Raw genomic sequence first — 64474 nt, forward strand, 5'->3', positions numbered from 1 at the left:
TATCATCGCCCAGTAACTCTCTCTGGTAAGGACTTAATTCATCATCTTCAATAAAGAGAGATTCGGGACAGAATGGAAAGTTCCTTGACTTAAATTTAATATTTCCTGGATACTCCAAATCAACCTCTAAAAAGTAGCCTACTTCACTATCACTTGGAATTGCCATAATCTGCTCTTTACTGATAACATTCATGTTAAGTCGAGCTTTGCTCTCTGGACTTTGTCCTAGTCGGACTTTGTCCTGAGAGCATAGCTCGAGTGGATCAATATCTATCATTTCAAAACTACCATAGGGTTGAGGTTCCATCATGGACCAGCCGTAGAGATTGTTTGCGTCTACGTAGAGTAGTTTGTGGTGTTCATCTGCCTTGACATGTCTTGTTCCCATAACACCCGAAATTCCACCTCGTATTGCTTTCTCAAAAGTAAGTAAGATGTTGGTATCAGTCAGTAGTTCTAGGTTTATTCCTGTGTACTTCAAACCAGCTTGCCAGGTTAGGCCTGGTGCCGAGTAACAGTGACATGGATCTATCTGAAAGTAGTTCAAATTGACATCCCTGAATTTCTCAAATAAATCAGCTAAAAGGATCACATCAGTTTTGAGGTAGAGGTCAATGAACTCACCGTGATTCCTGATCTTGAAATGATCCCATATTACCTTAGCCTCATCATAGGCAGAATCAGGTGCCATTTCATTTTTCAATTCGTCAAAAAACATAGACTTTTCTAGGTAAGTAACATTGTAGCTTTCATGTGATGTGTAAAAAGAGTAAGGTACTGAACCCTTCTTCCTCAATAGCTTAAAGTCAGTGGTATTTGGGAACAGCTGTCTGGTAATTTTAAAATCATCATCCAACATTGATTTGGTTATGTTGTCTAAACTGGACTGCAGGAATCTGTACGAGTCCAAAAACCTGAAACAACCGAACTGAAATGAGATGTATTCCTCTGATGTTTTGGCAAGTATTTTCAGTTTCTTGTACTTCGGTAGCTTATTCATTAATTCTTTAATAAATAAGTGAGAATCGTAATTACTGAGATTGTGAAAAAACACTGGAACAAACATAGCTTTCTTTTCATTCAAATTACACGAGTTGTGAGCAGCACCTCGATATCTACCACAGTAGTGATCATGATCCTTGACCTTGTCATATCCCAAAGGTTGATTACAATAGTAACAATGTGTTTCTAATTGATATTTATGCCAGTCTTCATCTGTCATTGTTAGAGGAAAGTTACAGTTCAATAAATTAGAGAATTGTTCTTCCATCCTGATTAACCAATTACAGAACACATCTACAACATCAGCACCCCTGTGAGACACATACTGGCTACTGTAAAGGTGTGTGTAGTCTGAGTGAACATAAACACCAACAGCTGATGCATTTTGTTTAAAAAGTTTTTTAGTGGTAACAGTGGTATCTGTCTGAGTTGTGAGAGCAGAGCTCGAGTTATCATTGACTGTTGTGCTTATCGCTTCGAAATCAGCATAGATCACAAACGGAACTCTATTTTTGAATGAGTGTTTTTCAAATTTAATTTGTGACCATTTACTGTTAGGTGGAGGCAAAGTAATCTTACAGTAATCGTGTTCTCCACATTTCTTTTTATGCTTATCTAGTGTTGACTTCCTGTAAAAGTAATTCATGCATCTCCTGCAAAGATACACTCTATGAGCTAGTGTCCTGAAGAAAAGATTGATGTCTCTTATGTACATGAAATGGTCCTTGAAATAGAGCAGATCAATGACATCATCATCATCATAATTCTTGGACAGGTAGAGAGGTTCTAGTTTTGCCTCACAGGTGCTCTTAGCCGATTCATTCTGCAATTTAAACACATTAATTTTGAGATTATTATCACTCTCTATCTTAGGAATATCCTTTTGAATACATACAGGAAATGATTTGATTTTGATATCAGTAGTTTTCGAACTCTGTTCTCGTGACGAAGTCATTTGTAGCATATCGGTAGTAATATTTAATGTACTCTCGAGCTCTGCTCTCAGGACAAAGTCCGTCTCTGGATTTTCTTTCAGATATTTAGCGGCCAATAAAGACCAGAGAAAACATTTATTGTCATTTGATTCCACATTTATTACTGCTTTTGTTTTAAATGGTAATTTAGTGTAATGACCACCTTTACACCTCTTGTAAGAACAGATGGTCATGTTACAAGACTCTATTTTATTTAAAGTAAGTCCAGAACCTTGAAAGTACCTTTCCTCAATCTGTGTCTTAATGTAGTTTAACTGGTTGGTTATGGCATAAATTGCCTGGTTCCTTGAAATTATGCTTTCCATTGGAGACTGTATGGGGTGTGTCGAACTTTGTTCTCTGGACGTAGTCCGGGTTACACTTTCACCCTGACGATCAATGCTCTGCTCTTCGACCAAAGGTCGATCAAACTGAGCAAATACTGATATGCTAATTTTGTGATGGTAATCATTGAGTTGAAATAATACCTCCTCTAATTTATCTCTGTATTCATACACTTGTTTAGCTTCTCTCTCAATCTTCAAACTAATGGTGACTACAGGCTTTCCAAATTGTTTTACTATTTCTATTCCACTCACTTTCTTTATGCCATCTAGCTCATTTTCCTCAAATGCAAGTTTCTTATCCATAGTTTTAGGGATCAGTGATGGGGCTCGGGGTTGAGCAAGAGGCACATAATCCAGATTTAATTTACTTAAGTGACCTTTGGTTCTCCTGTGAATAGCCATATTATTGTAGGATATGTACTTGTCACATGTAGTGCAAAGTATTTTCTGATTCTTATCAGTCATTCTATTTATTAGATTAAAATTTATTAAATTAAATAAATCTCTTGAATTAAATAGAAATGGACTTCATAATCAATGAACAAGAATGTAATGAAGCCAAATTTGAGTACTACTTAACAGACCAATTAGACATAAAATCCATTACTTTGAAATCGATAACCTTTTACAATTCATGGTGGACAGGTGATAACCTGCCAGCGAGTGCCCAAGTATTCATGTTTCTTTACGAAGAGTTTAAACTTAATAATCAACTGCATGCAACCATAATAGAACAGTGCATTGAAGTCATTAACCATACACCCGATGCGACGCCAGATGAATTTTGTAAGAATTTTTTAGTTAAACCCTCTATTAGAAGAATAATAAAAAACAGACAATCTACATTGCCATACTCTCGACATTTTAGTTTAAGTGAGTTTTGTGAGGTATGGCAAAAATACATAAAAGAAATTGGAATTAGCCATGTGAAAATTTACTGTGATAACAATAATTACATAACCCTTGAACTTACAGAGGATAAATACTTTTACATTAATATCATAAACTATGCTATTGTAAATAATACACCAGCTGGCAAAACATTCTCCTCAAACTTATTCGGTGTATGGAATGAGTGGTTTGGCTTTAAGCAAACTAAATTCACCAAGAAAGGAAAATACTACTCCACAAGACCACTCAACTTTTACAGGAAATATCTATTCCTGCAAGCTAATTTGGTTGACAAAGCTAAGACCCTCTACAACAATAAACCATCTAACATTTTCTGCATCATACCTGTAGAAGATGGTGACCAAATAAAAATGCAGCGATACGAACCGAATTGTAAGAAAACGATAAATAAGTGTACTAATCCCATAAAATTCGAAATCACTGATGAGAATGGTAAGCTAGTTAATTTCAGAGGAACAGAGGTTTCTTTAGAGTTAAGAATCGAGTTAAACTCTCAGGACAAAGTCCGAATAGAGTTAAACTCTTGTGGTGAAGACAAGCACCTCGGACTCGAGCTTTGCTCTCAAGACGAAGTCGGACCACCTGATGAGATCATTCCATTAAAGGAATAGTACATTTCTTCTCTTTAACTACAGGTTTAACAAGAGGGTTAATTGATCCCTTCATGACTGCTTCATTCGGACTTTGTCCAGAGAACAAAGTTCGATTAGGACTTTGTCCTGAGAGCAGAGCTCGATTCAAGCCTGATCGCTGCTCTTTACTTACTTTTTTAGGAAGTTTCTTAAACATAATGAATGCTGCTAAAATAACGGCACCTAAACCTAGTACATAGACATAAGTATTACTACTAGATTCATGCAGTGATACATCAGTATTTTGAGATTGTGGTTCTTCTTCCTCTACTTCTTCTTCCTCCTTTTCCATAACTCTGTTTTTTGGTGAGGAGTCCTGTACTTTAAATGTCGTCTTATCCTTTTTTATCCTCTTAAATTCCTTAGATCTTCTACCCAGTTCTCTAGACCATGCTAATTGTTTCTCTGATCGAGGTTTCTTAGACACTGAAACTTTAGTCGAACTTTGTTCTCGGGACGTAGTCCTAGTCGGACTTTGTCCTGAGAGCATAGCTCGAGTAGTATCAGTTACAGTTTCAAGTTCCATTTATCTTGGCCGAATTTAATTCGAACTATGTTCTCATAACCAGGTTAATTTAGTCTTCTTTATCATCACTACCTGTGATATCTAGACTTTCATCTATTGGTTTGTCACATTCAGAGACAGTCATATTTGGTGTATTCATATTTGATGCAGTCATACTCGATGTATTCATAGATGATTCCTCATGACAATGACCTAAAGTAATAAGTGTTGTTGAGGCAAGTGCAGTTATTGGACCCATTCTCAAACTCAACCATCCAAGCCATTTATCCAACTCGTTAGTTATCAAATAATCATTTCTAAGATCATGGTAAAGATCATCCTCATCATCTATTGGTAATAACCACCTTGATAATTTAGTGTAAGCTTTAAGTACTGTCTTACCCAAAGAATCATTAAGTCTGGCAGCCATCTTTGTTTCATACATTCTATGGTGTTTTAAGATTTCTTTTTCAGTCATATTATCTAAGTCATTAAAAGTTATTTGTTTATTAAGGAAATCCTTGCTTTTACCAGTTGCAATTAAAATTTCTAAGTCTTGTTTGGCTTTAAGGCCACTATCAGTCAAATAGTTCAAATTTTGTTGATTGCTACTTGAACCTTGTTGATTGCTAGTCGGACTTTGTCCTGAGAGCGTAGCTCGAGTTGATCCAAGTTGGCAACTAGAATTGACTATTCCTTGACTAGGAGTAACAAAATTTGAACTATTCAACTGCTTGTTTGAAACTTGTTGATTTGTAGAGCAGTTCTGTTGAAAGTTAGTTCTGTTTTGTTGGTAACTACCAGTGTTCTGTTGGTTAGAAGCCCCAACTCGAGCTAAGCTCTCAGGACTCATAACACCAATCTGTTTCATCTGTTGTTCAATCACTGCAGATGTCTGACTATTCATTTGCTGATTATTCATTTAAAATTATGGAAAAATGACTGTTAAGTGCAAAATGCTGTTTTCACAACTTTATTGCATCTTAACACTAGCTCGAGCTATGCTCTCAGGACGAAGTCCGGCTCGAGCTATGCTCTCAGGACGAAGTCCGGCTCGAGCTATGCTCTCAGGACGAAGTCCGGCTCGAGCTATGCTCTCAGGACGAAGTCCGGCTCGAGCTATGCTCTCAGGACGAAGTCCGGCTGGTGTAAACTTAATACTACTGATGCAGTTATTGTCTCGACCTGCACTAGCACCCAATAAAACGTCAAACTGCTTGTCAATATCCTGGTCATATTCCTTCTCAACCTTGTAATTCTGGAAGAAAATACTTTGAGTGAAATCATACCATAATCTCTCCAAATCATTAACTCGCTCCTTGTTGGTTAAAAAAGGTGTAAATATTACATAATCAATTTTCAGCGTTTTAAAGGCTTGGTGTAAAAATACCTTGTAGTTAATGGTGACCTTGACACCACAGTAATGCAGAAATCTAAGGAAAGCATAGTACACTAGTCTAAGGTCAGTGATATTCTCATCGGTTAATTGCGGTTTACCAATTGCCCTGTTAATAAATTCTATTGCAAGAAACCAATCATATTCCCCACAGTGAAATTTAAAAAGCATGGCTTCACCATGTAACCCTTGGTTACATAACTTAGAGGGGAGAGTGTTAATACCCATTTTTAGGGCTGACTGAAGAGTACTTTCATATCTCTGCTTACTAAGACATTTTCTGTGACTTGAAAAGTAGCACTGTAAATACCCTTCCACAAAGTCCTTTAAATACTTAACTGCCGATTCGGACAGCCGCCTCCATCCAAGTTTCCTTAGAATACTGTCAAAGTAACGTGTCTTGTTGTCAATATTGATCTCAAGAGTTTTAAAATCATCATCGTAAGTAGTCGAATTGCAATTGGTGCAGAATTGATACTTCACAGTTTTAGCTGCGTACCTTGCTGAATTCAAGTTTTTTTGATACTCAAAAAGTGTCCACCTTTTACAATTACGGCAGAATTGGGCATTAGTGTTGGTACTGACGTCATATTCTTTCATTCTTGGCAGGACTACTTTGTGTGTCTCAGTCGGACTTCGTCCTGAGAGCTCTGCTCGAGTCGAGCTTTGCTCTCTGGACTTTGTCCTAGTCGGACTTCGTCTTGAGAACATAGCTCGATCCATAACCCTAGGACGAAGGAATCCTTTAAGATTCTCATTGCTACATTTACTAAAATAGTCTTTTAATGAGATGTATTTATTCATATTTACATAATAATTATTTTTTAAACATTGTTTTGATAGAAGGTCACCTAAGACCTTTTATGTTTTTTTACTGTTTTACGTGATTTTAAGGCTTTAACACCCTCTATTAAACCATAGATTATGGAGCTCAGAATAGCAATAACTGCTATGATCAGATGTTCAGCTAGAAAGCCAACAACTGCACCAATTGTTTTCAGGAGAAATGATACGATAGAACCGATGATTCCCGGTAAAGCCACAGCTGATTTCTTGGCTAGTTCTTTTAGCCATTCAGCAAACTTCTTGAGACCTTCTTTTACTTTATCTGGTATTGATGGTTTTGGTCCTGGTCCAGGTTCTGGTGTAGGTCCTGGAGTTGGGTCTGGTCCTGGAGTTGGGTCTGGTCCTGGAGTTGGTTTTACAGATTTAGTGGCACCACTTAAAGCACTACTGATACTGAGACCTAGAGTTGTAAATGTCATTACAACAGCTGTTATTATGGCGCTAATAGTTACACCATACGTCTTAAAAAGTAACTTTATTCTGTCCTTCAGAGGAATAGTTGAATCTGGTTTCTTTAGAACATCAACAATTAAACGTTTAATTCTTCTAGTTTGTGACTCCCTGTCATTGTCTAACCTCCATACCTTTGACTGTTCCTCATACAATTTGTCATTTAGTTCATCTATTTGCTTTTTCAACTCTCCTTTATCTTCAGTATCTTCTTCTACAGACTTTACATAGTCTCTTGTTAAATTATGATTTTTTTTTTCTAGTTCTTGTATTTGCATATCCTTATCCCCCTTTACTGCAGCTAGATCATCACCAGCCTGTTTTAACCCTCTAAGTTCTCTCAAGGCATATTCAGTAAAACCCAGTGTTTTAAGTTCATCATCATTAGAATCTATCAGTTTATCTATTGGTTTGTTTGAACTGTTTACCTCATTAATTACTGCCTGTGTTTCAGGTGCAATTGATTGAATTTGACTTACTGGTGTTGGGCCTTCCATAGGTGCCATTCTAGGTCCTTCCATAGGTGCTGGTTCATCAGGTGCAATCATATCTTTAATCATGTTAGCAAATCTCAGACCATACTTATTCTTTAATGTCAGTTCAGAATAGAATTTACCATCACCCTTAGTTAAAGGAATTAACTTTTTATTCTCTTTATTAAAAGGATCAGTGTATAGTTCAATATTTTTCTTTTGTTGTACTGTAAAGTTTGCGAGTTCTTCATCTGTTGGCAAGAAGTAAGGATCTTCTTTGTACGCATAAATACGTGATGCTAGATTACTTAGTTTGTTAGGGTCATATTTCCATTTATCACTTTTTTTCAATGCTTTTTCAAGTTTATCCTCTATTTTTAGTAGCCAACTCTTCTCTTTCTCTAGTTGCGGATCAATACCTCTTACTCTATCTGGAGGTATACTGAATGAAGTTTCAGTAGTAAAATTTCCACCTCCTGTGTTGTATGTTGTGCCGTCATCTTGAAAAGTTCTATTGGTTTCAACTGTATTAGGATCATCCACATTACGAAAGTGATAATTATCTAACTCACCCATTTGGATATCTTCACCTCCTTCAGCCATAATTACTTATTTATCTAACCATAAAAACAATCAATGTACCAACAACTGAGTAAAGCATGAATTTAATTGTTTCATGAGTATCATCCACCTTCTCAACTTTGGTGTCAAGTTTAGTAGTAGTAGGAGTATTCTTTGAGGTTTCAGTTGTTTTTGGTGTAACAACATTACTCTTTGGTGAATGACTGGTCTCGAGCTTTGCTCTCAGGACGAAGTCCGTCTTGACAGTACCAACGCTACTCTTAACTCTTATTTTCTTAGAACTATTTCCTTCCATCAGTGGTGGTGGTAAGGTCTTTTTGTGGTTAATGTCATTCTTACCGGGTTTAGCATTTTTTGGTGCTATTAAAATGTTATTATTGTAGTTATCCAGCTTACCAATAACGAGTACCATATTTGATCCTATGACATACAATCCTGGTGCTATTACATAATCTAGTCTTGTATGAGTGTCACTCACTGCTTTTTGGTATCTTTGAATTGAAGTGGGAATATCAGGATGTTGATTAATCGAGTCCTTTAATAGTTTGTTAAATTCCTTCTGAGCATCCAATTCTGTACCCGGTACTCCAATTATTGGTGTTCTGGTCAACGCCTGAGCACCCAGAATACAGTAAACATATGTTCTTATTGTGTCATTCAACCTCTCTATTCCAGGATTAGAGAAACCATTTGATTTAAATATCATGAATTGTTGATAGGTTTGACATTCATTTTGTGTAATTACATCAAATACATTCTTGTGTTGTTTCACATGATACTTAATGAAGGTATCAGGATATTTGAAATTAGCCATTCCAGCATCCCAGTCTTTACTGAACATCGGTGGCATTCTATTTTCATGAACTTGCATGAGGAAGAAATTGATTTTAGAATCATTGATGTAATATCCGGGATCAGTTATGTTCGGGTTGTAATCCGGTACACTCCATGACCTCCAACCACCGTTATTTTCAAACACCGAGAAATCGTACTCGTCTTTTAAACCAAATTCACTCAATAACCCTCCTAGTTTCCTACGGTTAATGTTATTGTTTGTCTCATTAAAATCACTTTCACCTGGAATTGGTATCTCTAGATTCTTCATGATCTTCAATATTTGATAGTAAACATGAAACCTGTAAATTGACCTTAACAATGGGTCACTGTGATTCAAGTGATCGTCTATTGAAATACCACAACCTGTTGTAGCAAACCAAACAGCCATGTTAAATTGGTTCTGGTAAAACGATAATGGATTCTTTTCCAGTCGCAGACAGTCTTTCTTATTTTTCAGGCTCAAAAACCCAGGTGTTATCTTAGTTTCTTGTAGTCTGAAGAAGTTATTAGTATTAACAGTTACTTCTAAATTAAAGAAGTCATAGGTGAATTTACTTTTATGTTGATTTGCTATTGGATAATACTTTATTACTCCAGAAGCTGATGAATAATTATGTTTGGTTTTAACTTCAGTTTTGGATAATGAAGACAGTAAAAAGGCCATTTATTTTAATGGAATAATCTCACCAGATGGAGGAAGTGTGACGTTAACATCATGTCTCCATGGACAGAATAACATTTGCCTTTAAACCATAATGATATTCAGTTGTACAATGACCATATCAGATGTTGCAATCATTAATTATTTGTGCTTGCAAATTACAAATGCCATATCAGATGTTGCAGTCATTAATTATTTTTGCTTGTCAAAGACATGAAAATGCCTATTGTGTCTTAATGCGTTTATCCGACAGAATTTTCGAAAATATTTTCAGCGCTGAAAATTATTTTTGCGTCGTTAAAATAATTTCTCGAAATTCTGTCGGATAAACGCATTAACGAACAATAGACCTTTGTAATACTTTGGGACGTGAGTATTGTTTGGTAACATATGTTACCATGTACATGCAGACTCTGTCAACAATATTTTCAATAGATTCAAGCAACAATGATTAATCACTGTATCAGCTGTCTTGTAGGCCTACAGCATTTATTGGAATACGCTGGGACTGTCAAGATGTGCGAACTTCAAGGGTTCATTTCTCTGCTATTTTTTAACGGATATTTGCAATGATGTATCCTTGGAAAGCTATTGACGTGTACTTTCTGTTGGAATACAGTAAGTCATGATTACATTAACCCATTGAACTCTAGTATTCCCTCACCATTTCATTGACCATTTCATTGCAACGCTTCACTGGGAATCTCATGAATGATAGAAAGTGTATATTGCGGTGGATGGTTCTTTGGGGTTGTAGGCTTATTTGGGGCAAAAGACCTGTAAGGGCTTTTGGTCAAAATAGCTTAGAATTACCTACGTTCCTACCACCGCAATATACACTTTCTGAATTCCCTTCCTGGCTTGCAAATCTATTTATAGTTCAAGGGATTCCAACACATCGTACGCTGCCATCTGGTGGCGCCAGTTGGTACCTGTACTCTCCCTGTTCGAGTTTCAACCAGAATAGTCCAATAGAACTGATGCTTGCTGTGTTCCCAGACATCGCCACCAACTACACCAGTCGTAATTGGTTGTCCGAGAGAGTGATTTTAGCCCCACGAAATGATGCCGTCAGACACCTCAACTACACGCTCCTTCAACGTCTTCCTACAGAAGAGAAGCTGTACAGATCCATAGACACTGTACCCGACATCGATCAAACCGTTCACTATCCAGTCGAATTCCTCAATTCACTCCAACCAAGTGGCATGCCCCCACATGACCTCAAATTGAAAGTTGGCTGCCAAATAATGCTCCTCCGCAACCTCGATGCCCCAAGATTGTGCAACGGGAAACGCCTCATCGTTTCACGGCTTCTAAGCAACATCATTGAAGCTACCATTGCCATCGGCGAATATGCAGGATCAACAGTCTTAATCCCCCGGATACCGCTCATTCCAAGTGACTGTCCATTTCAGTTCAGGCGACTCCAATTTCCCGTGACACTCTCCTTCGTTATGACAGTGAATAAAGCCCAAGGACAGACACTAAAAGTGGTTGGACTATCGTTATCCACACCATGCTTCTCCCATGGACAGCTTTATGTAGGGCTTGTGGTATTCGACTCGATGACTCGACGACGCGATGACTCGATGACGCGATCAAGTTGGAATTTTTTTAAAGAATATCACTGCTTGGACTGTAATTTATACATAGAATCATAAGTGGAGGAAAATAAAAAAGAACCGATCATTACCAACCCCTTTCCAGCTGTTTTCACCGTATCTGATACGACCATTTTTCGTTTCCTACAAGTTCGCATTTTTGATAAAACCATGCGCCATGTAGGGGGCAATATTAAAATGTCCTATATGGGCTGATGTCTTGGGGGGGGGGGGGGGCAGATGTCAAGGGACGGAAGAGGGACTGAGTGACTGAGTCTAAAAAACTGCACATGTGCGAAATTACGATTGTTGACAGACTACCACATGACATCTGACATTGGCCACTAGAAGCTTGTGTGTCAATTAAATCTCCGGTCATTTTGCATGCTATGAAACTTCCGCGAGTCCTTTAATAACAAAATCAACTGCGGGGACCAATCTTCAGTGGCCATTGCTGGGGGGGGGGGGGACATCCTTCCACATACCGTAGCTGGGTATGGGAAGGCCGAGCTAAAACCTCTGCTATAGGAGCGGTAGCCCGGAGACCAGGATCATGGGATTCCGTATTTTAGCAAAATCCATAGCAACGATCGCGTCATCGAGCCATCGCGTCGTCGAGTCGTCGAGTCGAATACCACAAGCCTTTATGTAGCATGCTCCAGAGTTGGCCAATCGTCTGCCCTATACATGCTTCCCGAAATTGGTGGCTTGCATTGGAACTAACTTTTCCCCCCTTGTCCGTCATCAAAGGCATTCAAGTGTGTTGGTCAACCATGACTATCTCCTTTGTCCCTCCACCATAAGGCCTAGTTTGCCCTTATGACATCACTATTTCGGACACTCAGCGCCCCATTTCTGGAAAGGTGTATACTATCACGCAAACGGAACAAAGACAATGCACATAGTTTATCCAGAGGTACTTCTATAGCAAGAAACCCTACATCGACACCACACAGGTAAACTGCTGGCATGCCCAAACTCGTCACCGACGGGTACCATGCTAGTCTGCATATAAATCCGGTATTCTTATTACAGAGTAAGAAGTCAGCCGCTCCAGATCTGTTCGGCCTACAGTCTACGGTAAACAGCTTAGACTGTAAACAGCTTTTAAGCTTTTAAGCTGTTTACCGTAGACTGTAGGCTAAATTGGACTCACACAGGAGTTAGGAGTTAGGAAGGCGAAGATCGAACAAGAGCTAGAGTCGTTTCTGTGCCATTTGGGCAAGCCATTAGACGATTGATCTCCGAATGATATTTGTCGTTTTCTTGGTTGCCTGTACTTTCCGGAAAGTTGGAAAGTTGGAATAAACCTGGAAAGTTGGAAACCTGGAAACCTGGAATATAACTATAGGTCTTCCTGCTATGTGGCGCTTGTCAGTTAAAGGGATCTTTGGCTGGATGGATGATGTGACAAGGTACTCGCTAGGTGGCGCTTGACTTAACAGGGTACTTCCCGCTAGGTGGCGCTTGTCATCCACCTGTGTCAGTTAAAGGGATCTTTGGCTGGAAGGATGATGTAACAGCTCTTTGGCTTGATGGGTACTTCCTGCTAGGTGGCGCTTGGTATCCAGCTCTGTCATTTGAAGGGCTCTTTGGCTAGATGGATGATGAAACAGGGAACTTGGCGCTTGACATCCAGCAGTGTCATTTATTAAGGGATGTTTGGCTGGATTAATTTTAAGTTGTCCTCCCATGAAAAGTCCTAATAATTGGACATGTATGGCAAGCCATTTGACGTCATCAACACTTGATCGAGCGCTCACCACGTGACAAATGCAGACTGCAGACTACTCTTATTTACTTGACAAAAATGTTATATATACATTTGTAATTATAATTATGAACCCCCTGCTGTAGGTGTCACTGGGCCACCAGCCACGTGCTGTATCATCTGATGGTATGTCCTCTAGAAATTGCTGGCTCATCAGAATGATGAGGGCATCCACATGTTAGGTTTTAGAATAGCTCCTCGATAGCCCATCTTGGCCGCAATGTTTATTGGACCATGCAGTTCAGAATGAGATAGCCTGCGGCTAAAATAAATAAGGTGAGGATATGGGTCATGAGTAATTATGTAATTCCCATGGAAGTTTAATCCCTTCTACGGTTATACCAAGGATACAGCTAGTATTCAGTGGTAAATGATAGGCTCCCTGATATGCCTGATTGTACAAATTATATTCTTCGCTACAAAATAATATCCTATTGTGTTGGGCGTCATAAATTTAAAAGTAAATACAGTGGAACCCCGGTCGGCGACCACCTCAGTAACGCGACCACCCCGCGAACACGACCAAAATTCTCCGGTCCCGAATGGTTTTCTCTCTAATTCCCATTAACTGGCCCTCGCCAACACGACCACCCCAGTACCCAGACCGCGACCACCAGCTTGGTCGGTCCCAAACTGTAAATTAACCCCGCTAACGCGACCATGAGGCCTAATTGCCGTAATCAACCATGACCGCATCGTATCAATTGGCACCTTCTCGCAAATCCGTGTTGATAGTTAGCACCTCGAACACAATGACTATGGGAATCCATATGAAAATAAATGATGTGTAAGTGAGTTTGATCAAATGTAAGCGCAAATAAAATGAAGAATAAACTTTCTTTTCGACTCACGGTTTGTTTTTCATCATTTAGTATTAAATGATGTCAAGAGGCATGCACACGTAGTTTTTAGGACAAATAAATTATGTTGATTAGTAAGAGTACCGATACTCGAAGTAAAGAATGCTTACTACGTCGTAATATTGATAAAATACGTTTTTAAAAATATGATTTTATCAGTACCAGTTCAAATTGGCTGAAGTTAAAGCAGGAAGACATCAGGAAGAATTCTCAATATCTTCTCACATCACCTCTCTCAATGTTAGCGGGAATATTAGCTTGACATCAAGAAGGGCAGCTGCCGATGGTGTGAATAACATGCTTGCTCTAATTAGCATGCTCAAGTTTTAATGTAATGTTTGGTCTAATTAGCTCTCGTCAGTTTATTTACTCATTTACATAAGTTGTAAATTAAACGGAAAAACACTTAAGAAAATGATTTTTTATTCGTAATATACACACAAAATTATCGAATCACCCGGTGGCGTAGTCATTAATGCATGTCAATGTACACGCAGCATATCTGCTAGGACGATGTTTTGGCGGGAAAACCTACTTATGATTCTTAAATTCACTAACGCGACAGCCCCGGTAACACGATCACTTCGGCTTAGTCCCTTGGGTGGTCGTGTTACCGGGGTTCCACTGTACATAATTTATTTAAATGTTCCTGATCTGATTGCCTTGTAATATGTACTCCCATCACAGTCCCCTCACTTAGTTGGGTTTACGGTAAAAAAGGTACAGGAAAAAAGGTACAGGAAAAAAAGGTACGGAAATAAAGGTACAGGAAATAAAAGTACAGGAAATAAAAGTACTGGGAATAAAGGTACCGGAAAAAAGGTACCGGAAAAAAAGGTACACAAAATGGCATAAATAGGTAAAAAAGGTACACAACTTTTTTTAGAATATTATTCTCTTCAACTGGTTCGCACCTGGCATCCTACCTGGCATTTCATATTCAGATTCTCGCCAATTTCCCTAATAGCTTGTGTTTGGTCTTAAATCTAATAATTTGTCTGTTAAGACCTAATTGGCAAGGCACATTGTTAATTTGATCCAGCTCTATGATGAATGTTAATTGATTAATTGCAATTTAACTTGAACATTGGTACATTTATCAGTTAACCCTTTTGCAGAGGGAATTGTCCTAGAATCTTTACAATCATCATGATCTTGATAGCCGTGTTTTCACTCTTGAAAACCATAACGGTATACTGAACATTTGATATACCTATTTCTAAGGCCTATGCAATGCCTAAGCAACAAATAAAGTTAAAGTTATGAATAGAAAAAGAGAGAATTCAAATGATTTTTTTTAAAGTGTACCTTTTTTTACCTATTTATGCCATTTTGTGTACCTATTTTTCCAGTACCTTTATTTCCTGTACCTTTATTTCCGTACCTTTTTTTCCTGTACCTTTTTTTCCTGTACCTTTATTACCTAGATTCCTTAGTTGACCCCCCCCCCCCCCCGTGGATACTCATGGAGAGTGTTATGGGTACAACCAACACAATCCCCACACTTGCAACACCACGCACGCATACGTCACCGGCGGGTACACAACGCAGGACACAGGACGTCCTGCAGCGTCCTGCAGGACGGGGCCCATCTCAACAGATGCAGGAAATGAAATGAGGAATTTTAGGGACCATCTGTGATCTGATTTTTCATGGTTGTTCATGAGGGAGCTGTAGTGTACCTAAAAGGTTGTCTCTGATTTTGGTTTTACATCAAAGGGAAGTTGAGTTGAGGGGAGGAGTCATGTTCGAATTCAGGGGTTTGGTGTATGAATGGGTGATTTGTTGAGGGAAGTTACGTTTAAAGGGGGTTATGTTAGGTGTTTGGTACTTAAAGAGGAGTTGTGTTTAGTGGTTTGATAGAAGAGGAGCTGATTTGAAGGGTTAGGTATCTAAATCGGGACTTCTGTTGAGGGTGTTGTTTTCAACTTCAACACAACTCCCCTTTAAAACCCAACCCCTCAGCAAACCCCTGCACACTGGGCCTACTCGCATTAACCAGCAATACCCTCAACACAACTCCCCTTTAAACAGACTCCTTTATGTACACAACTCCCCGATGAACAACCAAAAATCTGTCTGTAAAAATCAGATCACACGGCTGAGATGGTTCCCGATATTCATTGCTTCATTTTCTGAATATGTCGAGATCACACTTCTGAGATGATTCCTAAAATTCCTCATTTCTTTTCAACATCTGTTGAGATTGGCCCCGTCCTGCATTTTGTACCCGCCGCATACGTCACTTCGATCTGCCCCCTTGCCCATGGTTTCTAATCGCAACAAGACGTCCCGGTGTAAAAGAAGAACATGTCCCCCTGGAAAAAGTGTCCGGCCCTATTGTTTTCCGCTATCTGGTTCTATAGAGGCTATGACCGCCAATAGCTCAGAGATTAAAGCGCATAATAGAATCCATTGTTTCCCGGACATTCTATCCCAAGACATTTTAAACTTCTATATCGGCCCAAAACCATGTGACCTTAAAGGCGCCCTTTTAATTAGATTTACCCCCATCCTGAATCTCATGGTCTCATACTGCCTTTGAACATAGCAGGCAGTAATAAATCTTAAAGGCTCCGGTGAAAACCTAAGGCGGGAATAAAGCTTCCTTTGTTCCTTTGTTAAATATTAGGAGTAGCTGCTAGGTAGTCGATGATGCGAGCTGTGCATTTGGCTAACATTGCATAACGTTGCATAACATTACTGACTCCAGTCAATGAACTGCATAAGAGGTAATCTCAAATTTAGTCATTTTTACTACGTTCAGCCAGGTGAAAAATAAAGACTTGAGTCACGACAAGATGGATTTACCCTGGCATTCAGCACTTGTGCTGGAGTAATGCATCCTGAACTCAGGCCAACACTCGGCACTAACGACTGTTACAACGGTAGTTCGCCCCTGCTTCCACTAAACATAAGTAGCTTTGTGCACCATTCCGTAGTGCAGTTATTATGCGTATGCGTTTGCTGAAACTTGGTATTTATGGTGTTTGTAGATCAGTCTACACAACGGTAATGCTGAAGTTGAAATTCAGTGTCTATTATCGCAATTGGATTTTTCCAATATGAAACGTACTTTTTAACGAACGGCATATGTCTTTAATTAGTAGGTGTTATGAAAAAGAAAATTTGAGATATAATAAAACTGTGTGTAGGAACAAGGTGACAAACAATAACAATATTGAAAAAAAAGTTAACAAAAAGCAACTGCTGAGATGGTCCCTTAATTCCAGACCTTGACCTTTATTGACGCTTGAGAAAACCCCAGCTCTGCGGACTGCCTGCACCATGCATTTTCTTTCTACCCGCCGCTTGCCCAACACCTTACTCAAGTATTAGTAACCATCTGGCTGCCAAGGGTCTTGCTAATAAAGGACCCATACAATTATCGCCGTGATCCATCAGCAAAGTGTCTTGGCAAAAGACCACATCTTTATCACCTATCATTACATAAAATAAACTCTCCCCTGGGAATTCTGTTCCTACACATATATGGATAGACACACATATACAGTGATGATTGAGATGGTCTCCCAGCACTTGGCACGTGAGAAGTACCTGGTTACATCATCCATCCAGCCAAAGATATCTTTAACCTACATAGGTTATTGACAAGCGCCATCTAGCAGGAAGTACCCTGTTATGTCAAGCGCCACCTAGCAGGTATCCTGATACCTCTTCCATCCAGCCAAAGATCCCTTTAAATGATACAGCTGGATGACAAGCGCCACCTAGCAGGAAGTACCCTGTTACATCTTCCATCCAGCCAAATATCCCTTTAACTGACAGAGCTGAATGACAAGCGCCACCTAGCGGGTACTGTTACATCATCCATCCAGCCAGGGAGCCCTTTAAATGATACAGCTGGATGACAAGCGCCACCTAGCAGGAAGACCTAGTTCACATTCCAGGTTTCCAGGTTTCCAACTTTCCGGAAAGTAAAGGCAACCCTTTTTCTTGTTTTCAAAGATAAAGACGGTTAAACTCCTGTTCACCACAGGAATTGTCCCTCCATTGGGGAAAGGAAACATGCTTGTATGTGTGCGAAGTGACTAGCGTATAATACAGTTGTTACTAAAAAAGCCCAACTCAAATCAATATTTGAGAAGCGTGGCAAGTCCCATGCTTGGTTGGGCAGCTCTGGGAATCCTGTTCTTTCAGATAGGGTGGAAGCTTTCATAAATCAGATAGGAATTGAACAGAGCATGGGTCACGTCGTTCGAAATCAAGCAAAACCTCTGTTTATGTCAAAATTGATCGTAATTTCTCAGTACATAGATAGAAAGTTAGCACTGGAGGGTATCGATCCTGTACAGAAGTTTCTCTGGGCGAGAGATCAAGCTATTTTCAAATTGATTTTTTTTGGGGGTGATCGGGCACATGACCTGGGAGTAATGCTTTCACAAGAGACCAGAACACTGCCAAACCAAGTAGGCCTGGTTATTACACATGCTTTGGGGAAAAAACAATCGAGTTGACAGGCCCAACACATTCCGTGTTTTCAGAAACCCTGATGAAATGCTATGTCCAGCTCTTGCGCTGGAACGCTATTTGAAGGTGGGCAGAAAACTTGGCATTTAACCTGAAATCTGGATATTTATTTAGACCGGTAAAAAATTCCTCTGTCCGAGATTGTCCGTTAGAGTATCAAGCCACTTACGCTAGATTCAAATTTTACTTATCGGTACTGGGTATTGATGAAGGGGAAACCCCACATGGTCTACGAGGGGGTTGTGCTATCTCGCTCCAATACTTGAGCCAGTCTAAGAGCTCGCAGGGCCTTAGGCACCTTCTCCATAGAGCTATACCCTATACTACACTATACGCGAACAATGGCTTCACAAAGGGTGCATGACCATGAAACTATTGTTCGCGTATAGTATAGTATAGGGTATAGCTCTATGGAATAGGTGCCTAATGGACCATATTGGTTGGTCGTCAGAGTCTACGGCTGAGCACTACGCACGTACTGACAAACCAGCACAAGCAGCGGCATCTGCTAAGAATTTGACAAAAGACACTTCCGATCAAGCTTGGGCCGAAGCAGAAAGCTCGTATTTTGAGGAATCCGGTATGACGGGTCTCTCGTCTTTGATGTGAAACAATCCTAAATTTTCTTGGACTCTATGGAGTAGCCCAGGTACCAGGTACAATTTAGCTTGAGGTATTTGGTCATTGGCTATACAATGGACATTGTACTTATAAAATGTAATTTGTAATTTGTAAGCTTGGCTCTAAGCATGTTATTTCGTCACAGCAGAAACCATTTGTGAACTGTATGTAGCTACTTATTTAGTTGAGGAGTAAAAATAAGACGCTTGAATTAATTGCTGTACATTTTGTCTTTTTTCTTTCTTTCGAAGAGTTTTGGGATTGTTCAGGAAACAAAACCCAAATTTTCTCTCGGCTAACATTCACTGCGGTGAGAGTAGGCTAATATACAGAGATGGGGGAGAGGTCTCCATTCTCCCCATATCTTGACGGACGTGTGACTGCACATGACGTCCATCACTTTGGATACTTGCTAATCCAAAGTGGTGACGTCATGCAAGTGCGCGCTGTCCACCTTTGTCAGTCTGTTTTAGGAAGCAGGCTGGTCAGGCAGGGGTGTGGGACAGGACATTACGTCTAGGAACAACCTGGCGGCAGTTGGGAGTCGTCCCAGCTCCAACGGAGGTCAAATTTGGAGTTACCCCAGGAAATACCACCAGCCGTTGGACGGAAGAGGTTTCTTTCACCCACCCCAACCACTCTATCCGGGTCGGACGTCGTGCCAGTTGCGCGTTGGTCCGAGGTCTCCATTCTCCCCATATCTTGACGGACGTGTGACTGCACATGACGTCCATCAATTTGGATACTTGCTGCACATAGGCCATCAACAAGGCACCGCCATCTCTGCCCTCTGCCTTGTACTGACCTAACTACATTCACGGCCCTCCTGAAGACTCATCTGTTTGGGAGAGTCATTGGTCTCTGATCTTTGATCAGTTTCTCTATTATTGTAAAGCGCTTTGAGCGGAGATCGCATCTCTGGATACAGCGCTATATAAATTTCATTACGTATCTATGTATGTTTATTTGCGAGCTTCTCCATTTCCTTCCAGCTGTACCCCATCTGCCATTTTGTCTCTCTGCTAGGTGTTCCCCGGCATTCCTCTGTTTCTTGTCCCTTGAAGTTTCCAGGTCAAGGCTTGTCTTGTGATACTTGTGATTGGTTTCCTAAAAGAGTGGCCGATCCACTTCCATTTTCGTTTGAGGATCTCCTCCTCAATTGGGGCTTGCTCAGCTCTCTCCCACAGTTCCTGATTTGAAACATGCTGCTGCCAGTATATGTGGATGATTCTTCTCAGACAATTATTTACAAATGTTTGGGTCTTCTTCATTATCCTCTTTGTGACTCGCCATGTTTCTGAGCCTAGGAGTAGGACCGACGTGACGTTTGAGTGGAAGATTCGGATCTTGGTGTGAGTAGAGTACTCCCTTAAGCTCCAAACCTTCGCCAGAATTACGAACGCTGTCTGTGCCTTGCTGATTCTTGCCATGACGTCATTGTCTGAACCACCCTCCTTGCCGATGATACTGCCCTGGTAGACGATGGAGTTGACTTCATCAAAACCTCTACAACCAAGAGTAATATCAGTGTTTCCAGCAGCCTTCACTGTCAGCAGTTTGGTCTTTCCACCGTGAATCCCTAGCCCTGTTGGTACTGATTCCCCTTCTAGGGTGCTGGACTTGTCCTGCATCTGTCTTTGTCTATGGGAAAGGAAGGCGAGGTCATCTGCAAAGTCAAGGTCGTCTAGCTGTACCCGGGGTGTCCATTGTATCCCGTATCTTCCTTCTGCGGTACGCTTCATGATCCAGTCGATCACAATTAGAAATAGGAATGGAGACAGTAGGCAGCCTTGGCGAACTCTTGTCTTCACTTCGAAGCCCTCGGTAAGCTGTCCGTCATGTATGACTCTACATGGCATTCCCTCGTAGGTGTGATTGATGAAGTTGATGAATTTCTTCGGTATCCCGTAGTGGTCCAAGAGTTTCCATAGCACGTCTCGGTCAACACCATCAACGGCTTTCTCGTCGTCGATGAATGTGATGAACAATTAATGGCAAGTTCCATTCTATGGACTGTTCCACTATGATGCGGAGAGTAGCGATCTGGTCTGTGCACGAATGGTCTTTTCGGAAGCCTGCCTGCTGGTCTTGGAGCTGTTTATCCACTGCTTCCTTGAATCTCTCTAGGATGATCCGGTTAAGTATCTTCCCCGGCACTGAAAGGAGCATGATCCCCCGATAATTCTTGCATTCTAGTAGGTCTCCTTACTTCGGTAGCTTAACCAAGTATCCTTCCTTCCATTTCTTTGGAATCTCCACAGTCCCCTTGATCTTCCCCAGCAGCCTGAACATACTATCTGTTGATGTGTCCAAGTCTGCTTTGATACCCTCAACCGGGATCTCCTCAGGTCCTGCTACCTTCCCGCTGTTCAAAGTGGTGACAGCCTTCCTGATCTTCCTTTTGGTCGGGCGTGACAATTTGACCTATAGGGCTGCTTCAGCTGGCGGTATCTCGATTCTGTGGGGCTGGCCGATTCAGGAGTTCTTCAAAGTGCTCGGCCCATCTTTTCATCTGCTCTCCTGTATCCTTCAGTACCTGACCATCCTTGTTCTTGACATGTCGGTTGGTCTGCTGATATTTCCCCGTCAGTTTCTTGGTGGTGTTATAGCGTCCTCATGTCGTTCTTTACAGCTGCTTCTTCCGCCTCTCTCGCCAAGGTGTTGATGTAGGCTCTTTTATCTGCTCTGACAAATTTCTTTACTTCCTTATTTGAATCCGTGTATCGTCTCTGGGTTTCTGCTTTTGCTGCTCTTGTTCGACTATTGTTCAGGGCTTGTTTAATTTTTCTCCTTTCCTTAACTTTCCCCAGGGTTGCATCTGAGATCCAGTCTTTGTGCTTGGTTCTGTTCTTCCCTACTGTCTCCTTTAAAGTGTTCGTCCAGCAGTCTCTCATTGCCTCCCACTCTGCTTCCAACTTTTGGTTATTCCTCTTCGTCAGTCTGCTGGAGGGCCTGGTACTTGTTTGACAGGGTCAACTTGCACGTATCTCTCACTGCTGGCTCCCGGAGCGAGTCCACGTTGAAGCCTGTTCTGTTGCTTCTGTTGTTTTCCCATTCTCCTTTCAACTTCAGCTTCGCCTAATGGCTAATGGCCCTCTCTTATGCCGGCCTTTCCCAATAAAACTATCGATGGGTCTTCAACGTGAGTGAAAATACTGTCGGAAGTTTCTGTCTACAAGCTCTTGCAACTGTCCAGCAGGTTTCTGTCGCCAGTTTCTGTCGTGTGGCTCTTCCACGTGTAAGAAAATTTGCATTGCATATAGGCCTAATAACTGTCTGACAGCCGAATGGACTTCCACGTGCAATTTGCCTTCATTCAATATGTTGCCTTCAGGAAGGAAGGAGGTCGCCGGAACTTAGTTGTTCTGTACCTCACGTTGGGGTAGCAACGGAAGGCCAAGAGATAGCACAGCATTTGGACGCATAAATGGTTTCTTCGGCGGGAACAGGCTGGTGCGTACCATGCCCTACTAACGGAATTGAGACTTGAAGACACCAGGAGGCTAAAAAACTTAGAAGTGTGTATTTTGTCCGTCCCTTGTTCAGATTATCAATCAATCAATCAATCAATACATATTATTTATATAGCGCCCCAATTACTCCGCAGGAGAGTATTCTGGGGCGCTATCCCTCCCGCAGGCAGCTGCAAATAGGTGGGCCTTCAGGAGGGACTTGAAACCTTCAATGGAATCGGCATGGTGGACGCTCGTCGGCAGCTGATTCCACAGTCTTGGAGCAGCTGCCGAGAATGAGCGTCCACTGAGAGTTGGATGCTTGAACCGGGAAACCTCCAGGAGCATCTCAGATTCAGATCTAAGGCCAGAGCGCCCAGTTCTTTTTAATTGAATCATGGATCTGAGATACTCCGGAGCTTCACCAGTCAAGCACTTAAACACCAGGAGCAACATTTTGTACTGGATCCTGAATTTGACAGGAAGCCAGTGTAGCTGTGCCAAAACAGGGGAAATGTGGTCAAACTTGCCCACCAAACACACAACTCTTGCCGCTGAGTTAAAAACCCGTTGCACCTGGTTTGTAGCCCTGGCAGGTATACCATAGAGGAGAGCATTGCAATAGTCAAGGTGGGCAATGATGAAAGCATGACTGATACAATGCTCACCGTGGCAATTTGCTGTCGTGTGCCGAAGATGGCAAACTCAGTCTTTGTGTCGTTTATCATAAGTTCATTTTCAATGTACCATGATCTGACATCAGCAATGCAACGCTCAATGGCTGCTACTGCGTCTGTCTGGGAGGTAGGTGGCAATGGTTTAAAAGCCAAATACAACTGGTTGTCATCAGAGAAACCGTGGGCAGATGGCAGATGACTAGCAATGAGGCTGTACAGTCTTGACACATAAAAAAGGAATAGCACAGGACCTAGACAGCTCCCCTGTGGCACGCCACATCGAAGCATGAAGTCCCTGGACTCGCCACCCTTCAGTCCAACCCGCTGCCCCCTGTCTCTGAGATAACAACTCAGCCAGTCCAGCGCACGGCCACTCACACCGAAGTCAATGTTCAAAATTTCCAGTAGCCTAGAAGTGTCCACAGTATCGAAAGCAGCGCTGAGGTCTAGCATCACCAGTAACACCACTTCCTGCTTGTCCATGCTCATGAGGATGTCATTTTGCACTTTTATGAGAGCAGTCTCAGGTGAATGATTTTTCCGATATGCGGACTGAACGACAGGCAGTGGAGCAGATGACTCACTATGTGCGATCAGTTCCTGCACAACCGCTTTCTCCACCAGTTTGGAAATGAAGCTCAAGTTGCTCACTGGTCTATAGTTCGAGAAGACCCGATTGAGCCCCGGCTTCTTCAATATTGGAGTGAGAAGAGCTGTCTTCCACTGGTCCGGTATTGACTATTTCAGTTATAACTGGTAGAAGCTCACTCAGGCATTGCTTAAGGAGCCAGGTAGGAATTGGGTCGAGACCACATGTAGCATTTGAAGAGCTCATGATGATTCGTTGGACCTCCTCCTCGGTGAGGGGCGAAAAAGACTCAAGAGTGGCTGAGGGCTGTTGGGTAATGACCTCAGTTGGTTCGACAGTTACACTGTGGACCTTGTCCCTGATAATGTCAATCTTGCGAATAAAGAATTCACCAAAGTCATTCGCCAGTTGCTCTACATCATGATGGTCTGGAAGCTGAACCTCTCGGCCACCTTTCATGAAGGTGTTTATAACACGGAACAGCTTCTTAGAGTCACCATCACACTCATCAATCAGACGTGTGTAATATTTCCTCCTGGCAGATGTAGTCGCCCTTGAATACTCATTCCGCGTCTTCCGATACTCTGAAGCAGCTGACGAAGAAGTGTGGCGTTTCTCCTCCAGCTTCTTCCGTTTGGAACGAAGTTGCTTCAGATGTCCGTTGATTAGTCTATACAACACCGTGTCTGTCGTCCGTCGTCGTTGTTATGGACTTAAAACTTTGTACACAGGCCCCCCCCCCCCCCCCAGGTCAGGTGACCTCTGACATCTGAATTTCGGTGCGATCTGATTCTTGACTTGAGTGGAAAAAAAGTGTGTTATCTATCTTATTATGACCTGTTTTCGATAAAAAATGTATGGTAGGTACGCCGAGCAAAGATGGATCACATATCATATGGGTTTTTGACTTTTGAATTTTTTTCTCACTTTCAGTGTGACTATGGCACATTTCTTAACCGCGAAAATGTATGAACTTAAATTCGGTACACATGGCTCTCTATGTCACGTAACCTCGGGCACTGAATTTCGGTCCGATCATTTACCTGGCCACCAGGGGACCAGAAGTGGAAACCTAAAAGGAGTGATATCTCTCTGAGTGACTCATTTTCGATAACATTTTTATGGTAGGTTCTCCTAGCAAGGATACATCACAACTCATACAGGTTTTTGATTTGACCTAATTTTTAAGGTCACAGAGGTCAAATGGCGTAAATTGGCCATTTGATGTGTCTATGGCACGTTTCTTAACCGCTAAAGCTATGAACTTGAAATTTGGTACGCATGAATCTTTACGTCATGTTACCTCTGACACTGAATTGCGGTCTGATCTGATTCTCGACTTAGCCACCAAGAGGCCAAAACTAAAAATAGTAAAAAGTGCAATATCTCGCTTATTAGTGACTTGTTTTCGATGATATGTTTATGGTAAGTACTCCAAGGAAGGACACATCATATTTCATACTGACTTTGGTTTGAACTATGTACTATACATGTACAGTCCTTCAAAAAAGTAAATGGACACACAAAAATCAAATTTTCTTGAAAACGGCTGGTGATAAATCGATGCGGTTTGCTGCATTTGATAGGGCATTTAGTTGTGCATCATGATATCTACCACTTGGAAATTTGCTATTTTACCTATAAGTCAATTTTTTCGATTTATGAAAGGTCCCAAAATCAACTTTTTTATCACGCATTTTTTGGGGGCAAATTTTATATTGACTGGAAGCTTCTGTTGAGTTATGAGTGAATATCTAAGAAATTCCACAGTTTTCACTTGAATCTGCAACTTATTAACCCATTTGTGCAAAAGGGTTTTGTTACCCGGTCTTCTACTGCGGAGATGCCCCCTTGATATTATTCACCTGGCCCAGACAACCGGAATCATGTCACCATTTCAATGGCCTTGTTTAATATGCCTATGAATATCTCTCCCAGGCCTGGATTTGGCAGCTGGACAATGGGTTCACCAATATTACTTTACCCTCGCGTTTACAATACATCAATGTTAACAACATTTCCACCCCCATTCAAAACCTCAGCCAATAAGGAATTAACACTCGGGCTGCATGTTGAAACTGACATAATTGGCTATGGTCGACTTCTCCAAAGTAATTCCAAAGTCAATAAACAAGGTGCAAAATTTTGACATAAAATGCTGTTTTCCCACCAATTAACACAATATATTTTCATCACCTTGATGGGGACGTGGGTTTTTCATAATGGTGATTCATCCTATCAAGAAAAAGTACGAAAAAAATCGGAAACGAAAAAGTTGATTTTGGGGCCTTTTGTAAATCAATAAAAGTCGGTATTAGATAAAATGGCTAATTTTTATGTGCTAGATACCATGATGCACAACTAAATGTCCTATCAAATGCAGCAAACCGAATCGATTTATCACCAGCCGTTTTCAAGAAAATTTGATTTTTGTGTGTCCATTTACTTTTTTGAAGGACTGTACATGTAGCATGTTTCTTAACCAGGAATAATTCCTAACCACCAAACACCTATACGATGAGCACAATGGCCCCTGGCCGTTTCATGTTGTCTTTATTTTTTATCTCTTTTTATCTCTGTGGAGAACTGAGTATGTAGGATAGTTTTATTGCACAAGTTTTCTTTCATGTTGAAGGCCGACATTAGGGTTGCTGTTGTGTGCTGTAAATTCAGCACCATTCCGGACAGTTTGATTCATAACTGCTTGATCCAATTGCCTTAGGTATTTTAACTTTGCATCTACACAGTAACTTCTTCTACGCTTTAGCAATGGACCTGCCTGAGCCTGCATCATCTCTCCCGAAACCTACAGTTCCTCTATTGAGTTCTACTCGTACTGCACTTGATATGAGGCTCTCTCGTCAAACAGAACCATCATTGCATAAAAACCCATTTCAAGATGAACGGAGTTCAATGAAGAAAACATGATTTGTTTAGGGCCGTCAATCATTATGAAACCTAGATGGCATGATTCGTAATCATCACTGACCAGCCGAGGCCTAAACCGCAACTTCTGCTATTTAACCAGGTATGATTGATATGCCTTGCTGTATGATAGGCTTTTGCTAGGGTTATAAATATTCACCATTAAGGTGGGCCTAGTGACTTTTCTTTGTCCGTTAGACAACGGTTCACCATTATGGTACACCTCTTTCAAAACAAAGTCAAATTTCCTATAAATATTCTATAGAAAGACATTTTGAATGCAAATATCATATTAAATGATATAATCTAAAAAATTCTGAAGGGTGTCAGTGGCGAGTTACTGAAAAAATAGATTTTCGGTCAAGTTTCTTCATCAATTAACTGTCGGACGGAAAAAAACTTGAGGAAGTCGAAATATCGTCCGGAAATGAGTAGTGTTGTAGTGAAACTTAAAACGCACTGTCTAGATGAACGGGAGCCGTATCCCCTGATCAGAATATTAAAGGTATACGGGAGTTCTCTGGCGCCTGCCCAAAACGTTTTTAGCTCACATGGGTGAGCTTATATCGTCACGTCTTGTCCGTCGTCTAGGGTCCGTCCGTCTGTCCGTCAACACTAGGGGCCCAGTTGCTCACTATTGAGTCAAGAACGTTGAACCTTGGTGTGAAGATGTCTTAAGACAATATGACTTGACACTAAAAAATCATCGCCATTTGACCTACTTTTTTGGCTCCAGGCAACCATCTTTGAAAACCTTATTTTGTCAATATCTCATGAACGCTGATAGCTAGAACAATGGATTTTTACTGTCAATACTTCTGATGAGACTACATGACATGATATACGGGTTTTTGATTTGACCTACTTTTGAAGGTCACAGAGGTCAAGCTCTAATATTTCCGGGAAGGTAGCACGTTTCGTCATTAATTGTCCCAGATTCTTCAAATGTAATATGTAGACACCTATTGGGCATCTGTACATATTAACAAAACACTCGGGTCAATGTGACCTACTTTTCAGGTGTAAGTAGGTCAGGTCATAAAATACAATGTCAGTTATATCAAGAAACCTTCACTGTGTGATCTTCAAAGGTGCATCATTAATCGATATGATCAAGATTGACCAAAAACAGCATATAACATTTTGATCTTGACCTAGTTTCCAAGGTCTTGTTAGCCGCCTATTGAGTAGCGCTCCAGGTTTCAGAAACTCCAAATAACATGTCTTTGCCAAAACAACCGCTAAATCAACACTGGCATACTGTGTGGACCAAGAAATCAATGATTTTTTAGGAACTACGGTTAGGGGTTGGCCGCGCATGAATAAAAAAAACAACTCCCTTATGAGACCTTGAGGTTGATATTACCCTGACAGCCTTTATTTAAGATATGATAAAACGTCAGCCTCCTACAACTCTCGTGATACCCGACAACACAGGTTTCCTCAAAAGGAAAGGCTGGAACGACCATCTAGAAATATCATATGTACTATGACAATCTGCTCAAATTGTGTCATACTTAGCATCCCATACGTCGAAATATATAGAACGCCTCAACTGTGCCAAATAATCACGTTCAGCGTCAATCACATACTGCAAATCATGCATATTCTGATCCGGAAAGCATCAAGCTATTCATATATTCATCATACGTACGTATATCAGATGGAAGCATATTTGCTTAGTCCTTGGGCAAGGCAGTTCATGCCTTGTGCCGCCGCAGTGTTCACATTTAGCGGAAACTGTATTTAAAACAGGTACCCCTTTAAGCTCAACTGGTGATTTTGCATTCGCACTTCAAGCAAAACTGACCTTGGGGATGCCGAACAGATTGTATTTTCAGATAGTCAAGGCATTCCTTTGTAATATGTCAAAAAGTCTGACTGGATTCTCTAAGAGGACACCTAATTTGCTATACCAATGAGATACCAAATTTGATGAAAAGGGCCGAGTTTCACGTCGAGCCTACTGGAAATGCGTTGAAGAAAACGATGACGCATTGTTGTTTTAAACGGCGCTCTGTTCACCAATATTGCATATTTCATATAGATTTTTGTTAAAAATTATTCAAATTATTCATAACTACGTGTTTAAGTTGAAATTGATAGTTTCTGAGTTCATGAAAGTGTCGTCATTACGTCTAAAGGTCTCGTTAGGGAGTTTTTCCCGAATGTACGCGATGGTGACGTGTTCGTTAACAGGACGTAACATCTATTTTAAAATCCGTTTCCAATGTGATTGCATTAGGACAACCAGTTTGTGTCGAATATCACTGGAAACGCCGGATTCCCCTGATTCTGCATTTTGTTAAATCGGGCATTTATTTCTTTAAATAAATCATAAGCGCGCAGCAGAAAAGCCGCCGGAAGGCTTTTCTGCGAAGCGCTACTATGGTTAACGTGCATACGACGTATCCAATGTAAACAATGTTTCTCAAGTCCATGGATTCGTTTCAAATGGCTTAAATTTGACTTAAAATGGCCGCCAGAAGAGATAAACGCGCGAATGAAGCAACTCGACTATTCTGAGCTCCGAGAGAGAACCACATTAATCACACTTCAATTTCAGGGGGTTTACCCCCCGACATATGTGTTTTGATTTTTGATACTTTAGTGATAATATCCAAAATATGCTTAAAATGGATATAATCCCCGAAATAATGAAGCAAAAGACGGGCAGGCGTTTCAGTAGGGGAAAAGTGAGAGTTCTAACTCAGACCACATTTGACTGACATCCCCTTCAGTCAAATGTCAGTCAACCGCTCGCTTCGCTCGCCGTTCAATTATTCCAGTTAAATCATAGTCAAACAAAACCCAGTCAAATCCTAGTCAACACGTTTCACGATTTTCTTCATTTCGATAATTTTCAATAATTTTTTATCCAGTCAAATCCCAGTTAAACCCGTTTCACAAATTTCCTCCACTCGCTCGCTTCGCTCGCTTGACAACAGCTTGTACAAATTTAAAAACGGTACAAAAGTACAAAATTTTCAAAAGTACAAAATTTTCAAAAAATATTATTTTCTTATAAATAAAATGGATTATCTTGTACGCGATTGTAAAAAATGTTTTGAAGAAAAATTATTGAACGATTTTGGAAGAGATAAAAAAGGTAAATGTGGAAGAAAATACAGATGTAAAACATGTACAAGTAAATATTATACAGGATTATTGAACGATTGTCTTAATGAAAAACAGAAAAAATCTAAACTTGAAGAAGTTATGGATTGTTCTCTAGATAGTCTGTACAAGTGGATTGAATATCAATTTGATGACAATATGACATGGGAAAACCATGGTGACTATTGGCACATTGATCAAATTCTTCCAAAATCACATTTCAATCATCCTAAAGACGAACTTATGCTTTGTTGGAATTGGAGAAATTTACGACCTATTACGAAAGAAGAAAACAGGGAAAAGGGAAATAAAATCGACTACGAATTATACTATCAAAATGTAACCCTTGCAGCAGATTTTCTTGAAGAAATTTAAAGCTATTATTTTGTTTACATTCCACTATCTAATAAAAAATATTTTTCTCATATAAATAAATGATCACACCTATGATGATTTGCGCCAAAATTCTCATAGGTGTGGTGAGCCTCGATTTCTACATTTTCGACCAAGTGGTGATTATGTAGAAATCTAAAATTCACAAAGAAGTAGGTTAGCTCTTGAAAGCGTACCGTAATTTTTCATCTTATTTCTAACGTGTTAATCATTTTAAAACCAATTTTTATGGTTTTAAAATGACTTTCCCTAACTAAAACTTAAAACTTAAAATAATTTTGTTTCCATACTGCTATCTAATAAAAAATTTTTTTGTATTATATAAATGAACACGAACACGAACACGTTAGAAAATTTCCCAAAAGGCCTGGACGTTTATCCAGCTGAGGGACTATCCACCGATGAGTTGAAAATACTCGCCTTAAGAAACAAAGTTAAAAATTATGGATCACTTTCAAGAGAAAACTTACTCGAACAACTTCAACAAATTCCAATTAGTTTTAACGATGTTGAAGTGAAAATTGACAAGCCAGTCGCTGACTTATCTCAAAATGAGAAACGAGTTCTTGCACAAAGACTAGGAGTCAATGCTAGAAAATTCAAAAACGATCAGCTGGATACAATTTTAGAGGACAAAATTCAGAATGTGAATCCGTCCGACATCAAACCAAAAGCTGTGAAAGCGAAAATTTCCATCAGGAAGCCACTTTTACAGCAAGTTAAGGATCTTGGCCACAAAAATTTTCAGAACCTCAATATTGAGAAATTGAAAGATCTTTTGACCAAGGAACCAATTAAACGTATTTTAAAATCCGATCTTTTCAAACAGGCCAAGGAGCTTGACATCAATGTCAAAAGTTCAATGACAAAAAAATTCATCCAGGAGCTGATCAAACAACATACCGAATCAACCTCCTTCGTGAAAGTCAACTCTGCTTTCAAAGGCTATGTTAACCATTTCAGAATGCAAGGTCTGCCCAAAATTGGAATACAACCTTTCCTTGAGAAAATTAAAACAACTTTACAAGATAAAGTTAAAGTCGAAACTCAGCACAATAGTTTAAAAATTAACATTGTGCTGTATATTTTAATGAAAAGGAAGACTGAAATTCAAGAGTTTCAGCTGCGATCTAGACATATCCTTGGCGTGGGTCAAAAACTTAATTATGACTCTCTCATCGAAGATATGCTTAAAGAGTTGAAGAATCTTATCCAGAAAGGGTCAGGGTGGAAATTTTTAGAGGTGACCAAGATTGAGCTGCACACTGTAAAATATCAACCACTTTCAGGATCCTCTTACATTCCTTTGCCTGAACAGATTCAAAGGAAAAAAGCTGTGATCAATGTACAAAATTCTGATCAGTTTTGCTTCAGATACTCTGTTGAAGCTGCCTTGTTAAATCTTCCAAAGAATACAGAACGTGTAGCAAATTACAACCGGCCTGAATTCGATCACATGTTCAAAGACCTTGAGTATCCAGTTACCCTCAAAGATATTGACAAATTTGAGAAGAACAATCCTGGCCTTGGAGTCAATGTGTTTACATTTATTTCTCGACAGGTAGTCTTCAAAAAGGGTGAAGAAACAACCATTTTCCCCGCTAGAATCTCTGAAAGAGTTTTAGCAGAAGACAAGTACATTAATCTCCTTCACTTCAAAGAAGATGATTTATCAGAAAGTGAAAAAATAGAAGCTGTCAAAGACAATGCTAATTACCATTATGCGTGGATCAAAAATTTCTCAAGGCTTGTATCTGCCTCACATTCAAAACACAATGGACAGGTCAAAGTATGCTTCAGATGTATGAAAGTTATTTCAGCATCAACGAGCGAACTCCTTGATAAAAGGTACCATGAACATCTTGATAACTGTGTACAGTTTGAATGTGTCAAAGTGAGTATGCCTTCAGCTGGAAAGAACACCTTACTATTCACTAACTTAAAAGCACAGCAAAAACATCCAGTTGTGATCATCGCTGACTTTGAATGTTCGTTAAAGAAAGTCAACCAAAATCTTGGAGAAAAAACAGTTCAAAACCAACAGCATATTCCAAATAGTTATGCCATCTATATCCAGTATGATCAGTCACAAATACCGAGGAAAAATAAGATGTTTACATACATTCAGCAGGCAGAAGATGAAGACATTGGTGAACACTTTGCCAATCAAAAATTCTATTCAACCCTTAGCCAATGGATGCTTTGACTCACCAGCAGCAAACTACTTACAATTTTGCTAGAAACTGTTATCTCTGTGACAAAATGTTCACAGCACAAAATTTCAAAGTTCGTGATCACAATCATTTCACAGGTGAATACAGAGGAGCAGTACATAGAAATTGTAATCTACTCTTCAATTCTCCAAAGTTCATACCTGTATACTTTCACAATCTGTCAGGCTATGATGCACATCTGTTTGTGAAAAATTTAAAAGGTAGACTGAATGTCATCGCCTCAAACTCTGAAAATTACATATCTTTCAGCAAGGCTTTACCTATCAATGATGCTCAAATTGAAATAAGATTCCTTGACTCTTACAGGTAAATGCAGTCTTCACTAGCAAATCTAGCTAAGAATTTGCCTAATCAGCAAATGATAAATTTAGCTGCCAAATTTACTGGTGAACACTTTGACCTTGTAACAAGAAAAGGTGTCTATCCTTATGAATGGGTTGACTCACACGAAAAATTTCAGAGTCAACAGTTACCATCCATTGAAGAGTTTTATTCTACCTTCAACAACACCAAAATTTCACAAGAAGAGTGTGGGATAGGTTCAACTGTCAAACCTTTCAAGATTATCACAAAATTTATCTTGAGACAGATGTTCTACTGCTGGCAGATATACTGGAAAATTTCAGGAACACATGTCTGTCACATTATGAACTAGACCCTGCTTGGTTTTATACCTCACCAGGTCTGTCATGGCAAGCGATGCTTAAAATGACGAAAGTTGAAATCGAGCTTCTCACAGATGTGGACATGTACAACTTCTTCGAATTAGGTATTCGTGGAGGAGTATGTCAGGCAAGTCACAGATATGCCAAAGCAAATAATCCACTCCTGAAAGACTATGATGAAAATCAACCTACAAGTTACATCACCTATGTCGATGCCAACAACTTGTACGGAGTCGCCATGGGTCAAGATTTACCAGTTAGGAAGTTTAAATGGATGAAGGACTTTTCCAAGTGGCAAGACATCCCGTGCACACTTGAGGTTGATTTAGAATATCTAGACCATCTTCACAAGCTTCACAATGACTATCCTCTTGCTCCTGAGCACAAGAATGACGAGCTTATTCCTAACCTGCAAGACAAGAAAAATTACATTGTGCATCACAAGATCTTGAAATTCTATTTGAGTCAAGGTCTCAAATTGACAAAGATTCACAGAGGTGTAAGTTACGAAGAGTCTAACTTCTTGAAAGAATACATTGACTTCAACACAAGTCAACGCGCAAATGCCAAAAATGACTTCGAAAAAGACTTCTTCAAATTGATGAACAATGCGATATTTGGAAAAACTATGGAGTCAGTAAGACGTAGAAAAGACATTACTTTAGCCACAACTGCCAATCAGCTTCGAAAATTAGTCAATAGTAACAACTACAACTCACACAAAATCTTCTGTAAAGATCTAGTCATGGTAGAACGTCAAAAAGCAGAAGTCTATCTCAATGAGCCAATATTTATGGGGCAAGCGATTTTAGACCTCTCTAAAGAGCATATGTATGACTTCCACTACAATCATATGATGAAAAAGTATGGACACAAAGCTCAACTGCTGTACACTGACACTGACTCACTAGTCTATAACATACAGACTGATGATATCTACAAAAACATGCAGAAAGATGCTCACTTGTATGACTTCTCTAATTTTCCTAAAGAACATGAGTTGTTTTCAGATGACAATAAGAAAGTGATTGGCAAGTTCAAAGACGAAGAAGCTGGCAAGGTGATCGCTGAGTTCATAGCTTTGAGAGCTAAACTATATGCCTATACATGTGACAAAGACTGTGAAGTCAAAAAGTGTAAAGGGATTAAGCGACAGGTTGTGAAAAGTGAAGTCACCTTTGAAGACTACAAGTCTGTGCTCTTGGGCAGGGTTCCCATCGAAAAAAGGATGAATGTCTTCAGAAGTCGAAATCACCAACTCTACACAGAGCAAGTCACTAAAGTAGCATTAGACGCAGCGGACGATAAACGAATGATTCAAGCTGATGGAATAAGTACATTGTCTCTAGGACATCACTCACTGTGTTCGTAAAAAATTATCATAAATAAATGGAAACATTTCCCCCTTATCTTAAATTTAACCCAGATGCAAACTATCCAATCACTTACAAGAATAATTCTTCGACCAAGGACCCCTTCATCCATCAGAACATTCAAGTAGCATCACATCAAAGCTTTGAGTACGATACGATTGACATTTTCCCGGATAGATTATCTCCTCGGAAATTTACAACCTATTCACAAGTGCAAGACTATTTAAAAAATGCTACCCTGGACAACTGGACCAACCAATTCAAATTTGCACTATGGTGTGCGACGTCTGGCTGCGGTGTATCATGGCACAATCATGTTAACCATGCTGACCCTTTAGTACAGAGTATTTTTAGATTCCACGTGTACTTCACGGTCAGAAAGATATTACATCAGCTAAAAATTCCTCTACCAGGAAATCCTGACTTTAATTCAAAGAAAAATCCCTATAGCACACAAGCCTATGAAAATTTAAAGCTTGAATTTGACAGAGTTGACTTCAACTATTTCCACAAAGGCAAAATGCAAGCGCTTGACATCGTCATGGACAATGGTGACTATTACTTGGATGATCCGAGCAGGTTCCCGTTCAATGCAGACAAAAAAGGATCTGTGTATGCCGATCATCACAGGCTTTACATTGATACACTGTCTTTCATCTACTCAGATGACTGGTCCAATTTTATCACTTTAGACAGTAAAGGATTGACTAAAGCAGGCATGAGTAGAATCAATGAGTCCATTAGGACCTATGTGTATTGTATTCTGGGCGCACAAACCATGATCAGGCAAGACATTTTAGACTCCTTAGACACACAAAAGCAGTTTGGCATCTTGGTGGAAGATGCGATTCAAGGTCAAACGTTAGTCGATTCCATCAAAACATTTCAGTCAGCGAGTATATTAATTCACTCAAAACAGGCGTATGCGTACGCTTTAGAAAAAGCAGGGACGCGACTAGATTTTGCCGTTGGTTTAGGATTACAACTTGTTCCGAGTCATATGCGATTACATATTGGTACGATTGAAGGGTATAATAACTCTCTGTTGACCGCCACAGAAAATACAAACTTTGGCATCAACTCACATATCAATGTCAGAAAAAAGCGACAAGTGACACGAGCAAAACAAATGGGCACAGCAAGCACAGTGAGCACGAGTAAAAAACCTATAGCGTCAGCGATCAATTCACTCAATGCGAGCGAAGCGAGCATTGTACACGCGAGCGAAGCGAGTCATCTACCATTTACAATAGGATTGATCACTGTAGGTCTTTTAGTTCAAACTATTCTCTAAAATAAATATGATGCAAGAAGAATATGCGAAGTACTACTATCCATCTGCTTTAAAATTTTATAGGATTATGAAGAAGAAAGATCCTAGCATAAAATTTGTTGACATCGATGCATTTGTAAAGCAGCAAAAAAGTTATCAACTACATAAAAAGCAACCACAAAAGATTCAGGGACACATTATAGCCTATCGTGAGAATGCTCTATTGTTCATGGATCTTTTAGACATGTCAAATTACTCAAGACAAAATAAAGGTTACAAATGGATACTTCTTGCTATTGATACATTTACTAGAAAAGCCTATGCTGAAGCTTTAAAAAATAAGACGAAATTTGAAGTGAAAAATGGCTTTGAAAAAATTTACACACTTGCGAGCCCAATCACACTTATTATTACAGATTCAGGCAATGAATTCCTGAATAGGCCAGTACAAGACCTATTCAAAGAGTTAAACATCAAGCATGATACAGTGGACATAGGAGATCATCATGCGCTAGGACTTATTGACAGACTATCTAGAACCATTAAAGAGATGATATTCAAGGACTTTACTGAACGAAATTCAGTAAAATGGGTTGATCATTTGCAAGAGTACATTTCAGCTTACAATAGTAGACCGCATAGAGGAATTTTAAACTATGCTCCTAATGAAGCTGCGCATCATGAAAGTGAGTTGATTGAATTAAATGCTGAAAAGTCTATGCCAGTTGAATATAAATTTAAAATAGGTGAAAGTGTTAGAAAGAAGTTAAAAAGACCTATATTTACTAAAGGTTACAAACAAATATGGTCCAATAGAACTTACACTGTAAAAAATATTGAGGGAGTGCATGCAGTATTGAATGATGATTCTAGAGTTAGACTTGATGCTTTGCAGCGTGTGACACCAGTGCTAGCTACAATTGATGAAGAATCAGAGGTTGATCGCGTTGAAAAAGAAGCTAAAATTGAGTCAACAATTAAACACAAAGAAGGCTTAGATCCTGAAAATAGTATTGAAACGAGGTTGAGAAGGTAGTAATTTTATAGGATGTATTAAACAATCTATAAAGTTACTCCTAAATTTGCAATAACATCAATTAATTTATTTTCTGCCTCAGTCAGCCACTGCGTCGATGGTGTATCAACAGTATTATAATGTTCAAACTCAATAAGCATTGATTGTGTAATAGGGAAATTATGTGCTTTAAAAAAGGTCAGAATAATTGCAAATAATGACTTAACTCTCAGTTTGTTAACTCTGTCTTTTAATTTAATTCGTTCTTTAATATCAAGTAGTACTTTGTCAATCTCATAATCCCACAAATTAAATCTATCTTTAACTTTGAGAATGTCTGCATTAAACTTGTCTTGAATGTCTTGAATTTGACCATCTTTCACATCTTGACCATCATTTGAATCAAAGTTAGTAAATGAATTACTCATTTATTTTAACAATTTATTTTTTATTCTATAATAAATGGACATGTCCTACGGTAAATACTTAGACCCCTATCGTACAGATAAAACAGCTGGAGGCTTAAAAGCCAAGAGAAATGTTGAGGTCATCACGCATAACCCTAATTCTGTGAATCCGGGCGAGACACTTTATGTAAAGATCCCCAAGCTTGAGAAAGGGCAAGTGATTGTACCCGGAAGTATGAAGCTTACGTTTAAACTTTCTACCTCCTCAAAAGCGAGCAATGCAGCCAATGCTACACCTGCTACATTTGTGGCCAATGTTGGTCGAAATATTGTGGACAGAATCACAACAAGTATGGGGGGTGAACACATGAGTGAAGTGAATAAAGCCTTCATCTACAACACTTTCAAAGACTTTTGGTTGACTGAGAAACAGCGAAAGAATCGAGTACAACAAGGAATTGTGAAGGATCAGCGAAAAGATGGTATTAAAACAGTCTTTGAGGACCGTTACTGTATTCCAATTGAATCAGCACTGTTTGATACACATGCACCCTTTTACCCAGCAGCTATTTTGGAATCCATTGAGTATAACATCAAATTCAATGATGCAAAGTATGTGGTCGCTGGAACAGCATCCTCAAAGACATATGCTGTGACCGATATTCAGCTTGAATATGAAACAATCACCTCAGATGTACTGGCTCAAACCATTGAATCTTTTTATAACTCTGATATGAGATGGAGGTATGAAGATGTGCATCTTTTGAGGACAGAGTCAATTGGGAAGAATAAACGCATGAATATCAATGTAGATGTTGACCGTAAATCTACAAAGGGGATTCTGATATTTTTCCAGAAAAATTTTGGAGAGTATGACTCAGAGAACACAAGTTTTCAAAACCCTGATATTACGAATGTGACCATCACTTCTGAAGGGATCTCACATTGTATATTCAAGTCAGGATTGAAAGCGTACAACCAGTTCGATGAAGTCAAACGGCTTTATATGTCGGAAGACCTTAAGCACTCTGAGGACTGCATGATGGATGTCGAAAAATTCTACGACAAACACAAGTATGCGTTGTGGATTGACTTAAGATCAACTGAAGATAACGATTTGCATGGATCTGGAACTGCAATGAGCAACATCAAACACGGGCTTCAACTTGAGCTCACTAGAAGTACTGAAACAGAATATGACATGCTTGTCTATATTGTAGCAGATGGTCTAGTAGGGCTTGAGAACAAGCGTGTGAGAGGTATTGTACGCTAAAATAAATGGAAACATTTCATTATTGTCACACTCCATTCAATATGTTAGTGTGTGGAGAATATATGTATTGTGGTGGTAGGAATGTAGGTATTTTGAAGCTATTTTGACCAAAAGCCCTTACAGGCCTTTTTGTCTCAAATTAGCCTACAACCCCCAAAGAACCAATCCACCACAATACATATATTCTATCATTCATGAGATACCCAGTGAAGCGTTGCAATGAAATGTTCAATGAAATGGTGAGGGAATACTAGAGCTCAATGGGTTAATGTAATCATGACTTACTGTATTCCAACAGAAAGTACACGTCAACAGCTTTCCAAGGATACCTCATTTGCAAATATCCGTTAAAAAATAGCAGAGAAATGAACCCTTTAAGAAGACCGGACGTTCAGTGAATAACCGGCAGTTCAGCTTTAATCATTTTCTGTGCAACATATGTTTGTCACAGGTTCAATACAACGTCATGGAAAATACCAATCACCAACCATACGGAAAGATATCAATAGTGATCACGCAGCAGCCCCGCTCATGTGATTAGCATGCCGACATGTGTCAATTTCTCATTGGTTAACGAATAGGTAATAATTAAATGTTTGTTGGCTACGTACTCATAACTGTCTTGGCTCTAGACTTGCAAACAGCTAGCGGATATTACGGTCAAAATGCAACAGGAAGATTTAAGCATGGATGTTAATCCAGGCGCACAAGGTGAGTTTGCTCATGGATGGACAGATGAACAACGTGATGTTTTGCTTGAATACAATAAGTACCATCTCAAAATGGGCAGTTACTTTTATCAGGTGTTACAGGGCGGACCTAACGCAAATATTGTAAAACCTGTGCCTCCAAAAAAGTCACTCAACTCATTATTTCCTAAACAGCCTAAAACTGAAGAAAATATTGATGAACGTATCCGGAAGTTTCATCAATATTTACTAAAATTACTTCCCACAGCCAGTAATGTTCTACCTGTAGTAAGACCAAATTTCGAAATCTTTGGTCAAACTGAATACCCTAACCTTGATTCAACAATTGCTAACATACGGGTATGTGTTCATTGGGTGAAAGGGACAAAGCGACTTGGAGATCACATTATTTTTGGTTTGCTTTTGGAAAAGGCTTTCAATTTACACGAAATAGGCCACATAAAAAAACAATTACCGTCACATGGGCAAGATGGCTTTCGGATACGTTTCCAGATCTGTCTTCAAACCAGGCTAAAAAATTTAGAGTAATTGGACTCTGTCTAAAACCATACCTAAAAATTCATAATCTTGAAATGAGTGTGAACGAGGCCTATGAAAAAATTAATTTGTTCAAGATATTATTAGATAAGCAAGTGTACAAAGAATTCTGGTCAACGAGATGGTAGTTTGTGTTTGAGTCAAAAGAACATGTGTCCAACGATCATCCATGACAAACACACCAAGGTGTTTACATAGGCATAGCAACCATCCTTCTCTCAGGGATCGTTGTTAAGGACCAAAATGCGCATGACTGAATTGCTAATGAGAGCCGGATCAATACATATTGATCCAATATTACAATAAAGAATAGTTTATCAATTACCATATGTGGCATAAAGCCACGCTCCATGAATTTTAGAGGCCTTAATTTTGCCTGGAAAATGTAACATAATTTTACTAGTAAATAAATAGAAAATGGCAACAGGATATTTATTAAATACCGAAAGGGCACATAAGATTCCACTTGGTTTGAAAGCTGAGAGGCAGCATCATATCATTACTCATAACCCCTCATCTGCAAATCCCAAAGAAACACTGTATGTTAGAATACCGGCATTGCGAGAGAATACATTCTTTGTACCTAAATCTCTTTATCTGTCTGCTGATGTAACCATTTCTGGTGATTCTAAAAATAGTGTTGTAAATAATCTTGGTAGAAACCTAATCTCAAAGATGGTGGTTAAGTGGGGAACAGAGCAGATATTTGACCTTGACGAATACAGTCATTATTCTACATTTAAAGATCTGTGGCTAACTGGAGAAGAAAGAAATGATAGAGTTTTTCAGGGTATTCAATCAGAAAATCTTAGAGAATTAAGATCAGGAGTCGCTGAAGCTGATGTCACTGGAGAAACAGCTAATGAAAAAATATTAAAGAAAGTGTTTGACAAGAAGTACAAAATACCGTTAGATTTTGAATTATTTCACCATCATGCTCCATTTTACAAGTTTCCAATTCAAGAAGATGTGATTATTGAAATAACTTTAGCACCAAAGGAGGAAATCATAGTCACCACAACCACAGCTAGCATGGGCTACAAACTTGAAAATATTTGTTTTGAATACGACACAGTTACTAATAAGATGATTGCAAATCAACTGAGCAACAAATAAAATTCTGGATTCTCAATATTTTATGATTGGGTAGACCATTTTAAAACAGTTAATGTTACTGCTAATGAAACACTAATTAATGAGAACATCAACTTTCCAAGAATGTCTATTAAAGGATTATTATTACTATTTGTGTCTGACTATGTAGATGGAGCTAGAGATTCAGAGAAGTTTGAAAACCCTAACATAAGTAAAGTGCAGATCACAATAGAGGGTGTTGCCAATCAGGTGTTCCCAGAAGGAATGAGAATGATGGATCAATGGGAGGAGATCAAGAAACATTTTATGTCTGAAGATTTGAAGAAAACTCATGACTGTAACATGACCATGGAGAAATACTATGGTGATTCTAATCACTATGGTTTATGGTTGGACCTGAGAACTTCTGAAGATAATCGTCTACACGGATCAGGAAAGAAGCTCCAGAACACAAAAGATGGTATTCAATTATCTATTACAAAGAAATCTGGAAAGGGACCATACAAAATGCACATATTCGTGGTTTCTGACGCCCAGGTTAACATTCAGAATTCTCAGATTGCTTCACTCCAGCACTGAAACAAAGTTCGTACAACACTAAATTAAATACTAAATACTAGATAAATGAGTTTTACTAGTGATTTTCTAAGTAATTAAATGGATACACCAGGAAAGAAAGATATCATAAATACACTGTATCAAAGTTTACTGTTGGCATCAACAACAATTGGTTACTCTATGTTACTGAAAAGGTTCTTGAGAATCAATATTGGTCCCCCAAGTCAGGCCGACCTAGAGGAAATTCTTAAACTGGGCGGAACTGTAGCTATTAGTAATGGAACATTAGAGTACCTTTACGATCAAGGAATCCTACCCAGAAATATTATGAAGTAAGAATAATTTACTTATTTGATAAAAGGTAAATTTGAAAACGAAAATTTGCTTAAGTAAATGGTTACTGTAATGAACATAGATTCAAGTGACTATCCAGATCAGAGTTCAAGTGATTTAACAGTCAATCTCAAGACTGAAATTCAGGATGCATGTAGCATCACTTTAACTTTTGCAGTAATACCTTGTACATTCTACAACATAAGTGCAGCCAGGGAGAATAACCGAATCAAAGTTAAGGGGTTTGATGTGGCAGAGATTACGCTACCAGATGGTCTCTATGACCTACAGAGCTTTTCAAAAGTATTTGCGGATAAGTTGAAAGAAAATAGTATGAGTAGAGGTGCTGTCAGATTTGACCTTGAAGAACCAACAGGTAAAGCCATCTTACACTTCCTAAAGAGAAAAAATGAGGCGCATTATCAGATCTATTTTATTGGTAAAAGTAATGAATTATTTGGCATGAAATCAGAATGGCCTTACCCTTTAGACAATAAAAGTAAGGATGATGTTGTAAGCGAGAAACCCATCAATTTTAGACCAATTAACCATTTTGTTTTTCACTGTGACATAATCGAATCTAATAGTGTATTAAGTAATGGTGAAGCATCTGATGTGCTAACCACAAGACCAATAAAGGAAGCTAATTTTGGAGATTTAATAGCATACACATTTGAGAAACCAATAGCAATTCCCTGTAAACCAAGATTCAATAAGCTGAATATTCGTTTAACTGATGAAAAAGGTGACATCATCGATCTTAATGGTCATAATGTACAGTACCAATTGGTATTAACTCGAGCTATGCTCTCAGGGACACATCATTAAATTCACTGGAATTAACATTTTCACTGGAATTAAATGGCTGGCATTGGTATGTTATTTGGATCTGCAATAATCAATGGATTAGCATTCACTGGATCCGGTTACCCTTTCAAGTCACTAGACAAAAACGGTTATGAAGATGAAGTGAAAAGACATGATTTGGCTCAGGAGCAATTACAGAAGGCCTCCACAGAATGGGAGGAGCATAGAAAGAGTACTATTGACTTTGTTAATCTTGAATTAAAGAGAGAAAGAGACGCTTCTATTCATTTTAACAATACTGATTCAGCACTTACTGTTTACAATCATTTACATCCAGAAAGAACTATTGTACTACCTCAGCGACCACAATTAAGTGATTACTACCAACCTAGTGATGAAATGAAGAAATACGAGTACCTATGGATTATCCTAGGACTTAGTGGTTTAGGGTTAATAATTTATTATTTTACTAGGGTTAGAAAGACTAAGACCACTGATCGGACACAGTCCTGATGATCGGACACAGTCCTGATGATCGGACACAGTCCTGATGATCGGACACAGTCCTGATGATCGGACACAGTCCTGATGATCGGACACAGTCCTGAGAGCATAGCTCGATCAGAAGCGGGACTAAGATTTTTGATGGGAAAGAGTAAATCCAAATGGATGTAGTAGTCTAATGATCAGTTTTGATCCTTTTTTCATCTTAAGTTCTTTTATGTAGTACTGTCTTTTCTCCTTAGGAATAACACTGTTTTCTTCTAAGGCATCTTTCATGGCTGATTCATCCTTGTTAAAGAACAGGACTAAAATTCTTATGTTCTCTCTGTAGTCCTTGACAACTGAATTGTACTTCTGAACTAGTAACCAAACAGTGAGATTGTAGTGCCTGCCGGAAAAGGCAAGATTACATAACTCGGACACCTTCTTTTTTGTGTCTCTCAAATTAGCACAGTCATCAATGAGGAATAATGTGTTAGAACCAGCAAAGGTCAGAGTAGCAAATTGAAGCACAAGGTCCAAATTACTGGCCACAGCTTCGGGATTAACTATGTAGACGTTCTTGTCTTGGTAAATCCATTTCCTTTCATATGTCTTATTGTTGAAATATGTTGGACAGAAAATGACTATGTTCTGGAACTTGTGCCGATACTCCTTTTCTAAGAGGTCAAGGGCAAAATATGTCTTACCACAATTGGTAACACCAGAAATTAACATATTGTGTGGCTCGTAAATAAATACTTCACTCATTTAAATGAATGTAAAGGATGACACACAGCAGTATCTAAGGGATTTGTACTACAACCCTGAGAGTCCCGTGGCTTACAGTTCTTTGAGTAAAATCTGGAAACAGGTCAAGGAAGATATGACTTCGTCACGAGAGCAGAGCTCAGGAAAACTTATTAAACAAAAAGAAGTGAAAGAATTTCTAGAAACACTACCAACTCACCAACTACACAAACCGGCCATTAAGAAATTCACCTTCAGGAAGACAATGGTATCGTACATCGATCAACAATGGCAAGCAGATTTTGTGGACATGCAAAAATTTGAGAAACAGAATAAGGGTTTCAGATTCATTTTAACAGTCATAGATCTATTTAGTCGTTTTTCTTGGGCTCTAGCAGTTAAGAGTAAGAGGGGAGAAGAAATCAGAGATGCATTTAAAGTGATATTTGAGGAAGCAAAACCAACGAAAATCCAGTTTGATGACGGTAAAGAATTTTACAACAAACACTTCAAGGAACTCTTAACAGAAAATGACATAGAATGGTTCTCCACAAAATCTGATAAGAAGGCAGCAGTAGTAGAGAGATTCAATAGAACCCTTAAAGAAAAAATGTGGCGTCATTTCACCGCTAAGGAGACTGACAAGTGGATTGACGTTCTGGATGACCTGGTCAGCGGCTACAATAACACATTTCACTCATCAATAGGTATGAAACCTGTAGACGCCAGAAAGATGGAAAACGAAGGAACAGTGTGGTACAATCTTTACGGTCTTCACCTCAAAGAGACATTTGGTGATCCAAAGTACAAAGTAGGTGACAGTGTAAGAATTTCAAAGTACAAGTCCATTTTCGGTAAAGGTTACATGCCCAACTACACTGAGGAGGTGTTCCAAATCAAACAGATCATCTTTACTCACCCTATCGTCTACCAGCTTGAGGATTACCACAAAGAAGAAATTCAAGGATATTTCTATGAAGAGGAATTGAGCTATGTTCCTAATCCTGACCAGCTAGAGTACAAGATCGAGAAAATCCTAAGGTACAAGACCAGTAAAGGCAAGAAATACGGATTAGTGAAGTGGAAGGGTTACAGTGATAAGTTCAATGAATGGTTACCAGTTTCTGATATCAAATCATTGAAATGAAATAAAGTCTCTAAAGTGACTTAAGTCACAAGAACAAGTACGAAAAACGTAATTTAAAAAAAAATGTCCTACTAAATAAAGAAAGAAATGGATGGAGCAATATTTGATAATCAAAATGGTATGATGAATCATAATAATATGATGAATCATGATAATATGATGAATCATGATAATATGATGAATCATGATAATATGATGAATCAAAATATTCAGAAGTTTTTGTATTATTTGCATCAAAATAATATGTTAAATCAAAATATGATAAATCAGATTATGTTAAATCAAAATATGATAAATCAGTTTATCTTAAATCAAAATATGTTAAATCAAAACATGGAAAATCAGAATAATATGATGAATCAAAACATGGAAAATCAGAATAATATGATGAATCAAAACATGGAAAATCAACCTACAATTTATTGTGTTAAGTGCTGTGAAAAGAAACCTGAAATTAATTTTGAAAAGAACAGGCGTAATAAACTACTTGATTACTGTAAAGAATGTGGTTCAAGTAAAATCAAGGGATGTAATAAATGTTATGAAATTAAATTACTAAGTGATGGTGAATTTGGTAAAAACGGAAATAGAGGTAACTGCAGATCATGTTTTAATTCATATTACAAAAAGGATTACCTTGACCAAAATGGTAATAGAGACAGACACAAAATTAGAGTTGGTCTAAACCGCATTTCTAAGGGAGAGTGTACTGGTAATTCATCATTCAATCTAGGATGTACAGACAGTTTCTTCTCACAGTGGTTAGAGTACCAGAGGAGTCTATCTCCAATAGGACAAAGTCCCGAGAACAGAGTTCGAATAGTAGAAGAAGAGTTGGATCATGTCTTACCAATCAAGGAATTCAAAGATAAACCTGAACTGTGCTTTGCTTGGTTTAACATGAGACCAATGGAAAAGACAGAAAACAGACAGAAGAGTGCTAAAGTAGACTACACACTATTTAAGGATCAATTAGATAGGTCAATGGATTTCATGGTAAAGATGAGAAGTGAAAACTGGTTTGTCTTTCGAGACCAGGATGTAATACCAGATTGGAAAATAGTGATATCACAGCATTTCGGGGATTATCTTCGTGATGAAAATATGATTCTGCTTGATAGATTATCGAATTTAAATAATAACATGAGAATGAACCAGAACATTAACATATGTAGTCAGACAGAAATCATAAACGAGATGATTAAGTTGAATAATAGACTTGAAAGAAATTTACTCTTTGCAGTGAATTGATTTTATTTTACTTAATTAAATGAATAGAACTTGGGGTTACACAAAACGACCACGTAATTGGAAAGAAAGATTAGAACGATTTCATAGAGAATTAGAGGCAGAAGTAGAGTCAAAGTTGGAGCCTGGTCCCGAAAAACCTTTAAAACCTGCTGGGCCTGCTGGGTCAGAAAAACCTTTAAAATTTAATGTACTTCAAAAACCTGTAGTGTCTGTAAGATCAACACTAAACACTAGAAATGATAGAACAACTGATTCTAGTTATTCCCACTAATTAAATGAATGGAGAAAACAAGGTTTATCCAGATTTAAGTAATTTAAACTCTGAAAGTCAATTAAACTATGAAAGGTCTGAAAAGCATACAGAAAGTAACCCTCAGGCTTTCAGACTACAACAAATATGTGATGTTAAGAGTTTCTTAGAAAGCGAGATTGAATTTAGAAGAAAGATATTTTCAAAGTACAAAAAAGCATTTAGCGTAATTACTGGCATTAGCCATTTCCTTAATTTTGCCAGCGTTGCAGCTGGCTCTGTTGGTGTTTCCGCTTTAGCTGGTGTCATCACGGCACCGATAGGCTTAGCTTTGGGTGGCGTAACAATAGGTAGTGCCATTATTTCATCAGCCTTAGGCTGGGAGAAAAAGAATATTCTAAGGAAAATTGAAAAACATGAGAATATCAGAATGTTGGCAATTTCAAAACTGAACACAATCAATGATTTGGTTAGTAAAGCCTTAACCGATTCTCACATATCTATAGATGAGTTTAATTTGATTCTCAAGGAGAAGGAGAAATACATTTCGATGAAAAATGCCATTAGGAAAAAACAAAGGGAGGCAAGTTCAGCTGTTGATGTAGAGTCTTTAAAGAAGACTTTTTTAGAAGAAGGAAAAAAACTAGCACAGACAGAGATGCTAGAAAAACTAAAAGTTCAGTAAATCAAACAGGACCCGGACTACGTCCAGAGAACAAAGTTCGACTCGAGCTATGCTCTCAAGACGAAGTCGTACTAAATAGTCCTAATCCTAATGTGGTGTATCACTATCACTATTATCATTACTTTGGTGGTAGGGATGAATTTCACCAAGTAGCACTACCATCAGCACCACCCTATTCATTAGTTTAATCGAGCTCTGCTCTCAGGACAAAGTCCGACTAGGACAAAGTCCCGAGAGCAAAGCTCGACTCAAGCGAAGTTTGAATCGATGTAATCTATGTAGCCTTCATAATACATTCCAAATGGTAACGTTCTTATTCCATCTTCAAGTATGAACCTCTTATCATCAAAAGGACTGAGGCTTTTTTTGTCAACTTCTTCCAAATAGATTTGGTGTTTATCTGATCTTAAGTGTCTCATCTTGTGGTAAAATGACCTACTCTTTTCAAGACAATCAACATAGTCATCAAATGAGATATTTCTCCTTACTACATTCTTGGCAATACCCTTCAATTTCTTAGAATCGTGATCTTTTGTCGAGCCTTGCTCTCCAGACATAGTCTTGGTCCTGTAAGCGTACATCTTACTTCTCAGGGCAATGAATTCAGTCATCTCGACTCCTCCTAACTCATCCTTAAAGTAGCCTGGCACCTTCTTCTTACTGGTGTCATAGAGTGGATGATCTTTTGGATAATTACTGAAGTCAAAATAGTGTTTCAACTCCTTTAAGTCTTTAGTTAAGTCATCAGTATTAATGTTAAGTACAAAGGAATCTGTATCTAGATACAGCAGTTCAATATTTTTCTCACCAAAGTACGGTTGAAGAACTTCATAATAGAATTCATACATTAATAATTTAGACAATTCAAGTACTGAAGCTCCTATGTAGATTGGTTTGTTGAATTTCATTGATGTTTTCCTCATGCTAATAGCAGCATTCTGTTCGTCAAATACGCATATCGATGAAAACCTGGGATTGGCCATTACATTCCTGGCTCTCTCCCCGTCCGTTACCAATTCAATTTCAACCCTGTTCCTTACATTCTCACAAGTCTTTCCGTAGAACGCATTATTCATGAGCTTAAAATAGTCTTTCTCAAAATCAGTCTTAGAATCCATACGTCTTTTAGTGTTAAAATCAATGTATGGTGCTAACCACTTTGATTGTTTAAAGCTTATCACTGAATGAACCCTCTTAAGTACCATTCCGTGCTTTAGGTAAAATTGTAGCATTCTGTAATGCACTATGTAATTAGTTTTATCCTTTTGTGTTAGTATTAGTTTCTCTACATTTGATCTTTTATCATCGCCCAGTAACTCTCTCTGGTAAGGACTTAATTCATCATCTTCAATAAAGAGAGATTCAGGACAGAATGGAAAGTTCCTTGACTTAAATTTAATATTTCCTGGATACTCCAAATCCACCTCTAAGAAGTAGCCTACTTCACTATCACTTGGAATTGCCATAATCTGCTCTTTACTGATAACATTCATGTTAAGTCGGACTTTGTCCTGAGAGCATAGCTCGAGTGGATCAATATCTATCATTTCAAAACTACCATAGGGTTGAGGTTCCATCATGGACCAGCCGTAGAGATTATTTGCGTCTACGTAGAGTAGTTTGTGGTGTTCATCTGCCTTGACATGTCTTGTTCCCATAACACCCGAAATTCCACCTCGTATTGCTTTCTCAAAAGTAAGTAAGATGTTGGTATCAGTCAGTAGTTCTAGGTTTATTCCTGTGTACTTCAAACCAGCCTGCCAGGTTAGGCCTGGTGCCGAGTAACAGTGACATGGATCTATCTGAAAATAGTTCAAATTGACATCCCTGAATTTCTCAAATAAATCAGCTAAAAGGATCACATCAGTTTTGAGGTAGAGGTCAATGAACTCACCGTGATTCCTGATCTTGAAATGATCCCATATTACCTTAGCTTCATCATAGGCAGAATCAGGTGCCATTTCATTTTTCAATTCGTCAAAAAACATAGACTTTTCTAGGTAAGTAACATTGTAGCTTTCATGTGATGTGTAAAAAGAGTAAGGTACTGAACCCTTCTTCCTCAATAGCTTAAAGTCAGTGGTATTTGGGAACAGCTGTCTGGTAATTTTAAAATCATCATCCAACATTGATTTGGTTATGTTGTCTAAACTGGACTGCAGGAATCTGTACGAGTCCAAAAACCTGAAACAACCGAACTGAAATGAAATGTATTCCTCTGATGTTTTGGCAAGTATTTTCAGTTTCTTGTACTTCGGTAGCTTAGTCATTAATTCTTTAATAAATAAGTGAGAATCGTAATTACTGAGATTGTGAAAAAACACTGGAACAAACATAGCTTTCTTTTCATTCAAATTACACGAGTTGTGAGCAGCACCTCGATATCTACCACAGTAGTGATCATGATCCTTGACCTTGTCATATCCCAAAGGTTGATTACAATAGTAACAATGTGTTTCTAATTGATATTTATGCCAGTCTTCATCTGTCATTGTTAGAGGAAAGTTACAGTTCAATAAATTAGAGAATTGTTCTTCCATCCTGATTAACCAATTACAGAACACATCTACAACATCAGCACCCCTGTGAGACACATACTGGCTACTGTAAAGGTGTGTGTAGTCTGAGTGAACATAAACACCAACAGCTGATGCATTTTGTTTAAAAAGTTTTTTAGTGGTAACAGTGGTATCTGTCTGAGTTGTGTCGGACTTCGTCCTGAGAGCAGAGCTCGAGTTATCATTGACTGTTGTGCTTATCGCTTCGAAATCAGCATAGATCACAAACGGAACTCTATTTTTGAATGAGTGTTTTTCAAATTTAATTTGTGACCATTTACTGTTAGGTGGAGGCAAAGTAATCTTACAGTAATCGTGTTCTCCACATTTCTTTTTATGCTTATCTAGTGTTGACTTCCTGTAAAAGTAATTCATGCATCTCCTGCAAAGATACACTCTATGAGCTAGTGTCCTGAAGAAAAGATTGATGTCTCTTATGTACATGAAATGGTCCTTGAAATAGAGCAGATCAATGACATCATCATCATCATAATTCTTGGACAGGTAGAGAGGTTCTAGTTTTGCCTCACAGGTGCTCTTAGCCGATTCATTCTGCAATTTAAACACATTAATTTTGAGATTATTATCACTCTCTATCTTAGGAATATCCTTTTGAATACATACAGGAAATGATTTGATTTTGATATCAGTAGTTTTCGAACTCTGTTCTCGTGACGAAGTCATTTGTAGCATATCGGTAGTAATATTTAATGTACTCTCGAGCTCTGCTCTCAGGACAAAGTCCGTCTCTGGATTTTCTTTCAGATATTTAGCGGCCAATAAAGACCAGAGAAACATTTATTGTCATTTGATTCCACATTTATTACTGCTTTTGTTTTAAATGGTAATTTAGTGTAATGACCACCTTTACACCTCTTGTAAGAACAGATGGTCATGTTACAAGACTCTATTTTATTTAAAGTAAGTCCAGAACCTTGAAAGTACCTTTCCTCAATCTGTGTCTTAATGTAGTTTAACTGGTTGGTTATGGCATAAATTGCCTGGTTCCTTGAAATTATGCTTTCCATTGGAGACTGAATGGGGTGTGTTACACTTTCACCCTGACGATCAAACTGAGCAAATACTGATATGCTAATTTTGTGATGGTAATCATTGAGTTGAAATAATACCTCCTCTAATTTATCTCTGTATTCATACACTTGTTTAGCTTCTCTGTCAATCTTCAAACTAATGGTGACTACAGGCTTTCCAAATTGTTTTACTATTTCTATTCCACTCACTTTCTTTATGCCATCTAGCTCATTTTCCTCAAATGCAAGTTTCTTATCCATAGTTTTAGGGATCAGTGATGGGGCTCGGGGTTGAGCAAGAGGCACATAATCCGGATTTAATTTACTTAAGTGACCTTTGGTTCTCCTGTGAATAGCCATATTATTGTAGGATGTGTACTTGTCACATGTAGTGCAAAGTATTTTCTGATTCTTATCAGTCATTCTATTTATTAGATTAAAATTTATTAAATTCAATAAATCTCTTGAATTAAATAGAAATGGACTTCATAATCAATGAACAAGAATGTAATGAAGCCAAATTTGAGTACTACTTAACAGACCAATTAGACATAAAATCCATTACTTTGAAATCGATAACCTTTTACAATTCATGGTGGACAGGTGATTTTCTACCAGAGGGAGTAAGGATTTTCTCATTTCTAGTCGAAATAACCAGAATTACAACAAATGAGCCCTTAGATAAACAATTATGGTGTATGGATGAATTTAGGACATTATTTGCTCCTGGACTTGAAACAGATACACTTGAAAAGGAAGTCATGAAAATTTGCGAACGGCATTTGGAAAATGAATCTACCACAACTAAAGACACCATTACTCAATACACATTTCCATACTCTCGACATTTTAGTTTAAGTGAGTTTTGTGAGGTATGGCAAAAATACATAAAAGAAATTGGAATAAGCCATGTGAAAATTTACTGTGATAACAATAATTACATAACCCTTGAACTTACAGAGGATAAAGAGTACCCTCTGAAAGTAGACAAGTTAGATAAAAATGAAAAAATCAAGATTGAGAGAAACACAGAAGGTTTTCAAATAAGCAAAACCATAAGAGAGGTGATAGAAAAACAGCTCACAGTGGTGAATGAGTGGTTTGGCTTTAAGCAAACTAAATTCACCAAGAAAGGAAAATACTACTCCACAAGACCACTCAACTTTTACAGGAAATATCTATTCCTGCAAGCTAATTTGGTTGACAAAGCTAAGACCCTCTACAACAATAAACCATCTAACATTTTCTGCATCATACCTGTAGAAGATGGTGACCAAATAAAAATGCAGCGATACGAACCGAATTGTAAGAAAACGATAAATAAGTGTACTAATCACATAAAATTCGAAATCACTGATGAGAATGGTAAGCTAGTTAATTTCAGAGGAACAGAGGTTTCTTTAGAGTTAAGAATCAAGCTATGCTCTCAGGACGAAGTCTGAATAGAGTTAAACTCTCAGGACGAAGTCTGACTGAGACAAAGTCCAGAGAGCAAAGCTCGACCACCTGATGAGATCATTCCATTAAAGGAATAGTACATTTCTTCTCTTTAACTACAGGTTTAACAAGAGGGTTAATTGATCCCTTCATGACTGCTTCATTCGGACTTTGTCCTGAGAGCATAGCTCGATTAGGACTACGTCCAGAGAACAAAGTTCGATTCAAGCCTGATCGCTGCTCTTTACTTACTTTTTTAGGAAGTTTCTTAAACATAATGAATGCTGCTAAAATAACGGCACCTAAACCTAGTACATAGACATAAGTATTACTACTAGATTCACGCAGTGATACATCAGTATTTTGCGATTGAGGTTCTTCTTCCTCTACTTCTTCTTCCTCCTTTTCCACAACTGTGTTGTTTGGTGAGGAGTCCTGTACTTTAAATGTCGTCTTATCCTTTTTTATCCTCTTAAATTCCTTAGATCTTCTACCCAGTTCTCTAGACCATGCTAATTGTTTCTCTGATCGAGGTTTCTTAGACACTGAAACTTTAGTCGGACTTTGTCCTGAGAGCATAGCTCGAGTAGTATCAGTTACAGTTTCAAGTTCCATTTATCTTGCTCAAATTAATTCGAACTATGTTCTCATAACCAGGTTAATTTAGTCTTCTTTATCATCACTACCTGTGATATCTGTACTTTCATGTATGGTTTTATAAAATTCAGAGACAGTCATATTTGGTGTATTCATATTTGATGCAGTCATACTCGATGTATTCATAGATGATTCCTCATGACAATGACCTAAAGTAATAAGTGTTGTTGAAGCAAGTGCAGTTAATGGACCCATTCTCAAACTCAATCATCCAAGCCATTTATCCAACTCGTTAGTTATCAAATAATCATTTCTAAGATCATGATAAAGATTATCTTCATCATCTATTGGCAATAACCACCTTGATAATTTAGTGTAAGCTTTAATTACTGTCTTACCCAAAGAATCATTAAGTCTGGCAGCCATCTTTGTTTCATACATTCTATGGTGTTTTAAGATTTCTTTTTCAGTCATATTATCTAAGTCATTAAAAGTTATTTGTTTATTAAGGAAATCCTTGCTTTTACCAGTTGCAACTAGAATCTCTAAGTCTTGTTTGGCTTTAAGACCACTATCAGTCAAATAGTTCAAATTTTGTTGATTGCTACTTGAACCTTGTTGATTGCTAGTCGGACTTTGTCCTGAGAGCGTAGCTCGAGTTGATCCTAGTTGGCAACTAGAATTGACTATTCCTTGACTAGGAGTAACTAAATTTGAACTATTCAACTGCTTGTTTGAAACTTGTTGATTTGTAGAGCAGTTCTGTTGAAAGTTAGTTCTGTTTTGTTGGTAACTACCAGTGTTCTGTTGGTTAGAAGCCCCAACTCGAGCTAAGCTCTCAGGACTCATAACACCAATCTGTTTCATCTGTTGTTCAATCACTGCAGATGTCTGACTATTCATTTGCTGATTATTCATTTAAAATTATGGAAAAATGACTGTTAAGTGCAAAATGCTGTTTTCACAACTTTATTGCATCTTAACACTAGCTCAACTATGCTCTCAGGACGAAGTCCGGCTCGAGCTATGCTCTCAGGACGAAGTCCGGCTGGTGTAAACTTAATACTACTGATGCAGTTAATGTCTCGACCTGCACTAGCACCCAATAAAACGTCAAACTGCTTGTCAATATCCTGGTCATATTCCTTCTCAACCTTGTAATTCTGGAAGAAAATACTTTGAGTGAAATCATACCATAATCTCTCCAAATCATTTACTCGCTCCTTGTTGGTTAAAAAAGGTGTAAATATTACATAATCAATTTTCAGCGTTTTAAAGGCTTGGTGTAAAAATACCTTGTAGTTAATGGTGACCTTGACACTACAGTAATGCAGAAATCTAAGGAAAGCATAGTACACTAGTCTAAGGTCAGTGATATTCTCATCGGTTAATTGCGGTTTACCAATTGCCCTGTTAATAAATTCAATGGCAAGAAACCAATCATATTCCCCACAGTGAAATTTAAAAAGCATGGCTTCACCATGTAACCCTTGGTTACATAACTTAGAGGGGAGAGTGTTAATACCCATTTTTAGGGCTGACTGAAGAGTACTTTCATATCTTTGCTTACTAAGACATTTTCTGTGACTTGAAAAGTAGCACTGTAAATACCCTTCCACAAAGTCCTTTAAATACTTAACTGCCGATTCGGACAGCCGACTCCATCCAAGTTTCCTTAGAATACTGTCAAAGTAACGTGTCTTGTTGTCAATATTGATCTCAAGAGTTTTAAAATCATCATCGTAAGTAGTCGAATTGCAATTGGTGCAGAATTGATACTTCACAGTTTTAGCTGCGTACCTTGCTGAATTCAAGTTTTTTTGATACTCAAAAAGGGTCCACCTTTTACAATTACGGCAGAATTGAGCATTAGTGTTGGTACTGACGTCATATTCTTTCATTCTTGGCAGGACTACTTTGTGTGTCTCAGTCAGACTTCGTCCTGAGAGCATAGCTCGATCCATAACCCTAGGACGAAGGAATCCAGTAAGATTTTCATTGCTACATTTACTAAAATAGTTTTTTAATGAGATGTATTTATTCATATTTACATAATAATTATTTTTTAAACATTGTTTTTTGATGGAAGGTCACCTAAGACCTTTTATGTTTTTTTACTGTTTTACGTGATTTTAAGGCTTTAACACCCTCTATTAAACCATAGATTATGGAACTAACAATAGCAATAACTGCTATGATCAGATGTTCAGCTAGAAAGCCAACAACTGCACCAATTGTTTTCAGGAGAAATGATACGATAGAACCGATGATTCCCGGTAAAGCCGCAGCTGATTTCTTGGCTAGTTCTTTTAGCCATTCAGCAAACTTCTTGAGACCTTCTTTTACTTTATCTGGTATTGATGGTTTTGGTCCAGGTTCTGGTGTAGGTCCTGGAGTTGGGTCTGGTCCTGGAGTTGGTTTTACAGATTTAGTGGCACGACTTAAAGCACTACTGATACTGAGACCTCGAGTTGTAAATGTCATAACAACAGCTGTTATTATGGCGCTAATAGTTACACCATACGTCTTAAAAAGTAACTTTATTCTATCCTTTAGAGGAATAGTTGAGTCTGGTTTCTTTAGAACATCAACAATTAAACGTTTAATTCTTCTAGTTTGTGACTCCCTGTCATTGTCTAACCTCCATACCTTTGACTGTTCCTCATGCAATTTGTCATTTAGTTCATCTATTTGCTTTTTCAACTCCACTTTATCTTTAGTATCTTCTTCTACAGACTTTACATAGTCTCTTGTTAAATCATGAATTTTTTTTTCTAGTTATTGTATTTGCATGTCCTTATCCCTCTTTACTGCAGCTAGATCATCACCAGCCTGTTTTAACCCTCTAAGTTCTCTCAAGGCATATTCAGTAAAACCCAGTGTTTTAAGTTCATCATCATTAGAATCTATCAGTTTATCTATTGGTTTGTTTGAACTGTTTACAGTGTCAATTACTGCCTGTGTTTCAGGTGCAATTGATTGAATTTGACTTACTGGTGTTGGGCCTTCCATAGGTGCCATTCTAGGTACTTCCATAGGTGCTGGTTCATCAGGTGCAATAATATCTTTAATTATGTTAGCAACTTTCAGACCATACTTATTCTTTAATGTCAGTTCAGAATAGAAGCTTCCATTATCCTTAGTTAAAGGAATGATGGAGATAAATTCACTCTCTCCTGGAGAGAAATCAGCAATTCTTTAAATATTCTTCTTTTGTTGTTCTGTAATGTTTGCTAATTCTCCTTTTGTAGGCTTGAAGTAAGGTTCATCGTACCACAAATAAATACGTGATGCTAGTTTACTTAGTTTGTTAGGGTCATATTTCCATTTACCACTTTTTTTCAATGCTGTATCAAGTTTATCCTCTTTATCCTCTAGCAATGACTTCTTCTCCTCTAGTTGCTTGTCAAAAACTCTTGGCCTTTCTGGAGGTATACTGAATGAAGTTTCATCAGTAAAATTTCCACCTCCTGTGTTGTATGTTGTGCCGTCATCTTGAAAAGTTCTATTGGTTTCACCTGTATTAGGATCATCCACATTACGAAAGCGATAATTATCTATCTCACCCATTTGGATATCTTCACCTCCTTCAGCCATAATTACTTATTTATCTAACCATAAAAACAATCAATGTACCAACAACTGAGTAAAGCATGAATTTAATTGTTTCATGAGTATCATCCTCCCTCTCAACTTTGGTGTCAAGTTTAGTAGTAGTAGGAGTATTCTTTGAGGTTTCAGTTGTTTTTGGTGAATCAACATTACTCTTTGGTGAATGACTGGTCTCGAGCTTTGCTCTCAGGACGAAGTCCGTCTTGACAGTACCAACGCTACTCTTAACTCTTATTTTCTTAGAACTATTTCCTTCCATCAGTGGTGGTGGTAAGGTCTTTTTGTGGTTAATGTCATTCTTACCGGGTTTAGCATTTTTTGGTGCTATTAAAATGTTATTATTGTAGTTATCCAGCTTACCAATAACGAGTACCATATTTGATCCTATGACATACAATCCTGGTGCTATTACATAATCTAGTCTTGTACGAGTGTCACTCACTGCTTTTTGATATCTTTGAATTGAAGTGGGAATATCAGGATGTTGATTAATCGAGTCCTTTAATAGTTTGTTAAATTCCTTCTGAGCATCCAATTCTGTACCCGGTACTCCAATTATTGGTGTTCTGGTCAACGCCTGAGCACCCAGAATACAGTAAACATATGTTCTTATTGTGTCATTCAACCTCTCTATTCCAGGATTAGAGAAACCATTTGTTTTAAATATCATGAATTGTTGATAGGTTTGACATTCATTTTGTGTAATTACATCAAATACATTCTTGTGTTGTTTCACATGATACTTAATGAAAGTATTAGGATATTTGAAATTAGCCATTCCAGCATCCCAGTCTTTACTGAACATCGGTGGCATTCTATTTTCATGAACTTGCATGAGGAAGAAATTGATTTTAGAATCATTGATGTAATATCCGGGATCAGTTATGTTCGGGTTGTAATCCGGTACACTCCATGACCTCCAACCACCGTTATTTTCAAACACCGAGAAATCGTACTCGTCTTTTAAACCAAATTCACTCAATAACCCTCCTAGTTTCCTACGGTTAATGTTATTGTTTGTCTCATTAAAATCACTTTCACCTGGAATTGGTATCTCTAGATTCTTCATGATCTTCAATATTTGATAGTAAACATGAAACCTGTAAATTGACCTTATCAATGGGTCACTGTGATTCAAGTGATCGTCTATTGAAATACCACAACCTGTTGTAGCAAACCAAACAGCCATGTTAAATTGGTTCTGGTAAAACGATAATGGATTCTTTTCCAGTCGCAGACAGTCTTTCTTATTTTTCAGACTCAAAAACCCAGGTGTTATCTTAGTTTCTTGTAGTCTGAAGAAATTGTTAGTGTTAACAGTTACTTCTAAATTAAAGAAGTCATAGGTGAATTTACTTTTATGTTGATTTGCTATTGGATAATACATTTAATTTACTTGAATTTTTTCCTTGAATTTTGGATAATGAAGATAGTAAAAAAGCCATTTATTTTAATGGAATAACCCATTGAGCTCTAGTATTCCCTCACCATTTCATTGCAACGCTTCACTGGGAATCTCATGAATGATAGAATATATGTATTGTGGTGGATTGGTTCTTTGGGGGTTGTAGGCTATTTGAGACAAAAAGGCCTGTAAGGGCTTTTGGTCAAAATAGCTTCAAAATACCTACATTCCTACCACCACAATACATATATTCTGTGTGGCATGACTGACTGTGGGAAAACATATTTTATTCTAGATCTTCTAGAACAAGAGTTTCAGAAAAAATTCGATGATATTGTGATATTTTGCCCTACGATTGACATGAATAAAACCTATCAAGATAGACCATGGATCGCACAAGACAAAAATATACACATTTACCCTTCTAAGCTAGTGTTGAGCGATTTAAATGCTTGCTTAGAAGATGCTGTTAATGTGTTAAAAAGTCAAGATCATCAAACACTATTTATCATTGATGACTGTGCTAATTTATGGGAAGCAAAGAATAAATGTACTAAATTGACTGAACTAGCTTTCTCTGGACGACATTTTGGTATTTCTGTATGGCTGTTAACCCAAAAATATAATGCAGTTGTCAAAGACTTCCGTGAAAATTGTAAACATATGGTCATTCATACATTGAATGATCAAAGCTCATTGGACCAAGTGTTTAAAGAAAAACGTTGTATCCCCAGTAGCGAAAATGATGCAGTACTTGCGCAGATTGATGCAGGTAAGCGACTTTTACTGGGCAGAAAGATTCCATTTGAGTATAAAATTTTAACATAAATAAATGGAAACTATTGTTGAAGAAGAGCGAAACGAGTATGACATGCGAAGTGAATTACTTTCACACTATCAATCAGGATTGCTGAGTAAATTAGGAATAAAAGCGAGCGAAGGAACAATTAAAAAAGCATCTAAAAAAAATATTGAAAAACTACATGGTGAATTTCAAGTCAAATATAATACACAGATTGCTGACGATTTAGTCTCTAATCTACTATTCGGATATACGCAAGCTGTTGGGGTGGTGTATCCGAATATAGACAAGGAAAAACTTCGCGAAAAATTATGTGGCAATGTTATAGTCAACAATGAAATAAAGAAACAGCTGGGTCAGTACATGAATCCAACTCTTCTAGCAGCAGGCATAATTGTAGCAAATACGGCAGAAACTGTCTTGAAACCAACGAGTGTACCAGCGATCGAAGAAGTGAGCAAGAGTGAATAATTTTATAGGATGGGTTAGATCTTATAAAATTATGGCCAGTTCAACTGGTCAAATATAGCATACACCTTTTTCATTGAGTCAGTTAATGTTTTTGGCTGTTCAACCAAGGAGTAATGTTCAAGTAATTTTTGTAGTATAAATTTATTGGAAAAGAAGTTCGTCATTACCAGCTATTGCGGGCCTAGCACACTCTGTTTTGAATAGAGGGAGACTCCATCATTCCTATTGTTTGAGATTGGAAAGGTGTGAATTAATCTGGCAATTAGCCTCCTGTGCATTGGTGCATACAAACACTAAAATGTTTGGTTTTTGCTGATTTAGGGTCAAATAAATCAGCCAAAAGTTTTGAAAGCTTCACAAATGATTGTTGCAAGGAAGTACTTTATGATAGTTTGCGAAATTTTGATTAATTCTAGGTGGAAAGTAATATTTTTCGCATATTTGTTGGGAAAAAAATTGAAAATCCTCCAATTTTCAACCCCCCTATGGACACTATGAATTTTTCTCCAATAAAGCTGAAATCTTGGGAATATAATTCTAAGAGTTATATCAACCACGTCTGAAGTCGGGAGTTTGTATCAAATGTATAGTTTCGGAGCTAGCTAGAAAAGCCCCCAAAACCCACTTTCTCAGGAATTTACACTACGGGCTACGAGTGAAGCATTACAGATTTACCAAAATTTTCAACCTATAGATGGACACATCGAATTTCCATCCAAATCACTCCAAATTTTGCCAGTAAATACCTAGACATATATAGAATTATGTCAGAAGTCGGGAGTTGGGATTATTTTAACACCCCGCCCAAAAAGCCAACTTTATTGATATTTCCTATGCATTTTCCATTAGGCTTGCCAGGACCAATTAAGCAGGTGCACTAATTGGCTTGATTGGCTAGGCCCGCAATAGCTGGTAATGTCCTACCTATTTCATCATACTTCGCATAAAACAGTGCTTCGAGTCTTTTAAAATCTTCTTCAATCGTACTACAGTCTATTGATTTGAACAATAGACCATCTTTATAGAGATCTTTAAATTTTGAAAATTTAGATGGCACAAGCACATGTGTACCTTTCATACCATAGTCTAACTCTTGAATATATCGACTTTTTTCAACTGCATTTGACCAAAGAACTGGCTTATGACTGAGCGGATTGTAATAGTTGTCTATTGTTCCACAGTCATCGCAAACTATTTCATGCTCTAGCATGGCATGATCGGTTGAATAACAATCTTTACATATCCAATGGTCGCAGTACAGGGACACATATCTGTTCGCTATTGTGAGCTCTTCGTGCAGAGAGATAGCGTCTGAAACTTCATTCATATACAGGACACCTTTTAATGGTGTTGCTACCAGAGCAGCAACAACTTTGTCATAAATTTCGTCAAATGTGTGAAAATTAACATTAGGTTTCATTTTATTTACAGTAGAATAATTTTTATTAAATAGTCACTTTAATAGTCGCTAATAGTCACTTTAATAGTACTTTAATAGTCGTCAATAGTCACTTTAATAGTCGCTAATAGTCACTTTAATAGTACTTTAATAATGACTAATATTATTTTATGTAAATAAATGACGAATGAAGAAGATGAACAAGTTAAAGACATTACCACAGCTGAAGAAAAGCCAAAGAACTCTAAGAGAGTTGAATGGGGAAAGAAATTAGGCCAGTTGAACAAAGGAAAGAAGAAGGCTGTACAGCAGGACACCATACAAGCTAGGAACTACTATCCTTATATTGTAGCAGGTAGTGTTGGATTAGCTGTATTTGTGCTATACACGTACTATAGTTCGCAATCACAACCACAACCAGCGAGCATAGCGAGCGTGGTGTCTCCACCTGTTACAAGGACTCAACGTGGTAATACAAAGCTAGAAATTTAATATTTTTTATTCTATAATAAATGGACACTATTAATCCAAAACAGATCAGTGACACAATCTATCATGCTGCTGTTTTAGCAGGTTTAACCGTTGGCTATGGTATGGCCGCAAAGAAACTTCTGAAGTCAAACATTGGAGATCCTAGTAAACCAGACCTTATGGAAGCGCTGAAGCTTACGGGAGCGGTGACACTTGCTATTATTACGAAGGGTTATCTGGAAAAGCAAGGGCTACCGAAGAACATCACTGGGTAAAATTTTTATGAAATAAAAAGAATATGGCTGGCATGATTTTAACAACCATTTTCGGGGCAGTAGCTAATGCGACTGCTTTCGTAGGAGGTAATGCCATGTTCCACGCATTTGATGCGCAGAATGCTGCAGAAGAGCGTAAAAGACACGACTTAGCGAGTGAAAAATTACAAAAACAGTCAGCGACGTGGTCGCACAATAGAATTAAGCATCTTGACTTCCTTGCAGAACAACGACAGAAAAAACATCAAGCACAGTCAGACATGTCAGACATGAGAGACTCTATCCGATTGTATGACACCATCCACCCTGAACCTACTTTGTCTCATTATTATAAACCTAGTCAGAGTCAGAAAAATTATGAACAGGCCTATATTGCTGCAAGTGTCATCGGATCTGCTGTGGTAACAACATTTTTATAAAATAAATGGCTGAAGGTGGTGAGGGATTTAATAATTTAGGCTTTGAAGAAGCTGATGAATTTGAAGATGGTAATGCAGTTAATGATGAAGGAAACGTGGATAAAATCTACAATCAACGGGTAGAGGGGAATAAAGCACTTGAGGGGGAGATGGATGGTGTTAGTGCTCAAGAAAAAGAAAATAGAGTGCGTACGGAAGAAGAAAATAAAAAAGAAGAGCAAGGTATCATAGATCGACGAAAAGTAGTTAAACATTATGGTGAGATAGAAAGAATTGAAAAAGGAAATGAAAAACCTAGTGGAGATGTACCAACTCCTATAAGATCTCCGTTAGTGAGGGCTACGGATGTCATTGATAAAAAAACTGAGTTTATAAATGAGTTTTTGAAAACCAATAACAAAAAAATATTGAAAATGGATTCTTTGAATAACCTACGTCTCAGACTGATAATTAATGAGAAAGGGGATGTAATTTATAATAATTTTTATTCCGAAGACATTAAGCTATCAAGGAATGATGGAAAGCCTTATAAGTTAAATTCTATCGAAGGAAGTAAATCAGGACTACAATCATTTTTAAGAGATATTGAACCAGGGGAAACAGAAGGACTTGATAAAGTGGAGGAAACAACAGGACTTGAAAATATTGGAAAAAACCCTGGAGATGCAGCAGGTACTAGTACACAATATCCTGTGAATGTTAAAAATGAAGGTGCCAACCGTGGTCAAGAGACCAAAATTGGTACAGGTGAAACAAAACCTGTTGTGTTCACGTCTGAAGATCTAGACAGGCTCGCAGCTGAAACTTTGAATTCAAAGGAGCCTATTAAAACAGATGATCCTAAATTAAATATGGAGCTTAACGAGCTCAGACGTCAGAAGGTAGCTGTTGATGAGAAAGCCAGGCAAGCTACTACCATACTTATGGAAAAGGGTGAAACATTGAGGGGAGATCCTAATATTGATCCGAAGGATAGAGCAGCTTCACTTGACCAAATTGATGAAAATAATATGAAGGTTGATGATACACATTCAAGTGAAACGAATAGTTTGTTGGGAAAAACTGAAAAAGCTATAAGGGGTTACGGAACGGGGTTAGAAAAAACAGCCAATGATACAAGCAGATCCTTAGGAGACAGACTCGATGCCCTGTTCAAATTGAAGGGTTTTAAACTTGGCACCATTTTCACCGCAGTTATTTTAGCATTGTCTGCCATTGGTTCAAGTTTAGTGTATGGTATAGGCTCTTTAGTAAAACCAAGTGCTCCTTCAAAATCAGTTAAACCTGATACACCGGGAGGATCTGGTAGACCTAGTAAACCAATAGGACCTAGCAAACCTGGTCATCCTAGTAAAATTACTCAGGGTCTGATAAAATTTAAAAATTGGTTACTTTCCTTAGGTTCTAAAGCTCTAGCAGTACTTCCAGGGATTCTAGGAGCCATTGTGTCTACTATCTTGAAAGCAGCTGCTAGTGTTGTAGGATTTTTAGCAGAGCATTTGATCATCGCAGTGGCGGTCACTATTCTTGTCATTGTTCAAGTATTGGCATCCAATATAGGAGGGATTAGAAAAAAAGCAAATAAAATTTCTTCTAAAATAAATGAACATTAGGTTCCATGACACATTACGATGTCTACTCCCTGGGAGTATTCAGCCGTACGAAACCGTACAGGTTGAAAAGGCTATTATTCCTATGACCTACCATAATTTTTCAAGGGAATTGAAGAATCACTATATACGGTTTGCTACTGTGGTCAATAAGGAATATACAGCACAGGACTTGATCGTTATTCCCAACGGATTTTATACACCAGCGACCTACAATAAAGCAGTACAGGAAGCGCTGAGTGAAAAAGGACATGCTGATAAATTTGACCTAACTTATGTGCCCAGTGAAGGTAAAATAAAAATTAAAGTTAAGCCACCATTTGGTGTAATTCTCCATAAAGAACTAGGTGAGATATTCGGAATGACTAATACAGAGACTACCTTCATAAGCTCAGAAATTACTGGTAATAAACCTTGTAAATTTTTACCACATCATGAATACAGAGTTTCATGTAGTATCGTTGATACAAGAAAAAATTTAGTAAATGGAAAGCGTAGTGATCTTATTACTACATTTGTCCCCAAAGGTAAATATTATGGAGATATGCATGAATATACCTCCCTGCAAAAAGTAAAGATCGCGCAGCACGATCATACTAGTATTGAACTACAGGTCAAAGATCAGAATGGTGAGACTATTGAATTTTTAACTCCGGTTTCAATTGATTTACGGTTAGAATAAATGGATGATGTTGATGGTGTGGAAGAATTTAGGCTTGAGAAAATTAAAGATAAAATTACAGAATTAGAGGTTAACATTGGGGAAAGAAAAAAACTGTCAAAAAAATATAAAAAAGCTAGTCAAATCTTGCACGGTTGTGAAATTGGTATGTATATCACCAGTGTCACAGTGGCATCAATTGGAGCGGCGACTGTGATTGGAAATGTAGTCAGCATTTCAATTTCTGCTATCTGTACAGTGTTAGGCTTGGTTGGAAAAATTGTAGTTCATCAGTTGAGGAAAAAAGAGAAAAAACATTTAGATATTTTAACCAAGAAAAAAGCATGCTTGATAAATGTCAATAGTTTACTTTCCAGAGTCATTGACAATGGAACTATTACTGCGAGCGAATTTGAGCTCATCATTACATCCTAGAAAAATATTATTTCTTATAAATAAAGGACAGGAACACAAGTATGCGCTGTGGATTGACAGAAGATAACAAGCGGGTGAAAGGTGTTGTCACACTCCAGTTTGACTTAATTCAATAATTAAATGATAAATTTAGCTTCTAACTTGAAGCAGGGCTTATCGCATCCAAAGTATCCGAAATGACATGACTTTCATCTGAGATAATCAGTTTGGGCTAATTTAGCAAGTCAGACAAGAGTAGTGTGGATGTAATTTTATAGGCTTAAGGGCTTATAAAATTATTCCACCAAGTCAAAACCGTAGTAATACCTACCATTGATTGACTCTTTCA

The 64474-nt window shown here is 38.2% G+C and overlaps 1 pseudogene; it reads right to left on the bottom strand.

Moving 5' to 3' along the window:
• Window positions 1-19986: 19986 nt before the first annotated feature.
• LOC135495082 (uncharacterized) lies at window positions 19987-23576 on the bottom strand (annotated as a pseudogene).
• Window positions 23577-64474: the final 40898 nt, after the last annotated feature.

This window comes from Lineus longissimus, chromosome 10 (genome assembly GCF_910592395.1).
Source record: "Lineus longissimus chromosome 10, tnLinLong1.2, whole genome shotgun sequence".
Lineage (NCBI taxonomy): Eukaryota > Metazoa > Nemertea > Pilidiophora > Heteronemertea > Lineidae > Lineus > Lineus longissimus.